The sequence below is a fragment of the Thermobia domestica genome, chromosome 10 (genome assembly GCF_964235325.1).
Source record: "Thermobia domestica chromosome 10, izTheDome1.hap1.1, whole genome shotgun sequence".
Lineage (NCBI taxonomy): Eukaryota > Metazoa > Arthropoda > Insecta > Zygentoma > Lepismatidae > Thermobia > Thermobia domestica.
Genome location: NC_137463.1, coordinates 9,662,727 through 9,734,815, shown reverse-complemented (window position 1 = coordinate 9,734,815; position 72,089 = coordinate 9,662,727). Strand labels below are relative to the sequence as shown.

At 36.4% G+C, this 72,089-nt stretch overlaps 1 protein-coding gene across 1 annotated transcript; it reads right to left on the bottom strand.

The window, feature by feature from the left end:
- Positions 1-18,004: 18,004 nt before the first annotated feature.
- On the bottom strand, positions 18,005-62,518 carry LOC145662271 (ADP/ATP translocase 3-like). The gene is made up of 5 exons (XM_081727657.1): positions 62,251-62,518; positions 33,528-33,789; positions 23,752-23,829; positions 22,610-22,766; positions 18,005-18,941 (listed from the first exon to the last, which is right to left on the bottom strand). Exons 1-5 carry the CDS (start codon positions 62,414-62,416, stop codon positions 18,696-18,698), a joined length of 909 nt encoding a protein of 302 aa, XP_081583783.1. The 5' UTR covers positions 62,417-62,518; the 3' UTR covers positions 18,005-18,695.
- Positions 62,519-72,089: the final 9,571 nt, after the last annotated feature.

The window sequence follows — 72,089 nt, the reverse complement described above, 5'->3', positions numbered from 1 at the left end:
TGTACATTTTTACATCATATCAGTATATTTTCCAAAGTATTTCTCTAATAAAATTTTCAATAATATAGGTCTATATTCAAAGTCACACACAAGATCTCGGAAATGTTCAATAAATTTCCACGAAGTCACAAACAGATGTCCATTTTTTCCTTACGAACCTCAATTTTTTGCAACATCTATAGCTTTTCGTTCAAGTGATTCCGTATCCAACATCAAACAATCATGTTTTAACTGTCCACCTTCCATGAAGCTGCAGGCAATATATACATATCGTCTGGTTTCCAGTATATTATACAATCCAATGATGTACGTTTTACAGTACATTCACATGGCAATTTCAAAAATTCTTCCAACTCCCAATTTTCCACCGGGAAATTACTCACTGTTGGTGAAGTTGTAGGGGATATTCTTTTTCATGATCCGCGCACAATACATCATGTGACGTGGTAACTTCTGTTTCCAGTGGCGGAGATTGATGGGCACTTCTGGCAATGCTAAAACTGTTCCCGGTAAAGATGAAGACTGTGAAATCACTTTCACCTCTTGTACTAAAATCCAAAGGTTTCAGTAAATCCATGTTTTAAACCCAATCTGTAACTCATTTATGCTAAAAATCACCTCTATATTTCAACAGCAAACAATTCACGAAAATAAGCTTTATTCTTCAGAGTTTCTATTGATTATAAGTTTCTATTTGCTTCACGGCCTAGAAAAGAAAAAATAAAATTGCAATTAGTTACTTACCGTATTACGACTTTTTAAATTACAAAAACAAAATATAATATTCAAAGTAGCACTGTTCCCAACCATATATGTAACGCATTAGCTTGCATATAAAAGACACAGATTCAATTCCCGGCGCGAATTCTGCTACTCCCGGTCCAAAAAAGTTTCTTCTTAAACAGTAAAGTTTATACCATTTATAAGTGAAACTCCGCACTGCCAGCAAAAGTTTAGCGTACGGCTCTCCACGTGAGAAACCCCTGATTCGATTCCCGGCGAGTTTGAACTTACTGTTCAATATCTTACACAATAAAGTTTATATAATTTATAATTACATATAAGTAAAAAGTTCGCACTGCACGCAATAAAGGTTTAGCGTACGGTTTGCCATGTGGGAGAGCCCTGCTTCGATTCCCGGTAAACCTATTAACTCACTGTTCAATATAAGTTTGTTCTTACACAGTAAAGCTTATAATTGAAAACTCCGCAGTGCAAGCAAAAGGTTTAGCGTACGATTCTCCACATGGCAGAGCCCTGGTTCGATTCCCGGTGGGTCTGCTGACTCGCTGTTCAATACAAGTTTGTTCTTACACAGTAAAGTTTATACCATTTATAATTACATATAACTGAAAAGTCCACAGTGCGAGCATTAAAATAACGTACAGTTTTCCACATGAAACATCCCGGCTTCGATTCCCGGTAATGTCATGGTTTCCTGTCCAATATAACTTCCTTCTTAACATATACTTTATAAATACCTGTTAGGCGTCTTACACAATTTATTCCTACATATAGGTAACAAAGCCTGGTAAACAAAATGTTTAGTGCACAACATTTCCACGTAAGTCTCCCGTTCGAATCCTGGGTAGTCTGCTGACTTTCTGTTCAATATAAGATTGTTGTTACACAGTAAAGTTTATACCACTTATAGTTACATATAAGTAACAATTTCGCACTGCAAGCAAAAAGTTTAGCGTACGGTTCTCCAAGTGGAAGAATCCTCGTTCGATTCCCGGTGCAATAGACAATCTAGATTCCCTGTAGCCTACATATTACATTACACTATACCTTAGTTAATTTATAATTCTATATAAGAACGACGAATGATATAGTTTTCAATGTCGGAAAATCCGCAATCAATTCCCGGTAAAACAAACACTTCCTTTCTCTTATACTTCCAACAATTACAAGTATTTCGTTTATAATGCTACTTCCCATATAAAAAGAAAAATGAACAAGTATAGAAAGAAAAATGGAAATACTACAAAGTTAGTACCTACCAATAATTTTCTCTTCAAGTTCCTTCTACATTTCGATTTTCTTCCAACACTATACTTGCGCTTCTTGTATACGTTATACGGATCATGCAAATGAGTCGGTATTTATATAACTCTAATAACCTTAAAAGCGATCTCGAAAATTCCAGAATCGTTTTTCCCCCTTCCAAGGACCAACAAACATCCGCAACCATGCTGAAAAAGCGATGCAAGATGTCATGCATATAAATAAAATAAAAAATTATCAACTTGTTATACCTGTGTGATCTGCATATTTCATTTCTAAAGGAATTTATATTTTGTTTATCAAATTAGCATTTCTTAAACATTCTAAAAAGCGGAAATCAATCATTATACGTCACATTCTTTCCATATTAAACGTCAGCACGCTTCGTAATTCATAGCTGCATGTATTATCGGGGTTTTTATCGTGTGTAATTTATATCACATTTATTTAAATGAACAAGATGCTTCATTACATATGCGGAAGATGAAATGTATTTAATTCAAACTGTCATACTATAGAAGACTGCCAGTGAATACAATTATAATTTATCATGAAATGTAACAACATATATCATTAGGAACTGTCAAAAAGTCAAAAATATCGCCACTTCTATCTATTACTCAAAAAAGTACACAAAAGTAGATTCAAGGTTAGTGTACTAGATGGTAACAATCTACTTTATCGTCTATTGTTGCGACAAGTTTGTGTAGTGTGTTTTCATTTTCCATACGAAAGCCGTGAAGACTTTGTTAAGACGTATGAAGTAGATCTAAGCGAGATGTGTTCTCTACAAGAAAGAATCGTAATAGTGCAGGCGTACGTGTCTACTGGTTCATTTAGGGAAACGCAGAACATTTTCCCAAGGAAGTTTCCTGGCGTTTCCGTACCGGCAAAGAGCACTATGTACAATATTTTGGTGGAGTAGTGGCGTACTACAGGTACCGTGTAGAACCAAAAAATTGAGCTCCGTATGTTCGTACACCTGTTGTGATCGCGGATATTCAAGCACGAATGATCCAGAGTCCAAAGAAGTCGACATGGAAATTGTCTCAACAAGTGGACATTTCGCGTAGGTCTTCACAACGTGTCTTAAAAGATCTACGGATGATGCCGTACAAAGTGACATGTGTCCAAGAACTGAAGGAGGGAGATAAGCAAAAACGTGTGAATTACTGCATCTCTAACCATAAACAATTTAGCTTGCTCGAATCTCTGTGGTAACCTTCCCTTGGCTGCCTGGGCCTTTGAACATCTATTTTACCTAGTTAACCTACACAGAGAACATTGTACTGGTCCTCGGACCACGGTTGTAGTGATTTTGTGTTGTATTTGTATACAACAAGACTTTTACAATAAAATATTGTGAGAAAATCAAAATTTCGAGTGCTAAATTGTTCTATTTACCACTTTCTCATAGTAATTTTATAGTATGAACTCAGATTTCAGTCATAACGCTTTCTGATATTTTTAAATGCCAGTGGACTTATATTTTAATGGCTTCTTTCAGAAATAATTAAAATAACTCAGAAATAATCTTTGTTATACGTATTTTACAAGAGTATTACTCTTAACTGAAATATTGTTTAAAGTTGTTATCCTTGCAGCCTCTCTTCGATACTTAAAATACTCGTGCATTTTTTGTGTAACTTATTTGAATTTCATGTATTGTTAGTACCAAGTTTATATGAGACGTGACACTATTGCTTAATGCGAAGTCCGAATGAAGTGAGCTCCAACTGGAAATCGAACAAAGGACCCCATGCATCAAAGGCACAAGTGGTAATCACTTGAGCAAAGTGTACGGTTTTACTTAGCTTATTATTATAATATTTGTTTATTTATTGACGTTAAGCGTCCTTTTCAGTACAAGAGCAATATAAGACGTGGATAGCTTCTCACGCCTTTTTGAACCACCGCAATGCGTTCGAATTTTGCAAGGCTCTCCCACCGGAAACCAGAGCCCAGACCCTGCGGACCAAACGCATGTGCGGGAATCACAGCACCAACGGGAAGGATTAATATTAATAGTAATATTGTAAAATGAAAATGAATTTTTAAAGCTTAATGTCCTATTGTTATTATCTTTTGGCTAAAAGAGGCTGATGAGTAATGGAATTGAATGATTGTCAAAGTGTATTTTTAGTGCTCTTCCATCAGAAATCGAAAGCGGGAGCACTTACTCCAAAGGAGCACATATTAGATACTAGACCAGCAGGATGGGCTAAGAACTGTGTAATTTTCTTGTATTACGTTATAAAGCTTTTGTGATACATATACGCCCGGTACAAAACATTTTGACTTATGTATTTTTAGTTTAAGAAAAATTTTATTATATATATATATATATATATATATATATATATATATATATATATATATATATATATATATATATATGTATGTATGTGTGTGTGTGTCTGTGTGTGTAATAATTATAAAATATTAAAGTATATCTTAATTCTTAAAACCCTTCTCAATTCTAATTTTTCGTAGAATAACCTGAGTTTATTTCATTTCATTTGCCAATATGAAGGGCTGGCGGGATAAAAGGGATAAGTCCACTTTTAAAAATTTTTCAAGAGAGCAAAAACAATGTTCTGAAACCAAATAACTTTTGTCTTTGATAATTTATTTTTAATTTTTCTGAGTGATTTTAGAAGGACTGGTCCCATTTATCCCACAACCAACAACACCATTCGAAAGGCATTGATTCAATATATAATTAGGCATAAACACATCCCTTCTGCGAATTGATGGACTTATCCCTTTTATCCCGCCAGCCCTTCATATAAGTTTCGTATGATACATTTTCAGCTAAAAAATATTTAAACAAGTAACTTTATTAAGCAAACATAATTGTGAAGCTTAACATTATTATTAAACACGCCTTTCCGCATTTTGTGCAGACGCAACTTCTTTGGTTCAATGACCTTGCTCGCAGGAATACTGAAGCAACGCTAACCAATTAAACAGAGAAAACTGTTGAAAGTGGTGGTACCTGATAGAAAGTGACAAATTGAGTATTTATGAATTATTCCTTTTTAGTTCTGAACTTTCATGGCAGGGGCGTCATTTAGGGAGGGCAGGAGGGGCAATTGCCCCCCAAGAGTTTGAGGAATACATATACTTTAATTGATTGTCTACTAATATACTAGTACAAAACGTGAAAGTCTTATGTCGGTGGTGCTCTTACCCCCCTCAAGCGAAGCCTGAAATTACGCCCCTGTTTCATGGCAATTTCTTAGTTAACGGGAAAGTAGACCGTTATATTTTATTCTTCTTCTGTATGTCTTCGAGATAACTTTAAAAAAAGAAACAAATCAAAGTACTGTACATTAAAAGAATGCATTTAAGCAGAAAAGAGAGAGCATCAATGTACGGGAACTGTATTGATGTCTGAAATACATAGGCATACATACGAGGGGTACTCAAAAAGTTTCAGAAATTTCATTGTAACTGTTTCTTACCAGAAAATAGGTACACATTTACTTAATCGCCTTCAAAATAGACTCCTTGAGAACACACACAATTGTTCCACTGCTCCTGCCATTACTAGAAACAATGCTGAAAGTCCTGTTTTGGTATTTTGGTATGTTCGGAAGTTCAATCGTTGCGTTGGTTTGATATCTTCTACAGTTGCGAAAACGTCTCGCAGAAACAAACATTCCCTTCCACTACTAGCTTCTTACTCACCGGATTTAGCACCAGCAGATTTCTGGCTCTTTCAAGATCAAAAAGGGTCCCCAAGCAAGGGCGCCCATGTTGTGGTTTCCAAGGGGGGGGGCAAGTATAAGTGGCGTTTCAAATATAGTTTCAAATTTTGCTGTAACTAATGTAAAAATTCTATTGGGTTTTTAATATTCCCAAGTACAATTTCCTCTTAATAGGGGCGAATGCCCCACCTTGCCCCCCTCTGATGGGCGCGCTTGCCCCCAACGTAACCGTTTTGCCAGCGTAGAAGACATCAAACCAACGCGATGCCTAAACTTTGGAACATACCAAAACAGGATTTTGAGCGTTGTTTTCAGTAATGACAGGAGTGATGAAACAAGTATCTACCATATATTGTGGTAACTAGCAGCGTTCACCCCGCTTCGCTGCGGTCACCCCGGAACGCAATAAACTTTGTTACTTAGATAATTTTTACTTTTTCGCTTTCAAGTGATATGATAAAAACCATAGAAGATTGCAGTAAATCTTAACATTATATCGCCTGTCATTTATGTTAACCCGCCCCGCTTCGCTGCGGTCATCCCGGTGCTGGCATATTGTAAAAGTGTCTGTAAAAATAAGCAAATCAATTAAAAAATTTTAAACAGAAGATTCAAGCTATTTTCCGCTGTATATCGCCTGTCATTTATGTTAACCCGCCGAGTGACACGGTCATGCGGGTTGCATATAAATACGTTTATTTTTACCTATGATGAACTAATAACAAAGGATTTGTACGTTATGGACACTTGAATGGTCAATTATCTCAAGACACTGGTAATTAAAAATTAAAGTGATATGATAAAAACCATCTAGGGTCCAAATCCTAATAACCCCCCAAAAATGAAAGAAATTGGTTCAGCCGTATTAGCGTGATGAGCGGACAAAGAATTGTACGTTCTCTTTTATATTGTGGTAATAAATAGTTACAACGAAATTCCAAAAGCTTTTTGACTGCTGCTGGTACATTCATGTCCGAAATGATTGTCGCATATCTATAACTGTCTTCTTGTAAGAATATAATTTGATAATGATTTTGCAGGACTAGCTCAGGAGAGTAATGCTCCCGGAAGTAGGAACGAAAAACACAGTTCTGATTGGTTGGCGTTATCTATGTCTTGCCACGTTGCATTCAAATAGCATAATTCAGACGATAGTTGTTGTCGGGCCTCGTGCCCGAATGGGCTAGCGCTATATGCTAGTAACGAAAATCTCTTTTGGGGTGAGTTCAAACCCGGCCCGAGGAAAGTTTTTTACATTTTTATAACACTTTTTAAATTAAAATAATACGAAAATAATACTCAAAAATGTGATTTACTTACTTTTGTGCAGATAAGTAGTAGTATTAGTAGGAACGGGTTACAAGCCCCGTAGGGCTCGTTTTGATGCCCTTGTACTCCATGATATAAGGCTCGTTTTGTTCCCCTTGTACTAAATGATATAGATTTTGTGACCAACTTAAAACAACTGACTGGGATAGCGCGTAAAATAGCTGGCTAGAGTAGCGCGCGGAAAAACGTACTTCCGGGAGTATTACTCTCCGGAGCGGGTCGTAATTTTGCAGGGTACTTTTTATACTGATACTATGAGTATAATCGGGAAATGTACACTTGTGGTAAATTTCATAGGAAAAGAATTATAAATATGAAAATTAGAGTAAAACAAAATGTTGCTAAATGGACAAGAAAGTTTCGTTTTATTGTTATTTACTGCTCTTTTGATATGAAATTTGCCACATGCATGCCTTTTCCGATTATACATATAATTACTAACATTATAAGAAATAGCGGGCGAATTCGTTATCAAATTATACTCCTACAAAATATATATTTATAAACATGCGACAATAATTTTGGACATGAGTGTACATCATCTGTCGTGGGCAAGATTCACATTTAATCATTACGAAGCACTTAAATCCATTCCTAACTCTTTTTTAAGTAAAATAAACACTGAGATAAGAAAACATTAATTGAAAATGCCAATCTAAGTATTAATCTCTGATTTTTAATATATTGTATATTGAATTTGGGAGACTATCATCGGATTCCTTCACTTTCAAATTGTTATCGTTATTCATGATTACGCATTTATCTCCTCTAATATCTAAGAGATAAAGGTCGATATGACACGTCAATCTAGCTCTGTTATGCAATAGGTATAGTTCTGGGAAACACGTAATACATCTATTTCCTTTTACCTCTTAGCTTGCTTTTTTTTTCGGTGCGGGGAGTATATCATACGGTATTTGCGTGATAAAAGCGTTCACTTCTTGTCCCTGATAAGATACTAGGCATTGTAAGAACGGAAAATGTTCAAGTTTATTCTGAGTTTCTCAAAACAGCTAGTCAGCTACTTCACAAACTACAAGCTAAGAATCTGACTTTCACACGTTCTTGTAAATTCTGTTTCACGAAAGGTTTGGAAGATCTTGTGAACAGGACAGCGTTTCCACTAGTCACATGATCAAATTTACAACCCAACCAATAAATACTAGCCACCTTATGCAGAGTCGTTTTGAAGTATGATTAGCGTCATACTAGAAATCTGACTACTGCAGGAAAATCGAACTTTTTAGTATGTAACTAGTCACACTTCAGAACGATTACTATATGAAATACTATTTTCTGTAATGCTAGTTAATTCTTTCGGAGCTAACGAGAACAAAACTGAAATTTAATACATTAAATGTGATAAAAGGTATTTCGTTTGGGGTGCCTTTAGGGATTTGACATGCAGTCTCTCAGAAGCGTGATTACTACCATACTAAAGAGTTCGACTATAAGGGCATTATGCAGAGTCGTTTTGAGGAATGATTAACGTCATACTAAAAGCCTGACTACGGCAGGAAAAATGTTAGTCAAACTCTTTAGTATGGCACTAATTACACGTCAGAAAGACACTGCATAAGGCCCTGAATGTTTCCTGCAGTAGGCAGGCCTTTATTATGAAGCTAATCATACGTCAAAACGAGTCTGCATAAGGCCTAAAATGTTGCAGCATACATTCACATTATATATTCGCGACATGTATTAGACTAATATAAGTGAAGCTACATTAAGAAGTATTCGTGCTATTGTCTGCCAGCAATAATTCATATTTTTGGCCATGAAAATACGAAAAGTCTTGGATTTAGAAATATATAATTTTGTTCATTTCGATAATAACCGCAGCTTGACAATTTTGGAAATGGGAACAAAAGAGTAATGCGGTGGCCTCTATATTTTCCACTTTTAATGGATGCTATATGATAATTTCATGTTTTTAAAAATTCAGAAGCTATTAAACGTAAGCTATGGTAATTGTTCGATACATTTCATGCTTTTGTTTTTGTTTCTATGTAGCTCATTAACGAAAATCTACTTCCATTAGAAACTGAGGGCCTTATGCAGAGTCATTTTGACGTATAATTAGCGTCATACTAAATACCTGACTACTGCAGGCAACATATGTTAGATGAACGCTTTAGTATTGTACTAATCACGCGTCAAAATGGCTCTGCATAAGGACCTGAATGTCAAATCAATTCAATTCTTCATCTGGCAGCTTTAGCTATGAACCTGCCGTGTGCATTTTTTTTTTTCAGTACTAGTATTGCAACTTCTAAAATCGTATGTATATATATATATATTAAGTCTTGGAAACTAGTAGCTTCCAGATTGAAAACCAAAAAAAGGTAATAAAATGCGTTCTCCATTGATATTTTAAGCAAAATTTTATTACGCTCAATAAGTCCAGTATTTCTCCATGCCAAAGTTCAGTCAAAATGAGGTGAGTTCAGTAGGCGCATACTATTCTCTCCTCCTTATATATTGTTTTTAAAGGGAAAAAAATCTCAAGTGAAAGACAATTAGCACAAGCTTGAATTGTAAAAGATGACCAAAGCCTATATATTTAAGGCACGGTACAATTCTATAATTCAGCTTTATCAGTTGACAAACTTAGGACGGCTAGGTATAAGATCGAACGCGAGAAATGTTCATCTACACTGTCGTTTTCTTTCTTCGTCTGCATATTTAATATATATTATAAATTTTAAATATGAACATATGCCTCTTATATAGGATGTAGTCTTTCATAACAAGGTGAAATTTGTTGACTAACTAGTGCAATTAATCGTTTGAACATGTCCGCTTTCTGGTAAGTGAATATGATCTATTGAGAGACTACATATATTTACCATACATATACGAGAAGCGTCCAGTATGTTATCTACTTACACAGGAACGGAGGGGCGAAGCATAATGACGCCTAAACACGCACGCCAAGGCCACTGTCAGGAACCCCACTGCGCAATTTGAGAAACGGATGGCCGTTGGAAGTGAGTGTGTTACGCTGCGAACAATGGATTTACAGAAGTTGGAGCACCGCTTGGTCATCACTAAAGAAAGGAAGTGAACAAAGAAGATCCACGAGCGACTGGTGAAATTGTACAGAGATGCAGCACCGTCAGAATTCCAGACCAAATACTGGTGCAAGCAATTAAGTGCGGAAGGGAGCCCATTGAGAATGACCCCGCACACTTACGAAGTGCCGCAAAGTTGAGGACATGGTCCTGCCGGATCGCCGAGATTGTAACAGCATGTGGAATATCCAAAAGGTCCGTCCAGACGATTCTGCATACCAGAGGTTTGTGCTAGTGTCCCCCCAGAATGTTCATGCCTGCACAGAAGCAATTGTCTCAAGACTTGCTGGGCTTCTTTGAGGACTAGGACAAAATTCTGACAATTGGTAACGGGATGAAACCTGGATCCACCCTTGGAATCCTGAGAACAAGCACGAGGCTTTTTTTTTTTTTTTTTTTTTTTTTTATTTCTTCGCTGCCCACAAAGTGGCGCCGGTGCATAGACCTCCATTGAGACTACATCGGAAAACACTGATGAACAGATTAACCTATCTGCATTACTTCCTGTCTAGGTAGATAACTTTTATTGGATTCCCCTCGTACATACACTGGATTCAATCCCACGGGCGTCTCTGGCGGGGGGGGGGGGCACGCCACCCCAATATTTTGAAGTACAAAATATTCAATATTTTATTCTAATTGATTTATTAACGAAATAATAACATTAATAATTATATTTATTTGGATTCAATATTCAGGCTCAAACGATTATAAGAGTTCTTGATATACCTTACGGAGTCCGTGAAGGTAAGCAGAAAGGTAACATAGTTGAAAAGTCGAACGACTCACTTATCTGCTTTCGATTTACAGCCATTTAGAAAATATTTTAGTTTCTAAATGACTAAACGGAAAGGTACTAGTTGATCCCTGATAACGGTAAGTCATGCAAAATATTGTCTAGCGTGCTTTTGTTTCACATTTCGATTATCTTTTATCTATTTGAAGATATCACATAATTACTGTAAAATTAGCGGTATTTTTTTAATTTTTATTTCGCAGTGGTTAGGCCTCTTAAGGCGAATGAATGATAGAAGAAATTGGTGGAATGAGAGAGTGGGAGTACTGCGAGAAAACCCACGGACACTCGTTTTCCGTCACAAACTTACTTGGCCGGGAGTCGAACCAGGGTCCCCACGCAGCAGAATCAAGCACTACCACAGAGCCACCAAGCCCCATTTTTCTAAAAAGTTGAATGACCATGAGACTACTTAAAATTTCAATAGTAATAGTGGTCCAAATCTGAATCCTTAATTGCATAGATTATTCTTACAGAGCATCCTCTTCGCAAGCCACCCAAACTTGATTGCGACGCTGTTCATCCAAGAGATCCATTAAGAAAGATGAGTAAATCCTTGAAAAACTCCATTCTAAAAAGAGTAACTCAAGCCCCTCTCCCATATTTTTTTCTCTCTCTTTCTTCGCTTCCGTATAGTAACAGCTACTTATTAACACAAGACTATCTCAAATGTATTTCCCTTTAGTACTGCTTACATACTAAACAAGCGCAAATGAAATCGTCCTTCAGAACAGCAGTTAGTAATGGAAAACTTACAGCTGAGTTTTAAGATTTCCACATGATGATTCGGAAGTCTTAGTTTCGTTTGCTTGCGTAAGATTTTGCATTCATTAGACCTATATTGTTAGGCAAAAACATTTTTCTTCCTACAAGAAGTATTGGAACATCAGTTGTTTCGGGCTGTTTATCAAAGCCACTTTAGTGTGACGTAAAGACATATCCCGTGACTACATTATGTAAGTGTCCGAGTTATGGAGATTAGGTAGGGGTGGGCTATTTTCAGCACCACTGTTCTACTTGATCTCTTCCTCGAGGCCAGCGAGAGCTAAACTTGGCCAACAGCTATTGCTTGGCACGACGAACTGCTCGGTGGCTGTACTTGGCATTTGAACACAATTCAAGAAAGTCTGCCTATCCACGAGTTTGCACTATTACACTTCCGTTTGTTAAAACTTATTGGAAGGTCAATATGACCTATACATTACTTTGTAGATTTTCCATATAAAGCCGTGGGCTCATATTACCTTAGGGGGTATCAGAAAGGAAATTACTAGACTTTACGTACTATCCAGTATTCGCTTAGCAGAGTGGACTAAATAGTGTCAAATAACCCGAGTCACAATTTATTCCTAATACAATTTCAACTGCACAGCGAAAAGTGAGTAGAAACAGTTCATACTACATCGGAACTGCATCAAAAACGGGGCAAATTTTTAGCAGCTCTGATAAAACTACCAAATATCGCGAACGCCAAACTTATATAGTCACCAACAAACTATTTGTATCCGAAACAAAGTATAATGCCAAATTTATCTAAACAGTCACTCAAAAACTTCCTTGAAGAAGTGAAGTGAATTCTTTCTTATTCAAATCTTAATATTTTAAATTGCTTCCTCCAAAATTGGAAGACATTTTTGAAGTCAAGAATGTACTCAATACTTCATTAAGTTTTACGTCCCACGATTATGCCGACTAGGCTAAAGGAGACTGATGAGAAATGAATGAAATTGTGGAATGAAGTGGGAGAACCCCGAGAAAACCCACGCACCGTTTGTCCACCGCAAGTTCACTTTGCGCGAGCTGGAATCGAACCTGGGACTCCATGGGTTAGAAGTGAACGCTCTACCACTGAACCACCGCGGCCCCATCATATATTTGAAGCACACTCCGGTGGTCTAGTGTACCTTTATGGTTAAATTTTCGGTGGAAAAACAATTTCACTATCATTCATTAATCACTCTCCTCTACCATAAGGGCATAACTGTGGGGTGTTATTTTCGTAGGTTCACAGGAGAGAGGTACAAAGTTATTTTTTCAAACTAATGTTTAAAATAAGATGGTAAAGTTACCATTGCATAAATAATTGATGATAGTCAGGTTTAATATCACTCAAATGCCATCAAGTTGGGCTTTCAGAATTATGTTCATAATCCAAGCAAACAAAAATCCTATTCTTGGAGTTATGTTCCTCTTTTTCTAATACGACGAAATTAGTATATGTAGGTGTAAATTACATCACTTTGTTGAGCCACTTTAGGAAGCTCCACGTTTATTTCACTACAATTCTGAAATATTGACTTTTGCAGGGTTTCTACAAATAAACTCCAGTTTAGGAAAGTTGTGAGGTTATTCCGCCAGATGAACAGTTAATTAAAGTAGGGTATTTAAAGGATAATGTATGCCAGCTCTGTCATTAGATAAAAAATTGGAAGTTTACAGTTAAAGAGTAGCTGTTTGAACAATTGGCAAACATGTTGGGTAGGACAAGTCACCAACGAAATAGATACAAATGGGTCCGTCTTTCAAATGACTTTCTCCAACTTCATAGCTGTGAACAACTCTGTAGAAGGATTAAGATATATCAACCACTCAAGGCACATATACATACAATCCAATACTAGTAGCACCAAATAAAACAGGTTACTTCCATCTTGAAACTTTTCTTCATTGAGTCTTCAATCTTAGCCATTTGACTCTAGGGATTCTAGCCTCGTGAATATCTGGTCTATTTTCAAGCTTCAGTCTTATGAATATGAAATTGGTACAACGATGAGAGACTGTCAAAGAATCTGATATTTCATGTCTGCCGCTGCCATACCTGATAGCCTTCTCCTGACTATTGAGCTTTAAGTCTGCTTACTGCCCTTGTTAAGTATATATAAAAATCCAAAAATCTTGTAACAAAAGCCTAACAAAATTAACGACAGATGACCAATATGGGAGTATTCTACATGGAAATTAACAGGACATCAGAAGTAGGGGAGTGACAACAGTTTTATATAGATGCATTTGAAGCAATTGATGGATAAAAACATGCGAAATTAATCACGATGCAGAAAGCGGGATTTCAGCCATCTCCACAAACTGGAATTCCATAATTTCACGTCTTTTTCAAGGTGACAGGTATTTCCAAATTGGGAATCATTTAATTCATGCTGTCAAATCAGTACCTACTCAGCACATGTACAGCAATATGCTCTAACGAAAAAAAAGCAGCCCTGTGATAGATACAAGATTATTCAAACGTGCAGAGATTTTCACATAAAACTCACTTTATTTACAAATCTAAAATTGCGTTTATTTACCCCCCTTGCGTAAGGAATCTTCCAATTGTAAAATTTAAAGCTAACACGACTGCTTAGTTGATGCAGCTATTTATACCGTTGTGTGGTTTGGATATGTATCAAATAGGCCACCGCACATCTGATAGCGGATAACAGATGGAACTCAACGAAAGCTTGCTTACATCATCCAGCCAGCGTTTAAACTAGGACAGGTCAACGGGTACGAAGAAAGTGTGAGCAGCCATTCGTTAACATTCGCTAACGAAAATTTCCAGCGACTTATTCATGGTCACTGCCACATAATTGTTTGGGCTAGGATTGTACTGTCAGCAATCACGTAGTAATTTGTGTCTTTTACAATTAAATTTTAGGGACTCACGTTATTCTATTACACTGGAAACAATCACAATAGTAAGATGCGGATCTTGAACGTAGAATCCTAACTACTAAAGCTTTTATCCAGAATCAGAGTTGGGACCATATGCAACACGCCCTTTTGATACCTCATTTTATACTAGTCTGGCTAGCTGGAGAGTTCCCCCCCCCCCACTTGCTTGGCTAAAAGCATCGCGCTTCATATTCGGGCCCTTATTCTCCGCACGACAAGAGTACATTTATGGCATTCTTTGTGGAAAAAAGATTCGATATAGCAATCTTATAACAATTTCGATCACTTTTTTATTCCCTTCTCAGGGAAACAAACACGTATCTTAGTATTTTAAATGGAAGTCCAAATTACAAATTTCAAGTCTAACTTTCAAGAATTCGGTGATATTGACATTTTAATGTAATAGTCACACTTACTCCCCTTCAACAAATTTCCAAAAAATCCTTAACACTTTTAAATATCACCTGTTAAAAGATGATACGGCAGTGTCTTCATTACATTAAAGTCTTTTGGGGTAATCTGAGACATTGCGGGGCTCATTGGTAAATAATTTCCCCCCACTTACTATTAGACATAAACGCTTGAAATTTAGTACACTCCTTAGTATTTTTCAGTTGATGTTGAGATTTGTGCGTTAACACAGGGGAGGTGGGTCCAGACAGGCTCAAAATTTTAAAAAAATTCGAAAGATCCCGATTTCTCAAAATTTCCTGCTTCAGACACGATAGGGCAATGTAAATGGCACCCTGTTCTATTCTCAAGAGAATGAGGTACGAACCTGGATACTAGGATAAGTAGGATGATGCTATAGCTACTTGACAAACTAATTACCTTAAAAAAATAAAAGGGTTAACAGCTTACATCACAAATCCTAGCCCTGTTTAAATTAAGTTTCTAGCTCCAGCGGTTTGACCTGGGGAAGATCAGTCACTTAGGACTAATGCTTATTCCAAACCATAAAAAATATTGGATTTTATAGCATTGAGCCAATGAGACAAAGCTGCCTAATGACTCCGAACTACTACTAGAGTTTTTAACCAAAGAAGTACTGTACTAGGAGTCAAACCTAGGGTTGTGCTTTAGCTATGAAATTGCATATTAACGAAATTTAATACAAACTATACGACTTATTCAGATGTAATAGCAATGGTATATACAAATCTGAGTATATATATATAATGAAAAAACACCAAATTATAAAATTAATACTCAGAACAAGTTCATTCCGTCTATATTTATTGCTTCGTATTTTGAACCGATCTTTTGAAGAGCAATGTTAACTGATGTATGTGTTGGCAAATTTAACTGCTTAACCTTGGGACATTTCCCAGAATAAACAAGAGCCAAAAAGCGGAAGCTGTAACTAGGGCAGTTAGATCGAAATGCAACGGAACTACCAACATAATCACTGTCTTCTAATCCACCTTACATTGTGAACGTGACTCGATAACGCAAATTCAAATATGTAAGGACTTAAGATACCAATTAAGAAAAAGTTCTTAAAATTCCAACTACATGAATCTAAATATAAGAAGTTCTGAAAGCGTTATGGAAACTTCATATCCTCATTGTTTAAACTTCCTGCACTTCAATTTACGTTAAGTCACACTCCCATATCTGAAATTAGTGTAGTCTGTGCAATACAACCAGTTTTTATGCCGTGGCATCCCGATAACAATGGAAAGTGTTTTAAAGCAGGAAAATCTCTTCACCTTTACTTGGTGGTACGGTTCCCAATATAGAGGCTACATTATCTCTTTGTACTACCATAATTGTTCGTTGAATTAGGAAGGTGCTTGCTCTATCATCACCGAATAAATGGACGATGCATCTGTCTACTTCCTTTATAAAGCTGTGGCCTTCTTTGCCCCACGATCCACTAGATTCAATGGCAAATGGTTACAAATTGGAACAAGTTCGTTAGTTTACTGTATTTCCTTCTTTTTTCAGTGTTTCGATTGACTATATTGCCCGCTTGCAATGAAAAAGGTTGGAAGGGGCGAAAGTGTGCATGTAAAATCCCAAATCAATGACTTACATCTCTAAGGTGTTAAAATCATTCCATCTGGTCTTCTACCATCAGTTCTACTACATCGATTGGGCTACTTTATTGCTGGTATACCTGCTGAAATGAGTACTCATTATGTCTGACACTTTAGTATCGGGATATCTTCCTGTACTTTTTATGCAAGAGTCCATGCAGTCCCTTTTTATCTACTGGATTCTTACATGCCTGACATTTAGGAGGTTCACGAATATTTGGTCCCAACCCTAACGCAACTAGTATTCGAAAACTCATTACTGAAATGAAGACTAGAGGGAACGAAGATAAAGCTTTAAGCCCAACTCATGCTTCTATGGATGATGATAGCAATTAATCTAGCCTTGTCTTCTAGGCTGGCCGAGTGTGAAAATAGAATCTTCCCACGTGGCTTGCTTTGCTCTGGTACTAAATTCGGGTAGTTCAGAACCAAAAAGTAATGACCAAGTGGAAGAGAAGTCTTTTTAGAATCGATGTGGAAGCTTATATCCTGTTGGAGAAGTGATTGTATTAGACACACACAATTTGAACAGTTATCGTATATCTAAACAGTTTTCTTTCAAGTTAAGAAAAATTAAAACCTGAGAATCCAACCAAAGCAAACAGTGTGCGAGTTTCTCACTATCTGATCAAGGCACTGAAATTGTAGCAACTACCAACCTGCGCAAGTGTTTGCTTTGATCAGATTTCATTTTTTTATTCACATGTACAAACTTCCAAAGCTAGAATGCGCAGTATTATCACATTTTTGTAGGCTACTTGACTACATTTTTTAAAATGTAACTTATGATTAAGAAAGGAAAACATACCTTTTATAGAAACAGTATTTTTATTACCTTTTAACATCCAATATATATATATACATGTACACGATAAACGCTACAATGTGACAACATCCTGCAGTAAAATGTTTGGGTTGCTGCAGAGAACAGCTGGGTTCGAGTGTTTGGGGAAGGAAGGAAACAGGAAAGGAACGAAAAAAAAAATAAAGGAAGCGGCAATCTTCTAGGTTTTCTGATTTGCTGAGGACGCTGAGAAACTCACTTACACACTACTGATTTCACTCCCCGCTTTCACCGGGAAGAAGACTAATACTGTGGCCTGGCTCCACAAAACAGTCTGTCTTTTCCCCCAGGATTACTTTTCGTTCTCTTCTTTAAATCCGATCTCTCTCTCTCTATACCGATGAGCACAAAGTTTTGGTCTTTTGCGTGTTAAAAGTATCTGCTTTTTTTTTTTTTAAACAATAAGACTTCACTTTACACCCTCACAATGGGGTGTATCGAAATCTCATTTTTTTTCTTTCTTTCTTTGCTATCGCTTTCAACACGTGGTTCTGACTTCCAACTCCAAGAAACTAACTCGCAGAAGCTTTCTTTCTTGTGATGCTGAACCGAATTTCCTTGCTATATACTACAATTAGCTTATTTCGCTTCATCGAACACGTTCGTGCTAACACTCAAGTCACTTCACACTTGTGTTCAATCTACTGGGTACTTGGGTCCTGATTTTCTTACCATATATATTTTATATTTTAATACTATACTTACCACTATATATAGATATATATACTATTTTAGTTTCAAAGGAAAAAATGTTCAAATAACTCCACAAGTTATGGTTTTCTGGTTCGACTATCATCATCATCGTCACCAATGTTTAACGATTTTAAAAAGGAATGCTCTAACAATTTCTGATGGCGATAATGAGATTTAATTATTCAAAGCAGACGACCATATCTTGTACTCAATGAATTAAGTTCCAAAACAATAATTTATTGCAGAAAAAATTAAACATACTGGAAAACTCCCAGTGGAATTTAAGAGCTGCCTCCACTGCTATATTTTTTAAAACTTTCATACTGATGTTTTTCCTGAGTAGGACGAACATATAAGCAATATTAAAAACAGCTCTTATTGCTCAGGAGGGAATTCGCTTCAGTCTGTTATTACGTCTAGCGTGTTCGTTTCTTTTATCAGGAAGTTAGAACCACTCGGTCCTTTTCAATACCCACGTGATCTTTAGCACCACGCGTCTCCAAATACTCTTATACTTCATCCTTCTTAGAAGAGGAACGCCTTGATTTCGTCGTAGAGTACGAGCACCAGAGCGCCACCTGTGCCTCGGAGGATATTTGAAAAGGCTCCCTTGAAGAAAGCAGCACCTCCCTCTGTCTGGTAGATTTTCCTCCAGCAGTCGATGGTACCAGTGTATGTGATGTCACCCTTAGCTCTGCCAGACTGCATCATAAGACGCCGTCGGACGGTGTCGAATGGGTAGGAAACGATGCCGGCACACACGGTCACAGTCTGAAATGCATACATTATATCAGTACTACAATCAATACTTGTTACTGCATTGCACATATACCACTACAACTTTCCTGTTTTCTCCTGAAATCTATATTAAGATTAATTTTGCTTTCGCACTAAATATATTAAAACCCCAAAAACAGTGGCTTCAGCTATATATACAGACTACAAACTCATGTCTGCATATTCCCACAATCCTGTGTATTTCCTTTAATCACTCTGAATGAATCTATTCTGCTAATTTAAGAAGGGCTATGAATATTGAAAATTTAATGCAAGCAACAATCTTAAAACATTTGTTCTCAAATTGTTCTGAACATTCAGACAGGTTTAAAAATTCACTCCGTTACGAAAACCCACTACAACTGATTCGAGTTACAAAAATGTCCTATACAGGAAAATTACGTAGTTTCAAGAAATACTGAAGCTATTTCAAGTCTGGGTTATTTCAGAAAACAGCCAGAAGGAATGAGACTGTCGACCTGTGACAATCTGCCACCCATATTTAATTTCCGTACATAAAAAGCTAATTAAGTGATTTCTGCCATTCACAACAATAAAATGCTTGTAATTTATGTACCCTAGCCCCGTAAGGGTACAACTTTTGATGCTAATCTAGGATGAGATAGCTGGAAACTACGCGCGGAAATTCTATTTGCAGCTTTCCAATCTCAACTGTTTAGTAGATTTTATATTACGTACAAAATCAAACTCGTGCAATACAATTGAGTCGGTGAGCAACCACAAATCTCATCGCTGGGTGATTTGTGATTAGCGTAACTGCGCTATTTCTAGCCTTATAGATCAGGATATACTACTTCAAATTACTTAATGACGCTACGAAAACTGTCCCACCAGAAATAAAACCTGAACAGTGTGCACCAACCCCCATCCATTATTGAATTTTTAAAATTAATATTACTGAGAACTTTTAACAGTAATCTAACGAGAGACTAACGTCCCTTTTCACCACCAATGTCGGATGTGGTCCAATGCTTAGTACAAATCAAACGCTACTCTGGTTTGTATTTCAGCTAATCCCACCGGGATTAAAGCCCGGGATCATGTGCCCAGAATGAACACATTTATCATAAGGAAGCACTAGGATCGAGTATATGTTCGGACAGTCTTCATCTGTCGCCCTAAAGTTAAGATCTTTACGCTGCGACTGAACTTAGTGCTCACAATTCCAAGCCAAAATTTCAAGTTGCCTGGTGGACAAATATAGTGTACATAAGTTGAGAGCATTAGCTTGCTTCCACTTATTTAATCACATCTGTATTTATCTTAGTTAGAAACAACCAAAAATTGACTAAACTAAAATTCATCTATGAATAGCTTCAATTGCTTTTTGTTGTAAATTTGAAACATCAGTGCTAAATGTATTATTAACAGTAAGTTGCAAAAATGTTCAATAAAAGTAAATGGCAATTATTACTCTACACACTGTACATTTGAGAAAAAAAAATTACTCTGACGTTCACTCAACGTAGACGCGCTCCGGTACTGGCAATCCTGCAAACTGCGAGCGCCGGAAAGAATCAATACTGAGAAGGCCACCTAGCACTGAGTGGGAGGAATATCGGCTGTACTTTTTCTGCTGTGCGTCAGTCGACGACCGGCAGAAGACTGATCAAAGTTCTACGTTCACCTTAAGTATCACAAATTTCAAATACTTTAGGCTTCATGTACAAAATTGGCATTCTAAGTACATTAAGAACTTAATACCAGCTGAAAGTACAGTTTTGAAGTGAAATCTAACTACGCAACATAATTCAAAGACTACTTAGCAGTCCCGTCTCCACTTTATTTTTTCAACTTTTATACATATTAGAATTTCTCTGGATAATTTCCTAGTTAAGTACAAAGTAGACTGATCGATGTTCTAGAGATCGTTTTTGAAGAGAGTTGTTTGTCAATCTACGAAGCACAGGCTCAAACTTTTAAAGGTTTTCAATGAGTGCTCAGGCTTAAGTAATTATCATTTTCTTTTAAACAGTTCCAAAGGACAAGCGATTCTTAACTTTGAGGGGCTCCTGAGAGGCAAGAAAAAGGAAGGAGGGCTACTGAAATAAAATGAACTGAAATTTTAAAGCTGCAAACGCGTAAGATTTTATATTTTATTATTACCAAAACTATTGAACAAAACTCACTACACAGCAGATTTGTTCTTCCATTTCAAATGTGTTCAGCAATATTAGCCACAGGAAAGAAAAATATTAAAATGACTATCAAAACCTCAGAGTTTCTTCGTGGCTAAGCGGTTAGCGTACGCGCCTTTGGCGTGGGAGACCGGGGTTCGTTTCCCGGCGGGAGCTCATGTGATTCGGATTCCACGTTAATCAGTAGGTTCTGTCTCATAGCCTCGCTGCAGAATGGGACGTTAAACTCAACTCAAACCTCTGACAGTGAAAACTAAAATGACAATTGTCTTCTAATTGATATAAACTTTTTACATTTAAAAGAAACTAAGAAATACTATAAAATTACATTTGTCCACGTGTACTACTATAACGTTAAAGTATTAGTTTTATACGGCATTAAGAAATTCCACGTACCTAGTCTATGCTCCCTTCTTATCTAAATCCTAATTAGTTTGGTGCCTATTTGAGTAATTGGCATCGAAATCATTACGATTTAAATACTACAGAACACGCTAGGTACATTCACTATTGTTACATAGTATTTCACGGTTCTAGTTGTGACTCATACCTAAAGAGGCTAAAATTATAAATAATTACTTTTATTACAGATAATAACTATTTAGTTACATACGAATCGAGGGACGGAGCCAGAGTTCTAAGTTTGGGGGACGGGGCATATTTGCAAATGGAATAATCTCCATATTATATATCCATAATATATATAGTGTACATCCGATAATTTGCGGACTTTCTCGCTCAGCCGCAATGTTCCCAGCACAGATAACGGTCTAATTAGTTGACATTCTATTCTCCGTTTTGCCAGAATCGTTGTTGAAGATAAATCTACATTACAAAATCTAGCAATGGGGGAGCATCCTCCTAGCCTCTGAGTCGAATCGACCTTTCAGTTTTGTCTTAGGTTACAAAACGTGCATTCACAGACTTAGCTCTTAGTACCTCAAGGCGACTATAAGGCTCGCAAGCTGGAAGGACCTCGCAATATTAACGAAGATGACGCCCGGCCCCCAAAGTTACTGATTTTATATTCTAGTTACTGTTCATTTAGCGTTTAAGGAATAGCTTGTAAATCGATTTTAAAAATAACTTTCTTAGAAGTATGAATAATTTCAGTTTACTGTGGATATATATTTTCATTTATTGTCGGATAAAAATTTATAACAATTTTAATTAAAAATATTTGAGGGGCCAAGCCAAGATTTGGGGAGGCCGGTGGACAGCAAATTTTTATACGGAATATAGAAGCAGTCTTGGGATAAATTTACATTATATCCGAAACTACTACTCTAACATACAACTAGCAAGGCGCCTAATTGTATAATTGCAATTGAATACCCACCTCAACATTTATATTGAGGATGGCGAAACTAAATTAAAACTTTCCGAAATATTACCGCGAAATCAGACAAGCAGTCCTACTTCCACAATGTTTTAAAATTTGATTGATTTCCGCAGCAAGGGGAGGACATGGAACTGAAAATCCTTCAGAAGAAATAACCTTACCTGAGCAATGGCCCATGAGATGAGGAAAGGTGTGTTCTTAGGATCAGGCAGCATTCCCTTGGCTGTGTCGAAGCACCCGAAATAGGCAGCTCTGTAGATGATGATACCTTGTACTGATACACCGAAACCTCTGTATAGACCAGTGAGTCCATCAGATCTGCATAAAATTAAAGAAAAAAAAAATCGTGAGTACATATCTAACCACTGTATTTATAGTACATATAATACTGGTTTCTCCTTACCTTTATTATCAAACTTTTAAAAAATTTTATACCATTTTCAAACATTACTAGTCATCAGTGGCGTATTTAGGGAAGGGAGCTTTGGCCACAAACTATTTACTATTTTAAAGTAAATGAAGTATGTTGAAAATTTTCACATTTCCAGGGATAAAGTTAGCAAAGGCCCCCACCCGAAACAAAATCGTAAATACGCCACTGCTAGTCATTTATCTACATCCAAACCGAAAGTATATAGAATATTGGAAAGTTCTTTATACAGCTAGAAATCACTGAGTACGCTACATTAATCAAAATTCGCCCAGTACACAAGAATGCAAAACAATTACTTTACATTTAAATAGTAATACTTCCTTCTCCAATCTGAACTCTAGCATTTCTAAGAGCTTCGATTAAGTTTAACAGACACGTTAGACTGCTCTAAAAAGAATCCACATTTATCGTAAAAAACTCCAAAGCTAGAAAAAAAAATTAAGAGAAATATGAAGGTTTTATTTGGTAGCATTCCACTGAGTTTACTGGACAAGTTTTGGACATTCTGTAGCTTACATGCAAGTTTTGAAACTGAGGCAATGAACGAAATTGAAAGTACAAATTGAAAATTACATGAAATATTGATTGCAAAGTTAACTGTTCATATTTATTAAATTACGTACATGGCATCGTTACGAAATTTAAACTACGATCATTTGCCTGAGATTATAAAAACAGTATAGAACTATGTGAATTGGAAGGAATCAGATTTCTTGAAAGTTAGATTGTGTTCAAAGTATCCTGCCATCAAGTCAAAAAATTACAGTAATATTACAAGCGGAAACAACTTTCGAAGAAATACTAATATATACTTTTTAATCTCAAATCATTGTACAGAACATTTAAGAATGGAGTTGTAGGAGCACTTACCTGAAAATTTTGACGATGCAATTTCCTAGACCACTGAATTCTCGTTCTTTGCCTGCCTTGCCGACATCAGCAGCCAATCTGAAACAGGAATATTATATATTACTGCCTTTTTCATTCAATAGTAATAAAATACTCATGAACACCTAATATGTACTACAAAAATTAAGTATCTATACTAGTTGATCATAGTATTCAACCATAATTTATCCTAAATTTTCAGGAGTCTTAACCTAAAAATGCCGGTTAGACTAAAGGACTGATAATGAGAAATGAATGAAATAGGGGAATTAAGAGTGGGATGAAACGGGAGAACCCCGAGAAAACCCACGCGGTGCGAGCTGGGATAGAACCAGGGACCCAAGCACCAGAGGTGAACGCTCTACCACTGTCACCGCGCCCACGAGTCTTAACCTAAGTTATGCACTTAACGGAGCACATTTTAAAAACTTCCTTTTAGATCACGACATCGAACATAATTTCTGCGAATTTGCCCGAAAATAATTTTCTATAATACTCCAGGGTCCTCTCGCGATACTCATCTATTAATTTACTACTACTACTAACAAATCTTAGTTGTGGTACGGTAATAATATGGTCGAAAGGGGAACATTCGAAACTCCTTCCTGTCCCAACACACTATATATGTGATGAACCACCCCCAAAAACTAAAAGTGTGCAGTATTTATTATCTAATTTTCGGACCTACTTCGTTAATTTACGTCAACTTATGCAATCAAGGAAAATACAGAGTGCCTCAAAAGTAGGTACACAGTCGTAGTATTGCCATAACTTCTTGTTTATAACTTCTTTTCTGTCTGTCTGTCTTTTGTGTTTGTTTCGTAATGTGTGTCACAGCCTTCTGAGTAGGTCTGAAGAACACAATTGTTGAATGAGGACATTTCGAACACTAGCGCGCCTGAAAATTGTAATTAAGATTGAGGTGCCACGATATACTTACTTTTGGGCCACCCTGTACAATGAAGTAATTGCTTCTTAAAGAGTTGATTGTGTACAAGAGTTTTTCGTTGCTTGGAGTTGAGCCATTCAGCACCGAGGCCATGAGACTAACTTCCATTTAAGGAAGAACTAAACTCCATGTGCACATTATGCACACTTCTCTATTACTGGGGATCACGTGCATCTTAAGCACACTAGGTTATTCAATAGGGCATTGAATGTTGCTGGCTCTGGAAAGAACCTCTTATTTTCAGGCTTGAGACTTAAAATTCCCACTGCAAATCGAACCCGGGACCCCTTGCAAAGAAGCGCGCGTTAGCTATCAGACCAAGAGGGGAGCTCCATTTTTTCAAACTAACCGAAACAGGTTAAGCTTGACAAGAAAAATCCAGTTAAGAAAAGTCACATGCGAATCATTACTACTTTGAAAGCACATCACGCACTACTCCAAGCGCAATATGTATTCGCTTATTACGTCACTGGATTCTCATGTAAGTTGGTACATCGGAACGACAGCACTACAACTTCCTCTCCCATGCGGCATTATGCAACATGTGAACCCATCTTCCGAGTAAAGCTCAAGGTCACTTGCAAGTGATACCTCAACGTTTCTTGCTAACGTTCATACACTAGTACTTTGCGTATTTCAATTCTCTTCCTTCGCTCGAACTGTGTTATAAGAGTACGTATGCAAACATTTACTGCAGTCCTGAAACTCTTCAGCTGTGCGAAATATCTACATGGAAAAGTTTACTGATTTTTCTTATAAAAATTTAGTTATGGCTGATGCAGTGGCGGCTATAGTTCTACACAGGGAAGTCACATCGGTAATGGCGGTAAAACTGGCCATAACTTCCATTCCATCCCATCCAGCATCGCAAACACCTGGCTTTTGGGCCTCCAGAAACGTTTTACTTGGAAGGTATTCTTTATATTCCGATATTAAGGGTCTTCACTACAGCGAAATTAAACTACCGCTAATTTTCAACTTTCTGTAATATCTTCGAAACAAAAATATTCGAAAAGGAGAAACTTAGTGAACTAGACAATACGATTTTGCATGTGATACCGTTATCACAACTCATCTATCTGCTTTCGATTTGCAACTGTAGATAGATTTAGCATTTTTTTTTTTTGCGGGTTCTGTATATAGCGGCATACGAAAAACGTAGGTAAATTGTGGTAAAGGTATCACATGCGAAATCGTATTGTCTAGTTCACTACGTTTCTGCTTTTCGAATATTTATTTGTTTCGAAGATATTACAGAAAAACTAAAATTAGCGGTAGTTTAATTTCGCTGTATTGAAGACCCTTAAGCACAATTATTACAGGAAAAATCTGCCACTATATAATCATATATCCATGTCTTACATACATAATTTAACTTTCCATACTTCTTCAGTATAAGGAATTCATTAACTTATACACGTAACCATTGATGTAGCTTGCTATTACTACTCAACCTATTTCCTCAATGAAATTCTCTTAATAGATTCTGTAAATGATCTTATCTCTAGTTTTACATCCCATGCTTGTACTGTCCTTTAGGCTAAGGAAGACATGATTAAGGCAAGTAAAAGATTGGAGAAGTGGAATGATAACGTAGGAGGAAACGAGTACCCGAGAAAACTAATGAACATGACGTCCACCACAGACAGATTGAAAATGAAATCTGAGTTTTACGTCCCGCGGTTATGCCGGTTAGGCTAAAGGAGACTGTGATAATGAGAAATGAGTGAAATGGTGGAATGAAGAAAGTGGGAGAAAACGGGAGAATCCCGAGAAAACCCACGCACAAGGTGTGTCCACCACAAAGTTCACTTGGCGGGGGCTGGGATCGTACCCGGGGCCCCAAGCACCCGAGGTGAACGCTCTACCACTGAGCCACCGCGGCCCCCACAAACAGATTAAATCAAGGACCCACGCACCAGAGGCAATCGCTCTCCCTCTGAGCAACCGCCACCCCCTGTGGTTGATCGAGTACTACGATAATTTTATTAGTAAATTTTAGTTTGACATGCAGACTTGAAACCTGTAATCAGATTTAGTGCCATCTTAAAAAATATAACTTGAGTTAAGCTTTTGTCACGGAATATACACAATTCCCCTACTGATATTTGCATGGTACAAAATTTCAGAGCTTTTTGCCAATGTAAAAAGTTACAAGGGCATATCAAGATAAATGGCTCACGCTATACGGAACACTTTAGGAAAAAGATGACCCAGCTACATTCATTTCAACATTTATTTTAAACTCTCACATACGCAAACTTCAGATCTTTTAAAAGGTAGGCTGTACTTTTAAAGAAATACAGCTTTATATATATATATATATATATATATATATATATATATATATATATATATATATATATATATATATATATATATATATATATATATATATATATATATATATATATATATATATATATATATATATATATATATATATATATATATATATATATATATATGTTTATGTTTGAAGTAAGATCATTTATAAATAAGAATCTGAAGTTTAAGGTAGCTTCCTTAACTCATATACTGAACATGCAGACATTTTTCATTGAGAAAAATACGGAACCTGTACATTGAAATTAAAAAGTTCCAAAAATTGGAACATTGCCACGTACACTCATGTTCAAAATGATTGTCACATATCTAACTCTTGTAAGAATATAATTTGATAATGATTTTGCAGAGTACTTTTAATACTGATACTGTGTGTATAATCGGGAAATGTATATTTGTGGTAAATTTCACAGCAAAGGAATTATAAATACGAAAATTAGAATGAGTAAAACAAAATGATAAATGGACAAAAATTTTTATTTTAGTTTTATTGTTTTTAATTACTGCTCTCTTAACATGAAATTTACCACATACGTGTCTGCCGATTATACACATACTAACAAATACCGGGCGAATTCGTTATCAAATATTACTACAACGTATTTATAGACATGCGACAATTTTGGACATGAGTCTGCAAATTTGGACAAAAGCTGCAGTCAAATTCGGCAAAACGCAAGCCTTAAAAAATTAAAACTAAATGAAATTAGTTTTACATAACACGATTATGTCGCTAGGCTACAGAAGACTAATGAAAAATGAATGAAATGGTGGAATGAAGTGGGAGGAAACTGGAGAACCCCAAGAAAACCCACGCACACAATGTCCATCACAAAGCTCACTTGGCGCGAGCTGGGATCAAACCAAGAACCCCATGCATCAGAGGTGAATTACCACAGCCACCGCGGACCCACGCAAGCCTAAAGGTTACATGAACTATTTACAGCCTTTTAAATGGTTCACCAGGTTTAGTCTTGTAAGATTAATAGAAGCTCTCCTATCGGGAAGGCATTCGTGTCTACGCCCATTTAACATACGCTACTTCTTTTAATACATCTTATGTAACTGTAACAATGAAACTAACTTGAGCATTTCTCCTATAGGGTTAAACCTGAGTTACCGGTATCTTCGCAGTATTAGTTATACCCCCTGTTTATTCAATATTTACTCCCAGAGGAAATCAAACTATTGCAGAAGGCTACAGCCTTGGTACTGAAACGGACGCTAAACTTAGAATTATTTTGGTGTTTAAGAGAAAAACTATGGCGATTGGAACGAAGAGGTCGGTATCAAATATAGAGGAGAGGAGAAAACAGCACAGAAGACTAGTTTTCGATACCTGGGTAGTGTTATTAGTAATGATATGAAATGCGAACGTGAAATGAAAGCAAGGATAGAAATGATGAGAAGCCTTTTAGGAGGAAGAAATTATTTTGTGGAACCTGAATAGAGAGTTGAGAAAAAAAAAACTAATGCTTCGTGTGGAGTATTGTAAAATATGGGTCAAAACAGACATTATGCAAAAATGATGAAAAAGACTGGCAGCTTTCGAAATGTGGATGTGAAGAAGAATGGAGCGAACTAGTTGGGTCGTGCAGAAAACTAATGAGGGGGTGTAGAAATGGTAGGGGAGAAAATAATTTTAGATATTAAGAAGGGAAACTGGATGGGGCATTGGATAAAAAGGAACTATCATGACGGACGTGGTAGAGGGTTATGGTGGAGGATGGAGGGAGCGAGGGGGAATACAATTAATGGACGATATCAACACAAAAATCGTACGTGAAGACTAAGAGGTTAGCGGAAGAGGTGATGAAGACTGGACAATCCCAATCAAAGTATGGTCATATGGTCACCCTCTAAAAAATCAAACATCCACATATTCCTCTAATCATTGCCGAAGTTTCAACTCAGTTTCGTACAAACATTGTACGTTACTCATTGACATTCTTTCATACCAAGTCCTCGATACAGTTACGCCTATACTATAAACTATGAAGCACACCGAAAACAAATTTAACGAGAGATCGCCATAAAATATTTTGAAGGTCTCGCGAGGACGTTGCCACATTTCCCTCTTGCTGAATGGAAAAGTACATTGCACGCTATCCTTGCACACCTACCGAGAAAGTAGGACACTACGAAAGCTCGTTTGGATTTCATACGTATGAGGTTCAGTAATTTCTTTTTAAATTATGAATCCTCCAAGTCACGCACAGTATACACAGACCATTTCTAATTCCAATTGAAAGCACTGCGTTATATATAATACTGCCAATATATCTTCCTAAATTCAGAAGTTTTAACTCCACTTGTAACAGCTATTACTCTACTTTTCATTATTTAACCAACACTAATTGTTACACTCAAGCTATTACACACCAGTATGTGGTCCGCGAGACACTATTTTCATTAAATCTTATTTCTTGCTCACACCTGGGATATCTGCAATATACTACATTATTTGAAGTTCAAATCAATTGACAATATCACAATTATCAACCTCGGCTGAAAGATTCATCACCCGTGACGTTAGGCGAATGTGAAATCCATTACGCCTAACTGATATGATTGTTCTTTTCTTTCGAATATTTTATTTATAGCAGTATTGCTTTGTCATACATGATATATTCAGTATCGTAAAAATTTAATTTAGTGATGCAAAAATTATTTAATTTTAACGATATGCAAAATATATTTAAAATATTTTTTGGTTTCATGGGGAGAAGTAGTCAATACAAGGAGTTCAAGACATCAGAAAGATTGGGAAACTGGTGGTTTGTGGGCAAAATTTTAAAGAAAGTCAACAATCCGAGCTTTAAAAATAAAATTAAAGCTTTTAGTTTTACGTCCCACGATTATGCCGGCTAGGCTAAAGGACACGATTAGAAATGGATAGTAGAATGAAGAAAGTGAGAGGAAACTGGAAATTCCGAGAAAACCCACGCACACGGTTTGTCCAGCAGAAAGTTCACTTGGTGTGAGCGAGAATCGAACCAGGTGAACGCTCTACCACTGTGCCCCTAATCCGAGCTTTAAATTAAACAATTTTTAAATCTAGAGTGTACAACAAATTCCATACCATTTTTTTTAACGCAATCATTCAAGGACTTAGTATACACAACCACCCCACAGGGATCGCCACGATTAGGGTAAGTGCTTGCTTTTAAGAAATCGCTTGACAAACAATTAAGGAATTTTCATTCTGCCTTGACTTGCAATAATCACAAATCTCTGATGAAAGGTTAACATTCCTGAAGGACCACATGCACCAGAAGTAAGTACTACCACTGAGCCACAGTGGCCCCGATATTTATCTCATCGAATCTATTAATCTGGATATCGCGCCGCCCTAATTGTGACCCAATGAATCACGCTAGAAAGTATGTTCGAGCCGGCTTTTGTGCAGAACACTTCAAAGATTTGATTAAAGAAAGGCCAAAATTCATAGCATTACCACAATTACCGGATTGAAACAGGTTCTACTCAAATCACCTTTGATGCACATACTTGCTGTAAAAATCAAAGTGTAAAAAAAGATTTAATTCGGTCAACGTTAATAAATAAAATTACAAATCAAAGTGCATGAAATCCGTCAGTATATATAAGTAACTAGTACGCACATTGGTTGCGCACAGCCATGATAAATTGATTTTCAGTAAATGCGTTGGTTTCTCGAGCCACGAGGGAATTAACTGTACATGAATTTTCATAAAAGTATCGTAAGTGTTAATAGTACAAATATTCGCACCACATCGCCAAGTAAACTGTTTCTTAGGTTTTACGTTACTTCTTGCCTTAAAAAGCTGGCTAGTCTGATAGGCTTGACTGGACTAATAACGCCTTGTAAACTTTTGGGCTAATGATAATTTTTCCATGTATGTGGGCCTACTTTCAATCTCCGTAGAGTATTCTCATTCAAATGCCCCCCACTGGTCCGGATCCCGACGTAATAAATAGATCAGGTGTATAACTTTGGTGCTAAAAAGGGACAAATTTCAATCGACCACCCTTCACCCTGACTGTGCCTCAGCACAATTTCTTTCAGTAGATACACATGTGTTCACCTCACTTTAGCTAATATAGAAAATCAGCGTGGAACACAAAACTTATTGACTAATCATGATCCGTGTATAGTAAGCCTCACTATGCGTACTCCACTTTCTTCTTGATAAGGAATTAGATCTCAGGACTGGTCATCTCTCAAATTAAAGACAGACATGGACGCTCCACCCCACACCCTTCTATTTCCCCTTCATCACAGCTAGTTTCACCCTTCTTCCCATTACATTCAGCACTTTTCTCCTATTCTCAGCACTTCTTTACACACTAGAATGCTTCTAACAATTTTCATCAAGCTAGATGCACATTTCCTAAAGAGCATCGCATCATTATTATAATAAAGATTATTTCATGCTGAAAACTTGTCAATGACACTATGTTAATCAATAGAATAAGTTAAAACATACTTAATATTGCATCTTAATAAAGATGGTACGTGTTTTGAGACGAACTGCAAAATTACAATAAGTTCAAGTCCCTCGCAGACTCATCCATGACTAATGCTGGCAAAAGACCCAGCTCAACTTCCGGTAATTTAACGTGGTTCACTTCGGTTTTCGCTCCTCGCCACGACAGAAAGACAGCTTTATATCGTATGAAGGTAAATTGTGTACAAGTGCAATGAAGGCGTAATTAGTGTCTGTATACGTAGCATCTCGAATCCTAATTCTCAACTTTTCTACTTCGGGTCTTATATTTGCGGTTTACCTAACTCCTCTTGAACCACGGGGCAAAAACTGGCAATCCTATCCCTTCTCTACTGGTTTAATGGCACTGCCTAGCTATGTCACAGTATGTGGAGTGGATCCTGCCTTAAACACTGTCTATATAGTACAACTTCAAATGGATTTACTGCTGACAAGCGTTCTGTCGATCTTCATCGAAGCGCCCAAGACTAATGTGGCGATCATGGCAGCAACACTGACGTGACGTCAAAACAATACATTATAGACATGTAATCTCAATGCATGTGAAGTTACATTGAAAATTAAAGTGGGACGAAGCTTAAAGGCTTAACCAATCCTGTAAAACTGGTAACATGGTTGTTACGGATATTGCTGCTGCTTTCCTTTTACTTTCTTGCAAGCAGCAGATCCTCAATTATCCTCATGATGTTTGGTAAGCGCTGCTGGATAACAACATTACCTGGATTTCCCCAAACCTAATCCACCTATATACTTGCTAAGTACCACACACATTTCTATAATCTTACGAAATCCGATAAACCACCGCAGCTAAAGTATTGACTGTCAAATATTTATATTATTTCACTACTAACGAAAGTTTTACTACATCAAACTGTCTTACATTTAATTTGACCACTGTCGAATTACTTCGGAATTAAAATCAAAGGGATTGATTGGTTCCAGTTTTACATATACTGATACTCAGGGTTGGCTGGTTTAAACCAAAAAACTAAAAATGTCCGTAAAAGTAACTATTCGTAAAATCTTGATGAACACACATTTCTGGGTTATCACGTTTCACTCCCATATATTATTCGTACTATATTCAGACCTAAATCCCCCACTCTTTACTCAAAGAGATTATATTACAAAAGCAACTTTTTTTTATGTAACTTTATGGATGTTTCTTTTGTGATTTTTTTTTATAGTTTGTTATTATGCAACAAAAGGAAAATTCTAAACAGTTTCGTTTTAATAATGTTTACTATTGAAAAATACATCGAATGCCGTACTTTTTTGGGGACGGGGGTCATACAAACCCCACTGGAGGCAATTATTGAAATAAGAATCTTTGTTAACTATTTATGTATAAATGGGTCAGAGCCAAAGTGGACTCAAATAATTCGTATCTTTATTCACTTTTCTTATTGATATGCAAAGTAAGCCGTTATATTTCTTTAACTTAGACTAATAAAAGTCACAGTGAACTTACTTGGACTAAATTAGTTCTTCTGTACTCTGTAGTACTTGTCCATATGAAATTGTCCATACGTAATTCTGTATAATGGTTCCACTTGTAAATGACTCTTGATTATATTAACAAATGTGTAAAGACCAGTCAACGTATTTTTATCAGGAGTCCTTCGTGAGTAAGCAGACTTATCGCATTTGTGGCCAATTAGTCCCAGTTTCGAGTTCAAATTGAGGACAATTTCTCTCGGATGTAAGCCGAGAAGCGGTTTGGATTCCGCTTTAAGCTTATGTGACCCCTTCCAGCATAACCCGGTTGTTGCATACTAACACCAAGGCGAAACAAGCTTATTTTATCCATATGTGATATAAATACATACAGCAAATTATTTAAACCAAAAAACCTGGTTTTTCGGTTTTTTCAATAAAAACTATGGTTTTTGCTAACCCTGCTGATACTATCCTATGTTGTAATAGAAATTAAAAATGTTCTCGGCTTGGAACATTTAGAAGGCTGAACTTACCTGGTTCTGGCGAAGTCCAAGGGGTATACGAAGCACAGGGAGGTAGCACCAGCAGCACCACCAGAAGCCAAGTTGCCCAAGAAATAACGCCAGAATTGGGTCCTCTTGTCTACTCCTCCAAGGAAGACCTGCTTGTATTTATCCTTGAAGGCGAAGTTCAGGGCTTGTGTTGGGAAATATCGGATTACATTAGCCATGTTACCACGCCAGTAGCTAAGGAAACCCTGTTCTTTCGGAATTCGGATAAAGCAATCGACCATACCTAGAATGAATACACTATATTTACAAACTGCTCATGTATTGACAATTCTAATGCATGCATTTTTTACAATTATATAACATTTTTCACAAAATGAAAATGAAAAAGTATACTAGTTGCTAGTATTTTAATGGCAATTGATTTTTGAGATTAGTTCTGGAAATATCTTGACATTTCCTACTTTCGTTCCTTTCTACCCACCATGGATAAGGGAAGAAGCTGGACCAGCGTAGTTGCCACGCCTTTTTACCTCGAAGACTACTTACGTGAGGGAAGAGTGACTACGATATTCAAGTTTTAATATTCTTCCTTTCATGTCTAGGTAACGTCCCGTGGTTATGATGGGAGGCAAAGAGAAACGAAATGGTAGAATGATCAGGAATCAGATTTTTGGGCTTCTATGGCCATGCTAACTCGTTACGTATAAAGGATGACACGTCAGACATGTAGAAGGAAGTAGTCAGACCATTGTGTTAGTCTCAGACATTTCACACCAGTTACTTAGTTGTCTGCACTGGGAATCGAAACTAGGACCGCTCGCACCGAAGGCGAGAGCGTTAACGAAGAATAAAAAGTGGGAGGGAACTTGACCCTGACGAACCCTACATATGGGTCAATCCATGTAAAGTGATCGAAAAAAAAAAAAATGCCGCTCGACCTTTTTAAAAAAGTCTGACTTTCATGAATGTTTATCCTATATCAGGGTACTTCAAAACTATAATTATTTTTCTTTTACAACATTCCATGGCGACGCACCGGCTGTCGCCATTTTGCGTTTTTTATTTATTTTTTTTTTTTTTTTATTTTAGGCGTTTACGTTGTTTTGAATATCTCGGCACACATTTGTCCTACCAAATTGAAAATTGCTGGACGTCTCCGACACGTGCAGAGATAAAACTTTGATATCTGACATTTAAGGCACATGAAGGGGGGTGGGTGAGGTGAAATCAGGGCCTACAGTAGCAACATTTTTGGACATTGAGGACATGTTTGGAACAACTGACTTAGAGGTCTGAATTCGTGTCTGCATGTAGTTCGGGATCAAGTTAATACACAAAAATTTACAAAGCTGTAGCTGGTCCCAAGGGAAAAAAAAAAAAAGTGGGGAATTATGCCAATTTAAGCATGTTTCACTGTCTTAATATCTCCAATGGGCCTGGATAAAAATCGAAATTTGGGAATAGTTAGTCCTTTAGTATACCATAACAAAGCGCATTTTGTGTTTTTGATCAGAAGAGGGTTAAAGTATTAAGTAATGACGCCATACTCTAGGTGTTTTGTTCATAAAATCTGGGAATTTGTTGTGAAGTAAAATAAAGTAGGATGAATGAATGGTTATTCCAATCAACGCTCAAGCTAGTTTCTTTAGTTGTAATACTGTCTTATCACACACCCACACCAACACTGGTGAAGAATGTAGTTATCAGCAGAAGGCGAGGAAAGTCAAAATGCACCCTTGACAAAAAAAAATCCGAAAGTACTCCTTGCTCTTGCTATATTAATGGTATTCAGTCATGTTTATTCTTATTTTAACCGTCAACTCATGCAGGAGACTTGGTTCTTTCGTTTGATCTACATTCTCAAATCCGTGAACACTTACTTGCTGTAAACACTGACTGCGGAATGTAGATCAAACGAAAGGACAACAGTCTTCTGTACGGGTTGACAGTTAAAACAAGAGTAAACATGACTGAATACCATTAATATAACAAGCAGTACTTTCGGACTTGGGGGGGGGGGGGGGTCAAGGGTGCATTTTGTCTTTCCTCGTCTTCTGCTGACAGCGGCTTCTTCAGTGATAAGACAGTGTTACAACTAGAGGAAAGAAACGAGCTTGAGCGCCTTGACTGGATTAACCATTCATCCTACTTTTATTTCACAACAACGAATTTCCAGTTGAATTTGTGAACAAAACCCATTGGAGATACTAGAGTGAAACATGCTTAAATTGGCGTAATTCTCCAACTTTACGACTTTTTTCTTTTCTTTCAGGCCTTGGGAGCAGCTACAGGTTTGTAAATTTTCGTGTATTAACTTATAACCCCCGAACTACACGCAGACACGAATCAAGACCTCTAAGTCAGTTGTTTCCTCTTCCCAAACATTTCTGTAATGTCCAAAAATGTTGCTACTGTAGGCCCTGATTTCACCCCCTTTAAGTGGTTTTAGGCAAAAATGTTGAGAGATCAAAGTTTTAGCTTTGCACTAGTTGGAGACGTCCAGCAATTTTCAATTTGGTAGGACAAATGCATGCTGAGATTCAAAACAACGTAAACGCCTGAAAAAATGAAAACGCAAAATGGCGGCAGCCGCTGTGTCGCCATGGAATGTAAAAATTGTGGTTTTGAAGTACCATGATCATGAAAAAAATAATTCTTTGGAGATGGTCGAGCGGCACATGCCTGATCACTTAGAATGGATTGATTCACATATAATGTTAGTCCATCCAAACCCCATTTCACGCAAGCCTGGGACCACAACGGGGATCTAACGCACCAGACAATGCAGATTCCTGTTATTGCTTAATACTATTCGCCAGTGATGGTCATGCGTCACTAATTTTGTTCGGGTCACCTGTTCGGAAGATCGCACTCAGACTCGAACAGACCAGGTGAACCGGAAGCAGCCAAAATTAACAGCTCAAGGTATCATTTCCTCAATATTTCAAATATGATTTTATGTTTATTGTTCTTCCCATACTGAAAAATACAATGGGTTTTGAAAACAAGACTATAAAATACCTCAACGGCATCTTATTTTGAACGATGAGGGTACGGTGGCAGAGCGCTCACCTCTGGTATGAGGAACCCTGCTTCGGAAATGAAATCTTTCAGTTATAACTTAGGCTCAGGGAGACGGATGATTAAGGCAAGTGAATGACAAATGGGTGGAATGAGCATGTGGGGGGAAACTAGTGTATACCGAGAAAACCTACGGACATGGTGTTCACAAACTTACATGGCTAGGGATCGAATTAGGGACCCCACACACCAGAGTTAAGCGCTCTACCACTGCAACCACTGTGGCTCCGGACCCTGCTTCGATTCCGGGTCACCACATTTTCATTTAAATTTATTTCTTGTTCATTATCATTAATTTGCCTCTAATAAGCCTGAAGGGCATAATCACGGAAAGTTCAACTAACATTTAACTACATTTTTAACTGCATTATGGAGGAACGAAAAAATATGTTACAAAAAGTACGCTGTAATCATGTAAATTGTGCCCCCCCCCCTTTGAATCATGAACTGGCTATATGGTTAGTGTAGCGAGATTTGGGTTCGATCTCAGGTGGGGAGGGAGGCTTTAGATTCACGGCTCATAGCTTCGATGCTGAAGAACGTTCAACTCCAAAGTGAGGGAGATTGCATTTGTTTTTTCCTGAACAGTACACATTGTGTATCAAACTAAATTGTACGTTAACACCTTACAAAATGTATACAGGATTCCGGTTTCTTATTCTTTGCAGATGAAAAGCTTAGCGTGAGACCGTATAAAAGGTCAATGTCCACAGTACTGAGAAACCAACTGTTCTACTTTATTGCGAAACAGCTACTTGGAACGGGAATAAGATATTCAAGTTAATGTGACCTTTCGACTTAATCTTATAACTTCCTATGAGTAAAGACTAGCAGGTAATTCACTGACCAACCTCAAGGACAATGGCTACACATACTTCTGATGGATACATTCCTATTATATGATCCAACCATCCAAGAAAAAAAAAAAATCCCACTAGTCCTACAATTAGAAGAAAATTGACAAATTGTGCCAACTTCGAAATCGCTCAAACAAAAATTTAGAATAACTACTGTAAATTCCTACGCCTCAATTACGCCAAGGAGTTTCAGAACTGATCAGAATAAGTCCTTACAAGAGCTTTATCACATCTGGAGGACATCCTGACGTTCTATTTACTTAGGATATTAGGATTTAGATTTCTGGATTTTCAGAATCTATGTCCATGTTATCCCGTCACGTTTGAGGGATGTTTCTCGGCGAGCACACTGTCCGGGGAAAGGGAAGGAAGGGGTGTGGGACCTATATGGGAGGTACCACCCCGGCATTTGCCTGATGTGAATGAGGAAAACTCAGGAAAACCTCATTCAGGGTGGCTGGCCTGGGAAAGCTTTTTTTTTCCTAAACTTTTCGACCGAGTGCCCCTACTGGGAATCGAACCAGGGCCATTCGCAACGAAACGTTCTGTTTACTGTGCTGCTCTAGAATAAAGATTCATGCAAAGCAATCACTTCCAAACTATAAAGTGTTCTACCATACTACCGAACACTGGCTGCGCGACCGGTTTACACTGGAAATTTTGAAAAGAGTCAAAGGCACCATTCACCTCATGAAACTCAATCTATTATGGTCCACTACCGGATTCGAACTATACGTACACTCATGTTCAAAATTATTGTCGCATGTCTAAATATGTTGTAGGAATTTGATAACGAATTCGCCCGTTTTTTTTTATAATGTTAGTATGTGTATAATTGGCAAAGATATGTATGTGGCAAATTGCATGTCAAAAGAGCAGTAAATAAAAATAAAACAGTAAATAAAACCAAAACAAAACCCAATTTAGTACCATTTTGTTTTACTCAATCTAATTTTCGTATTTATAATTATTTTAGTATGAAATTTACCACAAATATACATTTCCCGATTATACACAGTATCAGTATTAAAAGTTTCCTGCAAAATCAAATTCTATTCGTACAACATTTATAGATATGCGACAATTTTGGACATGAGTGTACTTCCGGATTGTAAAACAAAAGTGCTAACCACCAGTCTACACGCGTTCACGCATAATTACGAAAGAGCGGGTATAGCTACGATTGCCCAACTTGTACTTATTTTGGGATACAGGAAATTCACTCGACAGTATCATGCTTGAGGGTTTGGTGAAGAAAGTACGAATACTTCAGTCTATATTTCATGAGTTACAGATTCTTATATTTTAAAATCGAATAGCGAAAACATTTAGAACCCTTCGTACCTCAATATAAGCAACACATGGATATGCGCTTGTTTACAACGAAGTTTATGTTTGCACTCGAGTCATTCTATGGAGAAGCATTATTTTATTAACTGTTAGTGCCAGGAATGGTTTGTATTGACATTTCGTAATAAAATAAGCAATTAAACGAGCTAAGGTATCAGAGCTACAAACCATACCACTAACTCCAAACTACCTAACATTGCTTAAAGGCGATTTTACCAGTGGGTTTCTCTGTCTTGAATAACGAAGGAGTAATTTGCATATATCACTAATTTCTTTGAATTGCGATCCTTTCTCCACAGATCACCTTAAATTTGGTTTGAAATAATGTCAGCTATATCCTGTAACAACTTTGAAAATAACATTGCATTGACCTAATGTAGCAATGTTACAAAGGTCACTATGTACGCAAAAATGAACTGATTTACACGCAATAAGCACATGTCCAACGTTGCTGAATTAATAACTTGAAACTTATTCAAGCTGTCGGCCAGACTGAAGGAATGGATGACCCCTAGTTAATGAACCGAGAAAAGTATTTTACTGCATTATTTTTTAATCTCACAGCTGCAAAAAGCCACCATCTGCCAAAATTGACAGGTCTACTGCCATGGTGTTTTCGTATTTCTGTGTAGTCAATTCTAGCAAATTTTATTCAGATCAAATTTTCCAGTGTTGATTAAATTTGTTTTGTTTAAAAGAGAAAAGCTCAGCACTTCTGACCATTGCTGGACACATCGAAAATGAAATTAAATTTAAGTTTTACGTCCCACGGTTATGCCGGTTAGGCTAAAGGAGACAATGAAAAATGAAATAGTGGAATGAAGTGGGAGGAAACCGGAGAACACCGAGAAAACCCACGAGCACTGCTGGACAAATCGAATGTCAGTCCCCCCTGATATTTGCATGATACAAAATTTCAGAGTTTTATGTTCATTAGTTTTAAGTTACAAGAGCTCATCCACCCTGTATATGCCTCAATTACATTTGAAAAATTGCTGTATGATTAAAGGCATAATTTTCAATTTACAACTTGAAAAATCTACTGCCTACATGTTAAATTTAGAGTGTATTTTGCATATTTTTTAGTGTAACATCCAGCCTCTACAAATTATAAAGAGAACCGAATTAGTTTTGCGGGACAAAATTGAATTTAGACCCTGGTAAAACATGAAACTGTTCCACGGAAATATTCCTAGGGAATTTTGTTGCTAACTGTACTCTTATCAAACTGATTAACTGATGTTTAAAAGCACATCTGTCTATAGTCTCAAATAGTATTACACAGTATTATCAACCATGGATAAATACGAGGTTCAAAAGTCAACGAAGGGCTGACGTCAACGTCATCTCTCCCACTCGACTATAAGAAACACTGCGTGGATTGCGAAATATTCAACTGTTACGAAGACGGCAAATAAAGATAAGAAACGAATTTACACATGTAATAGATGTTAGAATTGCAAGAATATTTCTAAACTAGCATATATCATCAATCTTACTACTGTTGTAAGTAAAGAAATCAGGAAGGCCAGAAATCAGGAAGGACTTTATCGCCACGTAAGTCCTCTGCCCTATGCAAACCCCATCTACACAATGCTATTTCAGATACACAGAATCAACAAAATTTTACCACCACGTAGATACATATCTAACTACAGTAATTCCAGTATTACCTAATTTTTGCATGAAAAGGTTTGACCAAATAAGTATATTACAATTTTCTATGCATTAATTTGCGAGATTCATCCAATCTCCATCTACTGGAAACCTGCAATCACAATATAAGATTGTTAAGCGAGAAATTTTTATGACTTCAGACAAGAGAAATATGCGAATGATCGGCAAGACACTCATTTTAATAGAACAAATTCTAATCACGAAACGCAATACTTATATATGGGAGGCCTCTTAGTAGAGCGCTCATTTCTGGTGCATCGAGTTCCTGGTTCGATCCCAGCTCGCAACAAGTGGATTCTGTAGTAGACAAATAATGAGCGTGGAATTAAGATTATAGTTTCCTCCCACCATTTCGTTCATTACTCCCAGTTTCTATCAGCCTTTAAGCATAATCGTGGGACGTTAAAAATACGGCATCACATTTGCACAGCGACTTAGCCGAAATGAGACCTAACAGGAATAGAACCCAGGACCACATCAACTTCATGGTAAAGCCTATAAGAACAATTTTCCGTAATTACATAGCGCCCAACTTGAACCACAATAGATTATTTCCAACGGGGAAGTTATTATACAAAACACCATTTTTGTATTAAAGGACTTCTAACGTGTCTGTTCCTCTATCATTGTCTCCTTACAGACTTCAAGGATATTACGTTGCAACATTCTGGCAAAGGTTATTCTTACCTAATCAGATATGGACGTTATCGCTTTGGCATACTTTACTACTTCTACAGCACAATGACAAATTCCTATATACGATTACGAAGCTTTGTATTATATGATAAATTGTGTGCCTAGTCTCCAAGAAAATGCTGAATGAAAATAACGAAATATAATACAGTGAAACCTCAGAATAACGGACACCAATGGGACATGAATTTTTGTCCGTTATTGAGAGGTGTCCTTTACAGAGAGGTTATAGAAATTTAATCTCACAACGGTATGCAATACTCTAGTACGTACTTGAATTACTGGGAGGGATGAAGGAGAAATTCACTTCTGTTTAATATTATTGCTCGGGGATGTGTTAATATATTCGTATACCGGTACTGCAAAAGATAATGCGGGTATGTTAATTTTCTTAAGTACGTGTCATCATCCTGTAAGCGTTTCTCATTTATTTCAAAAGCTCAGAACCTTCTGAAAAGATGCGTTAGGAACCTAGTAATCGGCTAAACTCTTTTGTTTAGTGAAAAATGCACACTTTTTCCTCTACAAGGGTAATAAAACACATTAGCAAGTGTCCTCAGAATCCTCAGTACGGTTGCGGAAGAAACGTGTGTGTGTGTGTGTGTACTGGCGCGGTATCTTCGTTAGCGGAATGAATGAAAAGGCATATGGGACTGCATATTTTTATTGATCCAGCCCCAATCAAAGAATACTTTCTTAGAGAAATTGAAAAAGGAAACCGGGAAAACTCCAACCAGACTTGTTCCAGTATCCAATGTGTTTTGTTATCTATGAAATTGTCAGGAAAGATGGAAGGCCCAGAGGCAAAAGGAATAAATTTTAGGGAAGTTAAGATAGTTCGCATAGAATTCTTGGCCATACGACTGACCCTACATGAGTGTTATCGTGTACTGAAGGTTTTCTAGGATTTCCACCAGAAAGCAGTTCATTGCGGGCAGAAAAAAAGTATTTCAAATTCAGCTTGAAGCTGTTCTGTATGATGGTTCACCAGGTCTAGACTTCATGATAGATAAACTTGTGAGGAATAATATATCGCATAACTGAGAATAATTCCTGTCCGTTATGAAGAGGTTATTGAAACGTCTGGGGGAAAAAAAGGACTGTCCGCGTCCGTATCTGAGAGTGTCCGTAAAAGAGAGGGTTTTTGTTCCATAAGGGAACATATAATTTTGCCGGGACAAAAAATTGTGTCCGTATTATAGAGGTGTCCATTATTGAGAGGTGTCCGTTAAGGGAGGTTTCACTGTACTAAGTACGAACCCAAGACAGAAAATCCTCCAAATGTTGAAACATCCAATCAAACACCTTTCTTTATATCAGGGTGGAAAAAAATCATGATTTTTTTTTAATAAAAATCATTTTTGTTGATTTTTTTGATTTAATCAAATCTTTCTCCTCGTATAATACAAGTCGCGAACTGGAGAAAAAACATTAGGAATTAATATTAAATGACAATTATGCCATTTAAGTGAAAGTATTTTGGTTTAATTTCGAATTAATCCTCAATCGTTAACCTATTTCAATCCGAAACAATATTTCTTAAGTATTAAGGAAAAAACGTACAGCAACGTTTACCAACATGACACTTTTCTTTTCACGAAAGTTCCTGATATTTGGCAGGAGTATATTTTTTAAAACATCGAAACTACCCAGCGGCACGAAATACATCTAAAGTACATAAATTTCGCTCAAAATTAACTGTTTAACTCTATGGCCTATGGAACCCGGAGGTTCATTGTCGCGTTCACGGAAACTCTCCACTGACTTCTATCCTTAGCCAACTGGATCCAATTTCTATTTTGTATTCCTATTTCTGCGAGATTCATCTTAATATTGTCATCCCATCTGCGCCTAGATCTTCCAAATGATAGTTTTCCGATTGGTCTTCCAGTTAAGAATTTGAAAGTGTTCCTATTTTCTTCCATCCTGGCTACATGAACCTGCCCACCTGAGTCTCCTAGACTTGATGGCCCTAGCAATGTTTGGTAAACCGTAAAAATTAAGTAGTTCCTCGTTATGAAGTTTCCCCCATTCCCGCTCCTCTTGGGTCTGAATATTCGTCTCAGGATCTTGTTCTCAAATACTTTCAGTCTACGTTCTTCCCTCATAGTAAGCGACCCTGTTTCGCAACCATACAGAAGCAGGGTGTCTACCAGTCAGGGACAGTCAGGGAATTTGCAGGGTCAGGGAATTTCATTGTGTATCAGGGAAAAATCTTTCCCAGGCTGTGAGGGGTGAAGAAATGCCACTAAAATAGTCATAAATTACAGGTAAATGAATTGGTACGTTTGTACGTTTGTAGAATATTGTATAAGCATATAAACAATGGTGAAAACTTACAGTTCACTTTAAATATAAGTTAGGGGCGCGGTGGCTCACTGGTAGAGCGTTCACCTCCGGTGCTTGGGTTCCCTGGTTCGATCCCAGCTTGCACCGTGTGAACTTTGTGGTGGACAAACACCGTGTTCGTGGGTTTTCTCGGAGTTCTCCCGTTTCCTCCCACTTTCTTCATTCATTACTCATCATCACCATCTCCTTTAGCCTAACCGGAATAATCGTGGGACGTAAAACTGAAAGATTTCATTTTCATGATTTAAATATAAGTTACTTTTCATGAGTTACTAAGAAAAAAAGAATGACAGAGTCAGGGAAAATTATAATTTTGTCAAGGAATTTGATTATGCTTGCTTGCTAGACACCCTGAGAACAACAAGCATATATATTTTAATCTTCAAATTCCTGGACAGAATTCGTGACAAGAGATTTTGAACTGAATAATAACACGAATTCCCTGCTTTTAGTCGACATTTAATTTCTTCGTAGATATCGTTTTCGTCTGTTAATATTGATCCTAGATATTTGAAAGAATCCACTTTATCAATAGTATTATTCGATATTTTAACGCATCCAAAATTTGCCGTATTACGATCCCGAGGAACTTCGTTCTATGTATTTAGTACATAAATTTCGCCTAAAGTTTTATTTATTTATTGTTTCGGAAAGGGGATCGGGCCCCTCTAAATACGCCCCTATCATCTGGAAACAAATAGACGTGGACATAAAAGAATTTTTGTCTTAAATGTCGATGGTGATTTCTCCGTTGGAATAGTTAACGATTTAAAAAATCTATGTTACGAAGACAAGAAAGCAGGATTCTCCCGTTACCCGTTCAAAACGGGAATTTTCCTAATCATCCTCTGCATGATACTCGTTTTCATACTGTGTTGTACATACATTTGAGTCTCATTGTATTATGATTATTATCTTCCATAATCGAAATAACAGAACAGAAACGGGATTTTACTTATTTTCACTTTAAATTAATTTATTTCGAAATTTGATTTAAATCAACGATTTTTATTTAAAAAATCAAGTTATTTAAATCTTGATTAAAATCGTGATTTAAATCAGACTGATTTAAATCAATCCACCCTGCTTTATATTAAAGCAAATTACCGTTCTGTTAGAATATCTCACAAGCTTCCACACAAACCATTCCAATTTCTACCAAAATTTTCAGCTCTCTATCCCCCTCCCCGGCTCAAAAAAAAAAATTAAGATCTTGGTAAAATCTCAGTTCACCAAAACTAAACCATGTTCTAAAAAAAGTTAAGATTTTTCAAATCAAGATAAGATCATAACGAAAAAGCACTGTATATTTTCTCAATAACTCTCAGAAATAACATCGAAAGCTCAAGACCTATTCGATTCCATGAATATATTTAAATTAACTTAATTTTGGATAAAGGTTGTTTGGCTAAACTTCAAAAGTAATAGGCAAATTTAACAAGTTAAAAGGCAACAAGATTTCTTTATTAGATTTTTTTTTTTTTTTTTTAAGTTACACCCATTCTTGTTTATCAGTATAATTTGATTACGAACCTCTTGAGAATTTTAGTGAGCTGTCAACGGCGATTAATAATTACCTCGCACTTGCAACGATATTGCGATTGCTTCAACAGTTTCCAAGAGTTAAAAACTATGCTAAATTAATTTTACAGAAAGCTTTACTGTCTCCCAGGAACTAATCTACAAATAATAATATTTGGACAATAATGAATTAATTATTGATGGATGCTGTACGATACATATCAAATGAACAAAACCTGAATGTATAGACTGTAGTTGAAGTAACTGCACTTCTCAAGTAGTATTCTTGTAAGAAAATGGTTGGAACAATTAAGTTTTCCAGAATAAATTTCAGTGCTTACGCTTAGCCTCAGATTTCAGTAGAGAAAAACAAGTAGCGGCGCCACGTATACCCATGAGAAATTTGTATGACATTTTCTTAATGCAACCGGCAGTACAGCTAAGATTAGAAGGGAGATAGAATATATTATTGGAACGCTTAATTGATGGCAAGAAACAGGGTTGGCTGGTTTAAACCAAGGTGGTTTAAACCAGCTGTTAAAAAAAAAGAAAAAAAACCAACTGGTTTAAACCAAAAAAAAGAAGAAAAAAAACCAACTGGTTTAAACCAAAAAAAAAAAAAATGAAAAATGCTTTAAATCGTGTGAACTTCATAGTGACGTTTCCACATATCAAACCATCCGCATTACGTTTATCTACTTTTCACCTTTTAATCAAGGGGTCCCGTGTTCAATTCTCGGTCGAACCACAACCCATCTTTCAAGTGTAAACCAAGTAGCGATTCGAGGTGTCCCTCTAAGCGAAAGTCTTCTCCGTGATAACTTTGGTGTTTCATAAGGATGTTACGCCTAAACATACGAAATGAAATCTAATTATATATTTCTACTTAAGTGAATGCGTTTTATAAAGAAGCCAGGTTGCTTAAATATAGTGATAGAAATTGGCAAAATTTATCAACTGCCTACGTAGTTTTCAATATCAGCTTTGATTTGACTTTTAATTTTATTGAATGATATCTACATACCAAATTTGTAATTTAATACCTGTTTTAGCGTAGTGATTTTGAAACTTTCACCTTAAAATTTTACATATTTGGTCTAGGAATTAATTCGTGCGGTTGGTACGCACACATTGAAGCTGTAGTACAAACACAAAATACATAAATACCTTAAGAAAAATATTGTCCATCGCTAGCCACCACTTTCGCCCATCTGTCAGGCAATGTACGGATTCCGTGGCGAAAGAAGTCCTCATCCTTGGAAGCGATCCAGTCAGAGACCCATGTTTCGATATCTTCTGAAGAAGTAAACCGCTGTCCAATCAAATCGTTCATGCAATCGAACAAGTAGTAGTCCGAAGGAGCAACGTCTGGTGAATACGGCGGGTGGGGTAAAACTTCCCATCCGACATTTTCTAAATAGGTTTTGACCGGTTTTGCGACATGTGGGCGAGCGTTATCATGTTGAACAATAAGTTTATCATGTCTGTTCTCCCATTCTGGTCGTGTTCTGGCCAGAGCTTGCTTCAAACGCATTAATTGTCGTCGATAACGTTCTCCATTCATAGTTTCACCCGGTTGCAGCAGCTCATAGTACACCACACCTTTCATATCCCACCATATGCACAGCATAACCTTTGCACAGTGAATATCTCGTTTTGGTTGTGATGGACCTGGTTCACCTGGTTTCATCCAGGCCTTTTTTCGTTTAGGGTTCTCGTAATAGATCCACTTCTCATCACCCGTAATAATTCGATGCAGAAACCCCTTTCTGCTCTGTCGTTGAAGCAGCAATTCGCAAATGGTTTTTCGTCTTTCAACGTCTCTGTCTTTCAATTCATGTGGAACCCAATGTGACATCTTTTGAATCATTCCCATGGCTTTCAAGCGTTTGGAGACTGTTGCTTGATCAACGCCTAAAGCTGCTGCAAGTTGTTCCTGCGTTTGACACGAATCCTGCTCGAGCAATGCTGTCAATTCTTCGTCTTGAAATTTTTTTGGCTGTCCAGCTCGCTCTTGGTCTGCCAAGCCGAAATCACCACTTCTAAACCGTGCAAACCACTTCTGACACGTTCGCTCAGCTAGAGCATGGTCACCATACACTTCCACCAAAATACGATGACTTTCAGTCGCACTTTTCTGCATGTTAAAGTAATGCAGCAGGACACCCCGCAAAAACACTTTATCAGGCACAAATTGCGCCATGTTCACTTAACTACAAACTGGTGTTGTTGACGCTTTAATCCACTGCCCTATACTACGAACGATACGCGATGACAGGGGTTTGCAACACATGTGTGGATACACGGAACTGTGGGACGCTCCGTTCGTTGCGCCATCTCTTGTCCACCCGCACGAATTAATTCCTAGACCAAATACAAATATATTTAAAGTAATAACAGGATTTTCCCAATGGTTAAGGCGGGAGTTTCCCGATTTATATATAATTCTGTATAATGTTTTTACTTGTGTAACTATCTTTTTGTCCTGAAATGACTCTTGACAATTATATTAACAAGTAGGCCTGTGCGTTAAAATATTAAAAAATACTTTTGATAAAGTGGATAGTTTCAAATATCTAGGATCAATATTAACAGAGGAAAACCATATTCACGAAGAAATTAAATGTCGACTAAAAGCAGGGAATTTGTGTTACTATTCGGTTCAAAATATCTTGTCGCGAATTCTGTCGAGAAATTTGAAACTTAAAATATACAAAACGATAATCATGCCTGTTGTTCTGTATGGCTGCGAAACATGGTCGCTTACTCTGAGGGAAGAACATAGACTGAAAGTATTTGAGAACAAGACCCTGAGACGAATATTTGGACCCAAGAGGAACGGGAATGGGGAAACTTCATAACGAGGAACTACATAATTTATACGTTTCACCCAACATTATTAGGGTCTTCAAGTCTAGGAGGCTTAGGTGGGCGGGTCATGTAGCTAGAATGGAAGAAAGTAGAAACTCTTTCGAAGTCTTGACTGGAAGACCAATCGGAAAAATACCATTAGGAAGACCTAGGCGCAGATGGGAGGACAATATTAAGATGGATCTCGCAGAGATAGGAATACAAAGTAGAAACTGGATGCAGTTAGCGAAGGATAGAAGTCAGTGGAGAGCTTTTGTGAACGCGGCATTGAACCTCCGGGTTCCATAGGCTATAAAGTTAGTTAGGCCTATGGAAAGATCAGTACAACGTATTTTATCAGGAGTCCTCCGTGAGTGAGTCTGCAATCGCATTTGTGATCAATTAGTCCCAGTTTCGTGTCCAAATGGACAATTTCTCTTGGATGTAAGCCGAGAAGAGTTTTGGATTTCGCTTTAAGCTTATGCGACCCTTTCAGCATAACCTTGTTCTTGCATAATAACACCAAGGCGAAACAAACTAATTTCTGTCTATATTTAATATAAATACATAGAGTAAATTATTTAAACCAAAAAAAAAAAAAAAAAACTGGTTTAAACAAAAAACTGGGTTTAACCCCCCAAAAAAACATGTTTTTTTGTTTTTTTTAAATAAAAACCATGGTTTTTGCCAACCCTGGCAAGAAAGCAAGTTCTCGCTGTCTATTAGTTTCTACTCTATAACAAATAACATTTAAAACGGAAGTGGTTGATTTCTAACACTTCCGGTTTGAATATTATGAATCAACGAACTATTCCTAACTTTTGACTGCATCATCCTGTACAAAATTTACGGTGATCCATTGTCAGCTTGACGGACAAACAGGGTAAATAAATGGGTTTGGGCTACCCAAATCTTTTAAAACTTTTTCTGTTTTCCAAGCGTCTTCAGGACGTTCCAATAATTTTTTTCCACGGAATGATTAGTGGAGCAGCCAAGCTGGTAACACGCCTTCCACTTTTTTTCGAGTAATCATGGATTAAATTCCCGCTGCGAAGGGGACTCAATTTAGAGTTTTTAAAATCTGCCGTGCCATCCACTTCTTACATCATATTCAAAATAAAAGCAATTCTACTCCCGCTTGAAATAAACAGGCGAAGACTAATTCATCTATGGCATCATGCACGAGCACAAACATTTTTGGTTTTGTTTTAAATAGGTGGGGGATCGCGGTGGTTTAGTGGGAGAGCATTTATTTCTGGTGCGTGGGGTTCCCTGGTTCGATCCCAGTTGGCGCAAAGTGAGCTTTGTGGTGGACAAAGATGTGAGTGGGTTTTCTAGGATTCTAGTTTCCTCCCACGTCTCTGATTCCATCATTTCATTCATTTTTCATCAGTCTCCTTTCGCCTATACGGCATAACCTTGGGATGCAAAACCGAAATATTCAATTTCGTTTCTAACGGCGGGTGAAGAGACTGAATAAAGCATACTATTTAAATGCATAGTAATGCCATAAACTGAATTTTACCTGCTGTTGTCTTGTACTTCTATTTTAAAAAGATTATGGAAACTACATAATGCTGACTCAGGGTTCAGGGTAGCACAGTTTCTTAAACTGAGGCTTTATTGATTGACGGCGACCATTAGAAAATATTTTAAGCGTTGTATGGTGCGATATTATACTACTTTTCCACGCTTGTAATAGTGTTAAATTTAATAGCCATCTCTACTTCTTAAAGATTCCCGTACTGTGAAAGAACGGTTCTAGGAAATTCACCAATTTTCATGGCTCAAATGTGAATTGTTTCGCTGCATGAGGCACTCCGCGCCGCCGCCTTCTGGTCTCGCCTGGAACGAAGCCAAGATCGATTCGCAAGTGAGCAGAGTGACCTACATCTGAGATATCGACCGATATTCCTTTCTCGCGATCATCTACGGATCACAAAGTTTATGGGTAGTGTTTCGGAAATTTAAAAGTTCAAATTACTGATAGCTTTTAGCGCAATTTATTATTTTCTAATCAGTATAGCTCTCCGTGAAGTACAGAACACCTTTCTATTTGAGAAATATTAACGTTTGCAAGTGAGTAGGCCTATATATGTAATCACGTGTCATAAATCTAATTCATGCTATCCCCGATCTTAATCTTTACTTAGTTCGACTGCCAGTTTGCCATACATATACCTTCAAACTACAGGTAAAGGAACTGGCCACCCTACACATGTACAGACTTACTGAGCCCAAACATCTACGTCAAGAGCAGGGGGCCACGGTGACTCAGTGGTAGAGCGTTCACCTCTGGTGCTTGGGGTCTCGAGTTCGATCCCAGCCCCCGCCAAGTGAACTTTGTGGTGGACAAACACTGTGTGCGTGGGTTTTCTCGGGACTCCCGTTTCCTCCCACTTTCTTCATTCCACTATCTCATTCATTACTCATCATCACAGTCTCCTTTAGCCTAACCAGCATAACCACGGGACGTAAAACTCAAAGATTTCATTTCATTTTCCTTTCTATTTGAGAAATATTAACGTTTGCAAGTGAGTACGCCTATATGTGTAATAACGTGTCATAATAAACCTAATTCATGCCATCCCCGATCTTGGCGTTTACTTCAGTTCGATTGCCAGTTTGTCATACATATACCTTCGAACTACAGGTAAAGGAACTGGCCATCCTACACCTCTACAGACTTACTAAGCCCAAAAATCTACAAGAGCAGGTGAGCAAGGATATGCCTTTGAACAAAACGCGCAAACACTATATTCATTTGCTAAAATCCTATGGTCATGCTTTAAGCTGAATTGTTCATAAATCTTGCTGATGAATGCACTTAAAGATCCAACATTGAACTTCACTGTTCACGCCATTGTAAGTGAAAGCCTGAGTCCACGACGTGACCTATGCAAACTTCAAATTGCCTCACGAACTAGGTCAACCGACACGTACATTTACTGCTAACACTTTCACTAGTCTAATCCATCCAAGACGAAAAGCCAAAAAGGACAACTAGTCTTATTTAAAATTATGCGTAAGCGAATGTTACCAGATAGGAGAAAGTACAAGAAATGGGGTACTATACATATATAAAATAAATCCGTGCCTTCGTGGCAGGAGAACAGAGTTGAATTCCCAAAAAGCTCGTGCTTTCGGATCCCATGTTAAGCTTCGGTGCAAATCAAAATCTCAGCTTCAGAAAGGAAGCTACACTAAAGATCAACCGACTAATACAACAGTTAACACGAACGAATGATTTCACTAAAAAATTTCAACTCAACGAAACTGACTTTAAATCTGTCAAGATGCCACCATCAGCAATGAAATCAAGCTAAAGAAACCTGCATGCGCTACTGAAAAAGTTTACCACCTACGCTCATGCTATTTAGGTGAAAGGAGACCGATGAATCTGTTACGAAAGAATCTGTGGAATGAAAATGTGGAAGTAAGTTAAAGCCTTGAGGAAACCAGACCCTGTCTACCACAAACATTGATCGAACCAGTGACCCTTCGCAACAAAGGTGATGTTTATCACAACCACCGTGCCCCCTACAAGTTAAGTCTTCACACATTACGAAACTAAATATTCTCAGACTTAAGCAAGCATTTAATTGAACGCACAGCACTTAATTTTTAATTTGAGTTTCAAATTATAGCACAAAAAAGTCCTGGAAATACTATTAATCTACAAATAACGTGTGAATTTGCCAATTTATGAAATCTGTAACTGCAATACACGTTAATAAATAACCTTTTATAAATAAGGAAAGGGTACGAAATTTCAGGTCTGAATCCGCTGTTCAGATCAGAGTGCCTGGTCACCATTTTGGAAGGCAAAACGGCCAAATGTCTATCACCAAATTAAAATTATTTGGTCGCCAATGGTGATGTGGGAAACTGTCCCGCCCTGAATTACGTTAAAGTTGGAAGATAGTGTTAGAAACGTCCCGGTTTAATTTTCTTGATTTTACTGTAACGTTGGATAAACTACAGTGAGCGATTTTAGCCTGTAAGTTTGGGGCTCAAGTTGTCTTGGAGCCACACAATACATTTCACGTACAGATTAGATCTGTACTACTTCTATTCTTGGCGAGAACTGTACAAAACTAATCTGACGCAAGCGTGAAAAATTATCCAATGACAAGAAGACCAACATAAGGTTACCTTTGTTCCTATCATATCTGATTTAAATAAGAAAACTACTTCCGGTTTTAATATCTCTATAATGGGCAATAGCTGACTATTTGTGTAATGCTAGCAATCGATAACTCGTCACAATACACTCACTGCTGTACTTATACTGGGTGTATTAAAACCCCAAAATGAAATTTCATGACCTTTTCTTTACTAAACCATAACATTTCGTACCATCCTCAAGAGCGAATTTGGGTGCTAATTTGGCCGAATTTTCATGCACGAGAGAAGCCTGCTTTGCTTGCGATCTAGTAGAGTCTAAAGCCGATCATAGACATTTTTGGTGGTGAATTTTGACATTTTATAGAACAAAATTTTCTAGTCTGTACTTACATTTGAACAGATAATTCGTGACTCAAAAGCTAAATTTCGTGAATTTCGTCACCGATAGACACCCTGTTTTATATTAACTCTACCAGACACAACATGATTATGCGGAAAATTCTCAGATTTCAATTGCTCAGGCAAAACCACCCTGGTCTATACCAGACAAAATGCAACAGCAACATGTCAGGAAATTTCAAAAAAGGTCCAATGAAAAATTTCTAAGATTGTCTGTTCAGAGTGCACTGTACTTTAATGTATCATGCTACACATCTTAATAGCAAAGATTGTATATTTCTACACACTTTCACCGCTTTGCTCGATATTATACATATTTTGGTAAGAACTATACAGAACTGGCTCAATAGGAGGAAATAAGTTTCATTTTCAAAGTAAATCGAAATTCAAATGTGTATTTGTTTGAAAAAATACAATTTCCTTGAAATTCCTGGTAGACCAACTGGAAAACAATTGAGTCTTCTGCACTTTTAAAATTGTCATGAAACATTTCAACCAGGGTGGATTGATTTAAATCACTTGATTTTTTAAATAAAAATCGTTGATTTAAATCGAATTCCTAAATAAATTAATTTAAAATGAAGATAAGTAAAATCCCGTTTCTGTTCTGTTATTTCGATTATGGAAGTTAATAATCATAATACAATGAGACTCAAATGTACAGTATAGTATGAAAACAAGTATCATGCAGAGGATGATTAGGGAAAATCCCGTTTTGAACAGGTAACGGAGCAATCCTTCTTTCTTCTTTTCGTAAATTGGGTTTGGGTTTTAAAATCGTTAACTATTCCAACGGGGAAATCACCATTGACATTTAAGACGAAAATTCTTTTTTGTGCGTGTCTGTTTGTTTGTCCTCAGATAATAGGGCGTATTTAGAGGGGTCCTATCCCCTCTCCAATTTTTTTTTTTTTTTTTTTTTTTTGTTAATTTTATAACTTTAGGCGAAATTCATGTATTTCATGCCGCAAGCTGGTTCTGAGTTTTTAAAAATAGGCCCCTGCCAAATATCAGTTACTTTTGTGAAAAAAGTGTCTTTTTGATAAACGTTGCTGTACTTTTTCCTTAATGCTTGACGTTTTAAATTATATCACCTATTTTTAGGTGATATGGTAGAATCTTCATTATTCAATTTAAAAAGTACCAATAAGGCATTTTACTTCGTTTTCTGTAAGGCTGGAGGCATTTTAGAACACGTTACATATGCTTTCACGCAGGGTTGGCTGGTTTAAACCATGCAAAAAACGAAAAATGTTTGTAAAAGTGTAAGTTTTCGTAAAATCTTCAACACACACATTAGTGGGTTATCGCATGTCACTCCCGCATATTATTCCTATTATATTCAAATTTAAATTCCCCATTCATTACTCAAAGAAATTAGCCCTATACTACAAAAGCAACTTTTTTGTAAGGTTATGAATGTTTCTTTTGTGATTTTTTTAATAGTTTGTTATTATTGTTATGCAATTGCAATCAAAGGAAAATTCTAAATATTGTATCGTTTTAGTAATGTTTACTATTGATAATATACATCAAAATATCGTACTTTGGGGAAGGGGGTCATACAAATCCCCCGAGAGGCATTTACTGAAATCAGAAATATCTTTGGTATCTATTTATGTATAAATGGGTCAGAGCCAAAGTCGACTCAAATAATTGTTATTTTTATTCACTTTTCTTACTGATATGAAAATTACGTCGTTGTATTTCTTTAACTTGGACTAATCAAAGTCGTACTGAACTAATTTGGACTAAATTAGTTCTGTACTTTGCAGTATTTTGAAACTGTCCATATGTAATTCTGTATAATGGTTTCAATTGTGCAACTGTTTATCTTTTTGTCCTTCTGAAATGACTCTTGACAATTAGACAATTATATTAAAATTATGTAAAGATCAGTACAACGTATCAGGAGTCCTTCGTGAGTGAGTCGGCAGACGTATTGCATTTGTGGCCAATTAGTCCAGTTTTCAAGTTCAAATGGAGGACAATTTGTTTCGGATGTAAGAGACGAGAAACGGTTTGGACTCCGCTTTAAGCTTATGTGATCCGTTCCAGCACAACCCGGTTGTTGCATAATAACACCAAAGTGAAACAAACTTATTTTTGTTCATATGTGATATAAATGCATAGAGTAAATTATTTAATTACAAAAAAAAAAAAAACTGGTTTAAACCAAAATACCAGGTTTAAACAAAAAAACTGATTTTTTGGTTTTTTTTTTCAATAAAAACCACGGTTTTTGCTTACCCTGCAACGCCTTTCTGCGTTGAAGCATAGTGTGTGATGTGATAAATTTAAAAAGATATTTTTTTGTTATGGGTATTATTATTATTATTATTATTATTATTTGGCGGGTTACATTTTGCATTCAGAAGACTGAAATTTCGCACACTCGTTCAGTGCACCCCTTAATAATTTTCAGATGTTTTCAGATCTCTACGTGGAAACAGCGGGGTCCAGAGGGGCAAAAATGTTTAAAAAAGGATATTTTTAACAAAAAATAGCTTTTTTCGTGATTTTCCCGTCTCAGATGAAGACATATAAATTGTACCGTTTGAAAGGCTGTTCTATTCTGAAGAAAATGATGTACATACTATGCTCCTAGGATAAATAGGGATGTCTCAGGAAACTGTTACCTGAGATCCTGTTTTATACGGGAATCTGGGGTATTTGGGGAATATTATTTTTCACGGGCTTACTTTTGCACCTACAAGATTGAAATTTTGCACATTTACTCAGAGCACCCCTCAGTATTTTTCAGATTTGTTTCAGATCTGTCTTAAAACAGGGGAAGGGGTCCACAGAAGTAAAATTAAAAAAAAAAGAAATTTTTAACAGAAAATTCCTTTTTTCGTGATTTACCCGCCCCAGATACATGATGGAGACATTTGAAGGGTACTGTTTGAAAATTTGTTTTATTCTGAAGAGAATAATGTACAAATCATGATCTTAGAATAAATAGGGATGTCTGAGGAAATTTTTATATTAAATCCGGGTCATCTGGGGCATTGTGGGAATGTTCTTAGCTCATTGTTAAATAGTTCCCTCACTCTTACTACTCAAAAGAGAAGCTTGAAATTTTGTACACACATTTAGTACACCCCTTAGCATTTCCCAGTTGATTTTGAGATCCGTGCTGTAACACAGAGGTATCCAGAGGGGACCAAATTTAAAAAAAAAAAAAAGTTTAAAAAAATGCCGATTACTCTCAAAATTTCCCGCTTCAGGGACATGATAAGGAAATGTGAATGTTACCGTTTCAAAAGCTGTTCTATTCTAAAGAGAGTGATGTATGTACCATGATCCCAGGATAAATAGGAATGTTGATGTAGCTGCTTGACTGAAAGTCTATAATTTACCTTTAAAAAGAGCCAGAATTTAAAAGTGTTAAGAAACATTGTTTGGGATTGATATAGGTTAACGATTGGGGAGAATTCAAAATTCAACCCCAATACTTTCACTTAAATGGCATAATTAGCATTTAATACTAATTCCTAACGCTTTATCTTCAATTCGCGACTTGTATTATACCAGGAGAAATATTTGATTTAAATCAAAAAAATCGATTTAAATCAAAAAAATCAACAAAAATGATTTTTATTAAAAAAATCATGATTTTTTTCCACCCTGATTTCAACACATTAGGTCTTTATTATGCAAAAGATTTACATTGATTGAAATCTTAACGTAACCAAGTTTTGACGATTTCCCCAATTATCCGGACTATATAATTAAGATAATTGGGAGTTTTACTGTGAAGAGACTACTCTTCCCCTATACAGTAATAAAAAGTAACATCTTTCATTCAAAGTTAGTGTACATGGTTTTCTCAACGATTAACGCCCTTGAATCTTCCAAGCATTGTCGCGGTGCTGTATTAACCAAGATGTTTTCTCACAAGCACTTCACGTTATGTCATCGATTCTAAGTGGAATTACGCAACCACAAGCTTTACACCTGAAGTTTTGAATCTGTGCCAACGACTGCCAAGGCTCACACACAGAATTAACTGTACTTTATCAAGATCTGTAGAAAAAAATAACAGCCATGTTACAAAAACATTTTGATGAGCATGGTAGTCTGATGATCAGACTAGAGGCTATAAAATGGTAGTTAATATGAAATAGGGACGATAAATCTCCACTATTCATCTTATGGTCTCAACCTCAGCTCCATGTAGACTTAGGTATAAATATTTGACTCGCCTGCCCTCATTTTTTGATCAGTTGTATCTAGTAAATCTAGTTAGGTAGTTTACAGCAAGACAATTCTTATTGGAGACATCTTCGAAAGGAAACTTATAGCGTTTCTTAATGGAATATCTAGATCAGGAAAAATTCACTGTTAAGTCTTACTAGTGTATGTCAGTATGAAATAGGGCTGCTACTAGTTCCGATTTTGGAGAATGTTCTGCGTGCCGACGTAGCTGTCGAAACTTCAGTTATGCAGAACTTTTAAAACAAGAGGAAACTTTAAACTTGGTTGCCAGGCATATTGCTACCTGCCTGCTACTCTTGTAAACTCCCTTTTGGAATTGGTAAGAGGCTTCAAGGCAGCAACAAGTAACTAGAAATTACATTTAAATACGAGAAGCAGTAGCAGTAGACAGTGGCAGCAGCTGAAGCAATAACTGTATTGTTCCTACTACGAAAATTATATTAAAGTATTAGGATAGTTAACTATTTTTTAGTTGGATGTATTACAGGTATGTAATATATAGGTTTTAAATTGGGCATATTATATATTATGGGAAATTGTCTTATTTTCCTTTCACCAATTTGACATTCGCTCTTTACTATTGAGAGCTATATATTATGGAAAAATGTCTGCTACATTTCCCCTTCCCCAATGGCTACATGAAGCGTCCCGATAGTTTGCCTTGGAAATGTGGCAATAATACTATGAAAGGGTGGGTAAAGTTAGGAAAAAATGGAAATCCAAACAGTTTTTTTTTCTTCTTTCTTAAATTTAATGTCACTTTCAGTAGCAAGGCTCAGACATGGGCCAACAGATTAAAGAGGGGTCCGAACCACACTGAATCTAATCCCGGTCTCCAGCGTCAAAGACCCGTACGGTAAACATAGCCAGGAGGGATTTTTTAAAAAATATTTATTTTCCTCTCACCAGGAAATACAATGAGAGTAAATATATAGATTATAGAAATAGTTCAGCTAAGACCTGTACTAACAGGGTTGCGAAAAACCTCAAAATTTATAAAGAAACAGCCCAGTGAGTTTTATTTGACAAAACTGGGGTTTATTAAATTTTGTATGTATATTTAAATTCATATTCCTACATAAAATACCATTTAAGGATTCATGTTCTATTGTGTACTATATGAACGGAGTTTCATTGTGGGGCCACGGTGGTTCACCTCTGGCGTGGATTCCAGGTCTGATCCGAGCTTCATTAAGTGAGATTTATGTTGGTCAAGCACTGTTTGAATGCTTTCTTGAGGTTCCCCAGTTCCCTTCCACTATTGTCATGCCACAATTATACCATCACAGTCTCCTCTAGGCTCGGTATCAGTCATTCATTGAACTTAAATCATCATCATAGGTATTTTGTTCTTACTGGCAGGTCATTGAACTTAAAACACTATTAAAAATGTCTACAAGCGAATCCATGAAGCCCCAACCTAGTTTCGTAGGACACTGCACCATACACACTAGTTTATATTTTGAATTCTAGAAAGAAAATCTTTAGTAAGAAAAAGATCTAATTCTATATAATAGGAATAAAAGCCCCAATACACTCAGGGTTCAAAAATCCCTGAGCCAGACAATTCTGAATAATTTCTTTGGTTTCCCTAAAAACACGCCAAGCAAATACTGGGATATTATCTAAAGTTCAGAAGCCACAGGTAAAATACGGCTTATTAAATAGGCCTAGATGCTTAAAAATAGTGTTTTCCTTTTTCGAAGAACTGAAATGTTGGATTTAGGAAAAAAAAAAATTCCAGCTGCCGATTTGCTTTCTAACAATAGATTTAAGTCTAATATACCTTCATAACAATTGTACTATACCGTACGTTACATATTCCTCAAGATACACAAAAATTCGTGAGTTTCACGATCTGATTGCCATTATCGTTGAAGATAGAGATAGGTCTTAAATAATTTCGTTTTCTTAAGTGAAGTATGTGCACTTTGTAATTACTCATACATTGAGAAAATTTTATTAACTATACTAAGACGCGAATATATATTACACAAAAACAAAGGGAATGTAGTTGCATCACCTTTCACTCCACAGTAGCTGAAATGTCCGTCCCTTGCACGAGAATAATTAGGTTCACGGAAAATTTAGTCTCCTCTCCCCCTTAAAATACGCATGTCCATGAGAGTAATAATGTTCATAAAATGTTCTATTTTTGGTATAAACATTGAATCCTCTTCTCCATTAGTATACACCCTTCAAGCAAAATAACAAGATAAAATCCCAGCTTGACGTAAGCGTACAGGTTCAAAAATTCATTTGAAACTGTTGAACAGTTTTCCTGACACACGATCACAAACAAGCAACAGTTTTAATGTTAAGGTATTACAGAAAATTCCCCCTTCTCCCAAATTTTTCAGGTATTTTTGCTTTAAATTTTGAACCCCTTATGCTGCAATTAGAATCTGTCCTTCAATCAAAACTCAGTTCACGGTAGGTAGTAACCGTCTTCTAAAGTACACTCATGTCCAAAATGATTGTCGCATATCTGTCTTCTTGTAGAAATATAATTTGATAATGATTTTGCGGGGTACTTTTAATTCTGATACTATGTGTATAATTGGGAAGTGTATATTTGTGGTAAATTTTATAGGAAAATAAATACGAAAATTAAAATGAATAAAACAAAATGTTTCTAAATAGACGAAGTTTTATTTTAGTTTTCTTGTTCTTATTAACTGCTCTTTTGACATGAAATTTGCCACATACATGTCTTTGCCGACTATACGCATACTAACATTATAAGAAATACCGGGCGAATTCGTTAAGTTATATTGCTACAACAATGTATTTATAGACATGCGACAATAATTTTGGACATGAGTGTACATTTCAAAGTACCGTATTGAATAGTTTCCCCTATTGGAGAAGTCAAACAGGCAATGTCACTTCAATATGAACAAAAATTATTGAAAATGCCCCCTCTGCTTAAACTAAAATTTTCAAAAACTGCGGGTTATTCTGACCCTTTGCCCCAGAACACGCATTTTGATCAAAGTAACAAAAACTCAGTTCGAAGTATGTGATAGCTACCCACAACCAAAAATTAATTCAAAACAGTTTACCCGTATTCCTTTGATACGATCACAAACACGAACATTCTCACTTTTATATAATGGATTACAGATGAATGCTGTTGCAGAGAATTTGATCAATCACAAACTTAGTTATGCATGATCCCCTAAATTTTAAATAGCACTTACTACGGTGGTGATCTCGAGAAACACATATTTTAAGCTACTTCTGAAAGGTGTTAAGAAATACGGTTGAAGAAAAACATTGAGGTTATTTTAATCCAAGTTTTGAAGTACCTTTTTTTCTGGGGGGGAGGGGAGTACCCAAAACACAGCAGGGATAATTCCAACGACTAACAGCCAGCCCAAAATAATGTTATCGACTCCTGAAAAAGGTTAGTTTCCAATTTGGGAGGAAAGTTATACCAAACTAATAATGTAGAAAGTTGACAAATATTTCTGTAGTAAGAGATACAACTAAAAGCGTACTGTCATTCGGAAAAATGCACTACCCCAATTAGTCTCGAACCCAACCAACCCCTGCGGGGCTTCTAACCCGTTCCTACTACTACTTATGGTGGGGGAGATACTACGTATCAGCGAAAGTCTCCATACTTGAATCCATGAATTATGATTTTCTGTAGGTGACTTACAAAATGTTCCTTATGGCGGGAGTTACTTACAAGGCCGCCGATTCACTTTACGAGGGCATACATGACATTAATGGACATTCCGTGAAAGGTTGCCACCACAACCCACGGATTCTATGAAACAGATGAGACAGGTAAAGCTGGTGTGCACACGGTGCAGAGTCAGGAAACAGTGGGCGCGTTAGCGACGGTGAGTATGCGCGTGAGAATGGTGGAAATATCCTATGTATGCAGGTGAAGTGCAGGCACATCATTCGAAATAATTATTGAAAAGTTTTAACACTTTCATTGATTATCCCCTTATTGTCCTCCAAAAGATTTACGCTGGGCAACATGACATTACCCCCCTCATCATAGATTAAACTCAAGGCGGCCACCAAAATAACTTAAATTACGATTTTCCAATATTTTTAAACTCTGAAGTTTCGTAACACAAGTGGGATAGCGTTAAGTTAGTTTAGTTTTAGTTAGGCTCGATGTTCCTGGAACTATGCGGTAAATCACCCGAGAAAATTCCTATACATTTTCATTATTTACATCTCTTGAAACAACATTCAGTATTTCTTCTGTAAATCTTAATTCTATAGATACCAAACCAGTGGGAAGGATCTAGAACACAGGTCCCCACATATAGGATGGTTCCTTTCCGTACCAAAGTTTAATATTAAATTCAAATAGTATTGCGGAGCGAACATCAGCGAGTGAAGGCGGGTTAGAGCTCCGCAGGGTACGTTGTTTTCGGTCCTTATTACAGCTAAATGGGAAGGAAGACCTGTGTTCTAGAACCTTGCCCAAACCTGTTATAGTACCGGAAAAATATTCAGTTGAAAACAGACCAGCACAATGACTACCATTAAATTACATCTGCAAGCAGTAGCGACCCATCCCCACAGGAGTAATCAAACATGTATATAAATAAATTTATAACTTCGAGCGAGAGTGTTCAATGCGAAAATCTTCAACACATGTAAATATGAAGTAGCGAGACTGCATTTTTTTTTTTTTTTTCGAAATACAGGAAAGACTTGTTCTGTTGAAGATCGCAACCGAACTGCTGTGTGTGTGTCCAAGTTACAAGCAAACAGCATTAACATACTGCCTTACTCAAATAGAAAATGCTCCTCTAGCCACATAATCACGTCTTGTAAGACCTAAATTAGTTTAAAAACTCAAAGGAACTTTTAGTCGAATTACAGGTGTTCTTTGAAAATTTAAACAAATTGGATTGTTTTTAACTTATTTTTAATTGTACCTAGTTTTAGTTATATTTGTATTTACATCATGTAATTAAAATACGATACATTAAAACAAATTATGCCGGTTTATGAATCATGCTATTGAACGAACATGGCGTCCGAGCTGCCGGCTATCTATACAGGGATTAACCTATTGACGTCAAAACCAGGCATGAGCACTGCCACTCTGCAGTACAATTACGTAACCTAATTTTTGTGGCAATGAAACTGTACTATAGCAAAAGGAAAGCGCAATCGGATCTTATGCCTCTTAGTATCGTAATGAGGCCATTAAAATTAGATCAATGTGCGCATGACCTGCATTGGCTTGCACATACTTGCTTCCCTTTTCTCATTTTCAGACATGGTACAGTTCCAGGAAAAGTACAGTGTAAACTGAATATTACTACCGAACATTTACGAAATATCAAACTGTTCATATTTCATAACAGTACTATCCATCATGAACACTGTACAAGTTCAAACCAGGTGTTTTACATTATTCCAATTACCGCGTGTATCACTGCTCCGTCCGGCAATTTATACGGTCCTCTGACTATGAATAATTTTCATACTAATTCCGTGATTCAAATCTCAAGTTCTTTTTCTAGAAAAATAAAATCTGGAATTGCACTTAAAACATTAGTAGCCTCATAGAAATAGGTGTAGGGAATCTTTTTTTTTTTTTTTTTTCCTTATAGCTAATAAATGGTACTTACCCTTGTATTGTTTTTCCACGGAAATCTGCTTGGATACATGTTGCACTTGAAGTAATAACTTCACTCGTTCGATCGGGGCTACTGCGGTTTTGGAAATAGCCGCGGCTACACCGCCAGCGACAAAGTCCTTAAGAAAAGCAATGGGATCGGCTAATCCTCCTGACATGGCGACGAAAAAAGAATTTCAACCAAATAGAGAGAGAGAGACGAGAACCTCGGCCAGCCACGCAACGTCACAGCCCGAACTGGAGACCGAGACAGGTCGCACGGGTGGTATATCTAACTGCACTAGCCAATCTCAAGCTGCCACGTCACAGCGGCTTCCGTTTCCGGCACCTCTTGTGGATGAAGTGCAAAGTGAAAATGCTTTTTGTCGATCGGCAGAAATTTTAAGTTTTATTAATAATATCTTTTAAGAATAAGAAGCCTAATACAAGAAAAGGAATAAAGTAATAATTTTAACAGCCAACGAACAGAATATACAGTGTAGATAAGTCTGTAAATAGTTCCCGTTATTCTTTGCCGTAATAGATAGAATTCAATAATATTATATACAGTATATAAAAAAGAATAGTATATTTTAAATAGGTTTTTACATTAATTTTCTATAAATAAGTATTGTGTTAATGTGCTATCAATAGTCCAATTTACTCTACTAAGTTATGAATGCGAGAAGATCTATAATGCATTGCCGCAGCGGTGAGCAGTGATAGATCTCTACCAAGGTAGTAATTCTCAAACTGTGATACGCGTATCCATCAGCCACTAGTGGCATACACAAGAGCAGGTTTCCATATTTTAACTTCCCTTGAGCAAACCAAAAATAAACGTATTAAGATTGCGTACGCTATTGACAGCGAAATTAAAAATAAAATTTCGAATTCTTAGTTAATTGGAGTTTAACATGCATTTCCTGAACCGAACCTAAATGAGGCGGGACCTGAACCACTAGTTGGTTTATATCCGAGGTAAATTGCTTCACCGGGAATCGGGCCCGGGACCACGCGCACGAAAAGTACACATGCTAGCCATTTGTCTATGAGGAGCACTCACATTTTCAATTCCACTTTATCTGTGAGAAATGTCTTACATTTTTTTTTTTATGAATAATGTAGCAATACTCTATAATTTAACTTTTTCTGCACAGTAAGCGCTTTTCAATCCGGTACGTTCGGGAGCATGACCGTGATAAATTACATATTTTGCCAGATTATCGAGCGTCAATACAGTTTTAACGGGAAACCCAAAGCTAAATCACTATACATAAAATGCAAATCTTTAACGCATGTATTTTACATGTTTAAGTACATTTTCAGTTTTATTAGCACTTGAAACTTCAAGAACATCTTAAGGGGACATTTGCCATTTTGAGATTTACTAATATTAATGCATTACTCATGTTCTGTCTGTATGAAAACACTATTACATTGACTATATGTATGATTAAAAGTGATTTTATACAAAATTAGATAATTAATTACTGCATAATTAATTATTAATTATGCATTTTTATTACGTGTTTTTCTCTGTAATCAATTGTCAGAAATATTTTTGTAAAAAAGTATATGATTCTTTACACATTTCTCATTGACATAAAATAATAATACACGTCAATATCGTGACAGATATTAAATTATTATTAATTGAAAATGGAAAAGTGCATTGCTGATACTACTGAATTCCGTATGAGGAACAAACTTTCAGTTTTGAGCACTATTTTTGTGAAAAATACTTTATTTATTCCTATATATTGCATATCAGGCAAATCCCTATATATTTGTCTTTTGATTGGTACCACAGTTTTGGATATAGACATATGCATTTCAAAGTAAAACATGAAACAATTTCGTAATATGTAAAATGCCACCCTCTTGGATTGTGAGGTGGCGCCTCCCACTTCAGGCGACGTTTTTTTTCGGAACTTCTTGCAGTCTGCATAAGTCTTGACAGAGTTACCAACGCACAGTTTTATTCAGCTAGTGTTTTAGAAATGGGTCGTACGCGGCGATGTCCTTCCAGAAGTAGGAAGAGAAATAAGCATTCTAAGGCTATTCGTTTATCTTGGATAAAAAGGCGTAAAATAGAAGATAGCTCCAAGTGTGACACTTCTGTTTGTGTATCTTTGGAAGAAACAAGTGGAAGTTCTATGGAGGTTCCAATTGCAAGGGATGAATCAAATGATAAAGAAAGGTGAGATTTATTTTACTTTCCATCCTGATTATTAATTACTTTGAACCAACATAAAATGATTCTTTTATAAAATTGTTATCATTCTATCTAAATGTATACAGGGAAAGAACATTGTAAATCCAGTTTTATTGATTTTATACCAAAACTCATTTTTGTAGTCTGACTGAGCGTGTTCTTTACGCATATAGCTGCTTTTAACATCCAATTTACAGAGGAATGATCAAAATTTTTTACCACTTTGAGTAGTCCAAAACATCGTGTGCAACGCATACTTTTACGGTTGGGTGCAATCTCAAAATCGAAGAAAAAAAATGTACTTACCATGTTCTTTCCCTGTACCCTTCACATGTTTCACTAATCTTTTAGTGGATTATTATAATATTGCTAGGTGTATTATTTTTTTAAAAATACAATTACGTGAATCATTTGCGTGTTTAATTTTATACAGCGATACATATAATAATAGTATTATGCGCAATGTTATATATGAAGGGCTTGGAACAATATGCCACATTTTTAAAAAAAATCACTATTTTTAGGACCTTGCATATCTTACGACCTGCAGTAGTCGATTTGGCTTTAAAGAAGTGGGGGAACACTCTCTATGTATTAATATAAAATGCTCTAATACATTGAATAACAAAATTATTTTGTAAGATTCCGGGGTAACGCGTTCCAGAACGAAATAAAGTAGGGGAACGGATATTTGATTTTCTGGTAAATGGAGAACGACGTTCTCCGTATTTCCTCCAAATCGACCACTGATAACCCGTTGATCTTGACAAGTTTGCAAAAATCGAAATTAGGATCAGTAGATATAGTAAGTATTCTTGTTTAAATTACTTTTTTATGAAGCAATGGCAAATTTCACTTTTCTCTCTGATCATAAATATATATTAGTTTAGAGTCCCTTGTCAGCAGCGAGGCTATATGAAACATGGACCTACTGGTTAACATGGAATCCGAACCACAATCGTTCTATGCTCTCCCTTCGGGACTCGAACCCAGGACCCCTTGCAGAGAAGCGCACGTGCTAGCCACTAGACCAGCGACATATATATATATATATATATATATATATATATATATATATATATATATATATATATATATATATATATATATATATATATATATATTGCATCTTATGTCTGAATATTATGTGTTTGTATATGTAGGTATTTTAGGAAATGTATTCTACCTTATTTATTAAGTGTTTACTTTTATTGGTTCAATAATAGTCTATATATACCCTAATACACTTGCCATCTTCTTTGATACTGTTTAGAATTCACCTGAATTAGATGCTTTACAAAAACTTGTTTTAATATACAGCTAAAATAAAAAATCTGGAATTAATTTAATTGACAACATATAGAATTACAATAAGGATTAAACGATTATTTTACTTTAGGACTATTAATATTTCAGACTTGAAGAAATGTACTTTACTCGACTCATTCTATCACACATTTTATAATGGTTTACTGCTAAAATATGTACACTTCGAGGAAAATCACCTGCTAAATTGTTCATTGTAACTGAAGGTTTAGAGGAAAAAGTAATTATATATATATATATATATATATATATATAGTGGCGGATCCAGGATATGATCAAGGGAGGGGCTAAACCATAATTTGTCGTTTTATCCAGTGTAAAGCAGAATTGAAGCCCATTTTATCCAATGTAAACCTGAGCGTCAAGGGGGGCTATAGCCCCTTAGCCTCCCTTTGGATCCGCCCTTGTATATATATATATGTATGTATATATATATATATATATATATATATATATATATATATATATATATATATATATATATATATATATATATATACATTGTTCACTAACTTAAAAGGCTTTTTTTTCGTGTGATTTATTTCTCTCATTTAATTTCAACAATACATATTTTCTTTATGTATCGAAATGTTACTTTAAAAAAAAAGTCTGAAATTCAAACTTTAAATCTATACGTAATTTATTAGTGGAAAGCTATTTAAAAAATCATGCTTAATTTACAGATTATTCCTACTAAATAATTTTTAGAAATCCTTGGTCAACTCACACCTGAAGGGGACTCAGCCTCCTACAACAACATTCAGTTGTTTGTTTACATCAAAGATTCCGGCAGCGTGATTTTCGCCCTCAACTTTTTTTTTTTTTTTTTTTCGTCGTGGCTTTTGCTCCATATGATTTTCTACTCTTGGTTATTCCCCGAAAAGTCATGAAACCGAGTCTAAAATTGCACTGTTTTAATCTATCTAAATTGCAAACCAAAGAACAAAACCAGTTTCACATTTGAACTTCATATAAAAGTTACTTTTTTGGTTTTAATTTTCGAGCGACAATAGGAGATAATATAATAGTCATAGAGAAGAAAATCTAATTCAAATGTTTAAAAAGATAAACACATTTCGCAGTCCTACATACAGGAAAAAAGTAATTTTTGACCATCTGTCCTTCAATTATTCACCCTATTCATATAAGCCATATCGTTCAACATATAAGCACTAAATTTCTATAAATTTCATTTTCATTTCTATAATTTATTATTATTATTATTATTATTATTATTATTATTATTATTATTATTATTATTATTATTATTATTATTATTATTATTATTATTATTATTATTATTATTATTATATGTCATTTCAGCTCTGACACTGAGTCTCTACCATCTCTTGTAGTGGAGCCCGAAACAGAGATTGTTAGTCGCAATGACTTTCCAAATGGCTACCGAATTGTAAATTTAGGACACATTCTCAAGTGGTCCATAAAGCTCCAAGAAAACCACAGAAAGATATGTGTCTTAGGAAAAATGGATTTTCATAGAGAGAGACGTTCAGGACTAGTGTCTTACCTCTATTTCAAGTGCCGCGTGTGCAAACGCGAAGTATGTCACTCTACAGAGGAGGAACAACAGTCGAAAAGATCTGTAATCAATACTGCAGCTGTTTGGGGTACTGTTTCCATTGGAAGTGGGTATTCTCATCTAGAGGAATTTCTCAGTATTATGGATATCCCATGTATGAGCTTCAAACTTTTCAACAAGATTGAACAAGATCTGGAACCGGTAAGTAATAATTGACAAATCCGTTTGATCTTTAAAAAAAAAAAAAAAAAAAAAAAAAAAAAAACTGACAAATATACTTTCCTACTTATCAACAATATCACAAGTGGCTAATATAATAGTTGTATTGATATAGTTCTGTATAGAAGATTTTATCATAATAGCACTTGCGGAATGAAAGTAATCTTAGTTACAAGCAGGCCCGCAACCAGCCATAGAAGTCTGGGGGTGCCATAAACATGTTAGGGGGGCCCAAGTCTTAAAATAATTGTTACAAATATATAAATTCATGATTTTTTGTGTTAATATAGTATATGATGCATTGAGATCTGCGAGCCATGAAAAATTTAGGGAGGTCTGGCCCCTTGCCCCCTTCTAGTTGCTGACCTGGTTACAAGGGCAACGTAGTAGTTTCAATTGCCAAAAATGTGGAAAATTCGAAAACGTAAATTAATCGTTAAAAAAAGAAAAAGAAAAAACACATAAAGCACATAAATCGGTGATTTCAGCTTTGATAGCGATCAAATATGACGGATTTATAATAAATTACTTTTGCTTTTGAGAAAATTTTTTTTTCTGCACCGCGACTAAGAAAGGCGGTAATGATGAAATAAGCGATAATGGTGGAATGAAGGAAGTGGAAGGAAATTAGAGAACTCCAAAGAAAACACTTACGCGGTGTTTGTCCACCATAAAGTCCACATTGGTGGGACCGAGATCGAAGCAGGGTCCGTTCCACCACTGAACTAACGCGATCTCATAAGAAAAAATATATAAATGGGTCTCCCAAGCGGCTAATTTTGAATTGTAAATAAATTAATGACAAATAAATTTATCACCACTTCATATTGAACGGGGGAGTCTGAAAGAAAGCATGAATTCGCCGCCTAACTGCGAATATTTGAGTCGTGGTGGATGGTAGAGCGTTCACCTGGTACGTGGGTTTCCTGATTTGATCCCATCTCGCGCCAAACGGACAGATATCATTGCGTGGGTTTACTTGGGGGTTCTTTTCTTTCGTCCACTTTCTTCATTCAACCATTTCATTCATTATCATCATCAGCGTCTCCTTCAGGATCGGTGCATAAATTTCATATCTAAATGCGAATGCAGGATAAATTTGGGTTAAACAAAATGGGGTCAACATGGGCAGCTGTTGAAGGGTGGGGTGTAGTAAGATTTTTGAACTCACCACATTTTTAATTTTGCAATTTCAACTCAAAATAATGGAAAAAAGATGTTATAAATGGTTCAATAATATATTAACAAGCAAATTTTATTACAATTAACGTACGTAGTTAAAATCTACTTATTTTCAATCGCTGACTCCATTGGAGAAAATGATAAAATAACTTTAATCACAAGGAAATTGAGCGAGCGAGACCTTGATGTGAGGAGTTCGGCGCTTATATATATATATATATATATATATATATATATATATATATATATATATATAGGAAAGGAGGGCAAAGCGGATCACTTAACTTGAAGGGCCTCAAATGGCAACTAAAATTAAGACTAGGAAACCAAAGTTTTGAGGAAATATTTTATGATTATTAAACTTTCAAATAACAATACAATAGTTACAAGGATTGCATATACATAAATGATATTGCTTAATTACTGAACTACTGCAATTTATTCACTTTGCCCCACCGGTAGGGCAAAGCGGATCATGATAGTGGGGCAAAGTGAATAAGCAAAAACTCATACATTAAAAGTCAGTGTTTAATATAGATATGCAAACTAGAAATTGTATAGAAGAACAATATATGTGTACACAGTCTAAGATCATAGAATGACACCTATATGAACTGCTTTACATACCAGAAAATTAAAATGTTTAATATTTTGTGAGTATTAGCCTAACACATTTAAACATAGAATTAAGTCTAGACAAAGCTTGCATACACATGATCCCTAAATATGTTTAAAAAGCTCAAGTCCATAGAAGTTTTTTTTTCCTTATCAAGTAGGCATCTAGTATCTAGTTTCTTTCAATCTATAGTAACCCTAACGAGTACAATCTACGTAGTAGCAAACAGATTGAAAAAAAAAAAAAAACAATAATAAGGCTTATGGCTGAAAATAATTTCACATCACACGCTTGGTTTGCACAGATCACAAATGTAAATGTCTTGTCCCTTATAATAATCGGTACAGTTTTCGTGAAACCATGACAGACAAATAGAACACTGAATCCAGTCTTCATTAAGTGGATCTGAATAATATTCATAACAGAACTTTCATTGGTAACTACCGTCTCCTTCTGGTGATTTTGAATGTTTTTTCTTTGTAATTCCAGGTGTAATTGGGAGAGCTATAGCCGCAGCAAAACATTTCTTCTTGCAGGAGAACCTTGAATGGTAGATTTCCTTCTTTTCTCTGGTACTTCCTTTACGGAAGTTGCACCAGTACTTGGTTCGGTAAACATAGTAGACTTGCTATACTTCTTCACACTGTTCTGTTTTAAACATTCCTTGATAGGGGTACTCGTTAGTTCCTCTGCATGTAGAGACCTCAAGCTTCCCCCCCTCCCCGAACAAAATTTCACCATACGCCACTGTAGTCATTAGTACTGAACATGTAGGGAACATTTCACGTAAATTGATTCGAGGCAAAAAGTAGAGAAACGGAGAAACAAACAAAGAACTGAAGTTAATTAAAAACATTTTAAAAGATGTAAAATCAAACTAATAGTTTCTTAACAGTGGTATAGAATTACCTAGTTTAATATAGAATAAGTTGCGTTAATAGCCGCTGCGATTATTTAACTGAACTCCTATCCTAAGCCAACTTACTACTACAACAACTACTGATGTTACTCTACTACAACTACCACCAATACTACTATTACTACTGCTATGTTTTTGTTCGGCGAGTGTTAACGGAACAAGTTCAATAGACCCTATGAATTTCAATATTCAAATTAGCTGTGTTGCAACGTATACGTACCACCAATACCACATTTAGTGCCAAACAGATGTTCTAAAACAGTACTGCATTATGCTTGGGGCAAAGTGAATCGCTATTCGCTTTGCCCCTTCTAAAATTATTCTCTTTGCCCCACACTACCACATGAGACAAAAGACTGTCTACAGCATATGGACGACGTATTTACGATAATTCTCAAACATGATAACAAAGGTAAGATCCCACCCTGTCCATGCATAGTGTGTTCGCAAACATTCTACGGAATAGTAAGAAAATATTTCAAAATACTTACCTCTTGAATTTTTTAGCAAAATGCGTATTTTCTTTTTTTCTCCTCTCTCGTCTAAACAACAACACGTACACACAAAACAGTAATGTCCTTCTCTTATTTCACTAGTGACGCCATAAACTGGGGCAAACATTTTCTGCCCTCTGTTTTCAGTTGACTGTAAATTGCGTTATTCGCTTTGCCTCATATGTCCACTTTGCCCCCCTTTCCTCTATATATATATATATATATATATATATATATATATATATATATATATATATATATATATATATATATATATATATATATATATATATATATATATATATATATATAAAGCCAGTATATGCATCTGACCCACAAAACCGGGTTCCTAATGGTTAAAATACTAACCTAACCTATCTATTTGGAGAAGTATCAAAGTTGAGACTTTGATTTAGGGGTTTTTGATTACGTTTTCGGAGTTTGCACCACTCTGCGACCCAAGCGTAGTCTCGCTATGATCCTCAGCTTCCGTAACCCGCCATATAACGAATTGTGGATCACACTCGTTTTGCTGCTCTCGTGGAATTTTCATATTGATGTTGTCAAGAATACTTTATGGTGTGTGTGATGAGATGGTTGCGCACCGGAGCCATACGAGACTTTAATCTGTAAATTAACGTGAAATCCAAACCATTGATCTTTCACGAAATATTACCCGAATCTCCCACACAGCAAGCGAGAACGCTATTTGGCCACAAGGAAATAGTTTTAGAAACCTTTCTGCAACAAATCCTCCAGTATTTCGACTGTAATTCAGCACTCTTGCAGGGGTGCGGGGCCGTAGGCTAACCAAACATTGATGATTTTATGTTTATGAGATGCGAGATCGGAGAGTGAGCATATGTGGGATTCAAGAGGTGAAGCCTCAGTCGCTATCTACATTTTATACAAAGTAAAATTCAAACTGATATTTTCTGAACGCTGCTAGTCTTTGCAATGCATACCAGACAAAGCATGCAGAGACAAATAATAACTATTTATCCGTATAGTTTCTGCACAATCATAGAGAAACTGAGTCACATTCTCGATGACTAGGGAAATTTATCTTGTTCGTTATTGATATCACTCAAAGTAGAAAGTAAATGGGTAATGAGATTTGTAATGAATCAAAATTAGAACAAAATAACGATATGCCATGTTTTCTAAAACAATGTATATCTTTTATAGGTGTGGACAGATTCTCTTTGGAGTCAGATGAAAGAAGCTGGAGAGGAAGAAAGAAGATTAGCAATTGAAAAGGGCCATGTAGATCCAGATGGTATACCATGGATAACTGTATACGTGGACGGAGAGTGGAGCAAAAGAAGTTATGGACAT

Excerpts from the sequence above, each read along its gene's own strand:
- LOC145662271 (XM_081727657.1), bottom strand. The coding sequence starts at position 62,416 with ATGTCAGGAGGATTAGCCGATCCCATTGCTTTTCTTAAGGACTTTGTC. Across the intron at positions 33,790-62,250 it reads CGTGGAAAAACAATACAAGG|GTATGGTCGATTGCTTTATC; the intron begins GTAAGTACCATT and ends TATTCATTCTAG. Across the intron at positions 18,942-22,609 it reads TCTCATGGGCCATTGCTCAG|ACTGTGACCGTGTGTGCCGG; the intron begins GTAAGGTTATTT and ends TATGCATTTCAG.